Source organism: Sceloporus undulatus, chromosome 2, assembly GCF_019175285.1.
Source record: "Sceloporus undulatus isolate JIND9_A2432 ecotype Alabama chromosome 2, SceUnd_v1.1, whole genome shotgun sequence".
Lineage (NCBI taxonomy): Eukaryota > Metazoa > Chordata > Lepidosauria > Squamata > Phrynosomatidae > Sceloporus > Sceloporus undulatus.
This window is the reverse complement of record NC_056523.1, coordinates 148,314,221-148,385,883: the sequence shown is the minus strand read 5'-3', so window position 1 is coordinate 148,385,883 and position 71,663 is coordinate 148,314,221. Positions and strand designations below refer to the sequence as shown.

General features: G+C 44.9%; 1 protein-coding gene across 4 annotated transcripts; it reads left to right on the top strand.

Annotated features, from left to right (window-relative positions):
- The first annotated feature begins 13,003 nt into the window (after positions 1–13,003).
- BAHCC1 (BAH domain and coiled-coil containing 1) lies at positions 13,004–65,760 on the top strand. 4 transcript variants are annotated; one of them, XM_042450313.1, is made up of 28 exons: positions 13,004–13,338; positions 14,367–14,401; positions 16,649–16,936; positions 20,808–20,930; positions 21,340–23,028; positions 25,291–25,396; positions 25,961–26,169; positions 27,428–27,586; positions 27,778–28,001; positions 30,736–31,051; positions 31,805–32,506; positions 36,474–36,673; positions 37,261–37,397; positions 37,706–37,831; positions 47,534–47,648; positions 48,349–48,616; positions 49,686–49,874; positions 50,320–50,627; positions 50,882–50,983; positions 51,397–51,529; positions 52,055–52,169; positions 53,093–53,168; positions 57,117–57,225; positions 57,385–57,504; positions 57,937–58,101; positions 60,653–61,734; positions 64,018–64,254; positions 64,839–65,760. In XM_042450313.1, exons 3-28 carry the CDS (start codon positions 16,660–16,662, stop codon positions 65,043–65,045), a joined length of 7,494 nt encoding a protein of 2,497 aa, XP_042306247.1. In that variant the 5' UTR covers positions 13,004–13,338; positions 14,367–14,401; positions 16,649–16,659; the 3' UTR covers positions 65,046–65,760. The 4 variants fall into 4 exon arrangements, with proteins under 4 accessions (XP_042306247.1, XP_042306249.1, XP_042306248.1 ...); XM_042450315.1 differs by having other exon boundaries at positions 13,005–13,338; positions 16,649–16,825; XM_042450314.1 differs by having other exon boundaries at positions 13,005–13,338; positions 27,781–28,001.
- Positions 65,761–71,663: the final 5,903 nt, after the last annotated feature.

Genomic DNA, 71,663 nt, shown 5'->3' with positions numbered 1-71,663 from the left:
AGGCTGGGGAGGTGCAGAATGGACAGAGGGAAAGCTCCAGGCAGGAGAAGAAAAATGGATATAATTGGACAGGGTGTGTTTAGATTGCATCCAGGTGCTGCCTCACAGAACAGTGTGTATATACACACAGTGAGGTTCTAGTGGGAACTGTCTGAACTGAGAGGACAAGAGGGTGCCTGGCCTGGGGAATCTTTAAGCCTTGTTTGTTTTGAAAAGGTGAAGGCTTTTCACACATTCTTGGACATTAGGGCTGGCTGCATAATCTAGAGTTGGGCACAGGACAGCTGGCTGTGCATCTGTGCAGAGAGCTTGGGCAGCCAGGCATATATAATGCCAAGTACTACATGGATTGCTAACATTTGCTGTTCACCCACAGACCAGGTCCACAGCCATGGCCTGAACTTGGGAAGGTAACCTTTTGTACTATAAACCCCAAAGTCCCCCATTCTGGCTGAGGAAGATTCTGGGACCTCTAATCCAAAAATATACATTTCCAAGCTCTGGACTCACTTCATATAACTGCTTTTCTGGAGAGTGGACACTCCCAATTCTTTCCTGTGCCAAGTGGACACTTCTATTTTTATTTTCATTTAAGATCTGGTCATTAGTTCCAGTTCACTGTGTTGTGACAAACAGGGTAGGGGAAGAAATATACTTTACATATATTTAGAGGCAGCCCAGCCCACATGACCAAATTTCTGAAAACAGAACCAGCATCTATGTACATGGGATATGTGGTGTCCACTTAAATGCCTATGAAAGCTGGTGTTTGGGCAGTATTTGGCTTCTTGGCTTCCTTAGATCTATTAGGTTTTTTTTTTTTTTAAAGATTTACTTTCTCCAGATCCTGAGATGAATGGGCTAATACCCAGGGCTATTCCCGCAAGCTGCTTCTATTCTCAGAATTTCTCCAAATTAAGATTGTTGAGCAACTCTACCCCTAGACCCAGGTTTTGCCTTCCTCACACCCTTTGGCACAGCCTGCCATAACCAGTCCCTGAGTCATGTTGTGGTATGCCTTAAGGGCTGAAGAGTTTGCTTTGAGAGAAACATGGACTAGGCTGAGCCCTGAGATGGGTCCAGACAGCAATGAGCTGCCTTTGCCACTTCTATGAACTCTTTTTAAGGCTCCCCCCCCCCCTTGTTCCAGAACAGATTTTGGTTTGTATGGACACTTATTTTCCTGGCATCCCCAAAGAGATGGAGAGGAATTAACTTTATATGTACAAAAGTCTGAGCAACTTCCATATGGTTCATTTTCTGCCTATGATGGTTAGGTCCTGGGGGTATGGCATTGGTTAAGTTTCCCAGTCTCCTTTTCACTTCTGTGTAGAAATACATTCGCAAAATAGCTGGTCCCCCTCAAAAAAAGTCTTCCTGCTTCATAGTACCATCTGCATGCACAACTGCAGTCAGTGCTTGGACCATCCTTGATTGAGTCTAAGCATGAATGTATGGCATGCATTTGATTTTGTGTGTATCTTGCTGGGTATGTGCTTCTCATATATGGCTATGTCCAGTGTTCAGCATTATATCTGTTGTTCAGCAGTATGCATGTAAAATGTGTTCTCCCTATCTTGCTTGCCAGGGTTGCTTTATATATGTTTTGAACAGGTATGATTGATTGTTGACTGTTCCCTTAGTTTTGCATTCAAGGACATGCTGTTGGCTGGTAGGTTTTGTTCACTGTGAAGGTACAGCTCAAAATAGGCACGTATGCATCACTTCTTTGTAATAGAAAATGTGCAAGGAACAATCTGCAAAGGGCTTCATCTGAACCAAGATCCAGACTTCAATGCCAGGCCTTGATGGTAACAGCAGAAATTACATTGGACCTGAAAATGTGCAGAATGTCTATAGAAAGTACTTCCACCACTCAGTAACTACAGCTTTCAGTCAGACTTAGCCTGAGTACTGACTATGGTGGGGTACAAACTGACAGAAAGAGGCGCCTCCCTGATGTCTCTCTTTGCTCCGCAGGAGGGCCACAGCAACCAAATTGTTAAGCTCCTGCAGAGCAAAAAAGGAACGCACGGAAGCAGCTCCTCTTTGCTGTGTCGCTGTGATGCTGCAAAGTGCAAGAGACATCATGATGATGTCGCAGCTGCGACGTCATTGTTACGAGCCCCTTCTAGTGGGCGTGCCACAAATGCGGCACCCTCATCACATGTGAGGGCTGCCGGGCATGTGGGCACTTCGCCCACCAGGCAACCCTCGCACGTGACAAGGGTGCCTCAAAGGCCTGTCTGTTCTGGACCTATATTAGACATGAATTCCCAAATGCATATGTAGGGATGTAAATCTTGGTAAACGTTACCATTTTTCTTCTCATTGTGATAAAGTTGTTGACTGCAGTTTTCCAAGACTATCTGGAGTGCAGGACTATTTGTGTGGGGTAAAATGCATATGTGTGTGTGTGGGGGGGGGGGTTTGCTTAAAACACAGAACTTTCTGTGAATAAAGTAACACTTCTGCACAGAAAACAGCATTATCAGCATGGAAAACTTTTTTTAAAATTAAATGTTTTATTTGCAAAACACACACATGCATACACACACACACACACACACACACAAAGAATAAGTCCCAAACAATTAATGTTCTTGTCTGCCTGGAATTCTTCTCATCAGGGTTGGCTGTCACTTGAGAACCCTGTTTTTTGACAATATTTCAAACATTTGTTCCATTTTTAGAGTTTGCTATTGTTAATTGCCATCAAGTTGGTTATGACTTATGGCAACCCTCTAAAGGAGAAACCCCCTGTCATCAGTGGCCTTGCTCAGATCCTGCAAACTGTGGCTTACTTGAACTGAGTCTATCTGCCTGCAGTGAAGTCTTTCTCTTTTGCTGCTGCCTCTTGCTTTACCAAGCACTATCTTCTTTTCTAATGAGACATATTGTCTCATGATATGGTCAGATACAATAACCTCAGTTTGGCCATTTTTGCTTCTAGGGAGATTCCTAGTGTACAGGTAGGAAAAATGGTACACATGAGGCTCCGCCCTCTGAGTTTCATCCCTAAAGGATGTCTGTGGCTTCTTTGTATCTCTAGGCATGGACTGTCTTTCTCAAACTGGTGGGTCAGGACAGCTCTGGCTTAATCTCTAGGTATGTGCTAAGGTGGTGGCCATTTGCATTTGAAATTGAACCCAAATCAGAGGGTGAGCCAATTGTAGTTGCTAAACTTTCCCCCCAGCAAAGCTGGTTTGCATCAGGCCTCTCCTTCAGAACTTGGCTTCCTTTACCAGCCACTGAAACCTGACTGGGAGCTGAGCAGATGTTTGAGCATTTCCCACGTAGCCCCTAGAGGCTGGGGCTGCCGGGTGAGGCCTCTCCCACATGGCTGTTCTGAAGAAGTGAAGCACAACTTATGACCTGGCTCCTGGGCTCTCCTACAACTTTCCAACCACCAGAACAATCTATTCTTCTTATAGTACTGAAGCATGAACCAGAAGCAGGACTGGGGAAACCCAAGGCCACTATAGGAGCTCTACTGATTTCTAGCTAACCATAACATGCCTGTGCACATGCACTCATACAGACAATATTAGAGTTGGGCCTTTCTAAAATTTGGTCCAGACACTCCTCTCAGTTTTATCTATTTCAGTCAGAACACCTCAAATGTCATACATATACTTCTCTGCTTCTGCATGACTTCTAATTTCTCCCAGAAAAGGTTTCTTCTCCTTTCAGGCCCAAATCTGTTGTCCAAGCCAGCCCAGTACAGGGCCAGCCCCACCATTAGGCAAAGTGAGGTGCCTCAGGTCAGAGATGCTGTAGGGTTGCATCACCACAGATGGACATAGGCACAGATAGCAGGTGTTTCTCCTAAGACCTTTAGGCATTTTCCTGTTGAGAGGTATGTGGCTGCCATGTGGTCTGTCTGAGCCTCCTAATGTAGCTTGCTGTCTCAGGTGCAGTGAACAATGCTATCCCAGCATGAAGATTCAGCTGCCAGGCCAGTTGTCTTCTTTATGTGGAATGTGAAACGGATGCCATCCTGTACATTGCCACTGGCAGTAAAATGCCTTGGTCCAGCCCTTCTTATATAGCTTCTTCACGCCCTTCAAGATCATCCTATAGATTAACTGTCTCTCACTTCTCAACTCAAGCTGTAATTGCAATACAGCAAGTTATTACTTTAAAAATAGTCTGAGATTTCTGTAGCACCTTTGACTATGGATGGAGCTACACTTTAGCCTTTTACTTTTTTAAGTTTAAACCAACCAATCTTGCCTTTTGCCTGGTAGTTGATTAGATTAGAGGCATGTAAGTTATGTAGTGGGTGTGCACAGATGATGTATACTGTGAAGGGAATACTTTATATCTTTGTGGGTGAGCTGCTATTTCAATTGTCTGAAATCAGCGATTGCATTTATAACCAATTTTATTCCCTGTATACCCAGGAGGCAAAAGTGCTTGTACTTTCATTTTATTATTTTCCCAGAATTGTTGCTCTCTCTTCTTAGAAGCTCAGTCCAGTGAAAGAGACATATTGCCTGCTTTGTGCTTCTGTCTGGTCATATCTCTGCCACGTGTTGTGAAAGTGTAGCAGGAAAAGGCCTACTTGGGCTCTGTTGAATGAGGAGCTCAAACTCAATTAGCTCAGGCCTGTTACAGACTGCCAAAATAAAGCTGCTTCGGGTCTCTTTGGAGGTATGCTATTTAAATGATGCATGGGTCCTAAGAGTCCAGAGGTCGCACCAAAGCCACACTCCATTCCTAAGCACTGGAGTGCAGCTTTGGTGCAGCTTCCGGATTCTTAAGATGCATGCATCATTTAAACAGCATACCTACAAAGAGACCCGAAGCAGCTTTATTTTGGCAGTCTGTAACAGGCCTCAGACTCTTAACTGTGGAGCCAGTTCTCATTTGGTAGGGTGGGAGGGAGGTGGTTCAGGACTGGTTCAGATCTAAATCATTCTTCAGTAGATTTCAGAAAGCCCCTCTCCCCACCTTCAGACCAAGTGTGTATGTGAGTCGCAAATGCCTGAGACTTAAGTATAGTTTGAAGAGGGTTGTTCTACTCCCAGATCAGAACAGCAGTGGAAATGCCTCATGAACCAAGGAGAACCACAGGAAGCAGGTATGTGCTGCCTGGGCCACAGCAGGGTCAGCGGCCAGAAAAGGGAGAGGCCTAGACTTAAGGGTTTGGAGCAATAGTCAGTTCTTGCTGATGCCCACAGCAACAGGGCAGGAATGGAAAATTGTTCTTTGCCACAAAAAATGGCAATTAAGGCAGCTGCATATGTAGGCCAGGCCAGCTCCGTGGAGAATGGGTGTGCGTGTTGTATACTGTTTGAATGGATGCTTCTCAAGCTGATACAGTTACCTTGGTAACATGGAGCAAATGGGGTCAACCTGGGTAGAGCCCCCACCCCTTCACTAATGATGTGGCCACTGAGGTGGCATCCCTTCCCTTTTAGGCAGAAGACTCATTAGGGTTGCCAAATCAGAGTTTCAAAATAATTAAAAAAAAAACACTCTGGAGCAACAATGTCTGAAATTACAGACATCAAGGAGTTTGTGTTGGGGTTGGAGGGCACAGAGAGAAAAGAGGCTTTTGTGGGGATGCCCTGGAGGAATGGGTATTGCCTCTGAAGCAGAAGTGAAAATTATGCAAACCTCCAGAGGTCTGCAGCTTCCAGCAGCCCCAGCCAGCAGAGGTAATGGTGAGGCAGCAGTAGCATGTAGCTTTGAGAGAGTAAAGGCCACTGCCAACTTGTGCTGCAGAAAAGCTAGAAGTTAGGGAGTAGGATGGGGATCTAGTGACACATCTGCAGTGCTTAAACACTGGAAGTGATGGTAGAAAGAAATTCTGGGTGGACATAAACAGCCACCTTCAGGGAGTTGAAGCTGCAGGGCATAAACATAACTAAGAGTGAGAAGAAAAGAGCCAAGGGACAAGGGTGCAGCAAAGGAGAGGTCAGGTTGAGGAGCATCAGATGGTTTTAGGATAAGAGCTATAAACTGTGGCTTAATCTCCTGCTTATGCCCAATCTGTGGCAAGTTGCTTAGTTCAAATAAGATTCACCAGTGGCTCCAGTGATTCAGAATAGATCACTTATGTGTGGCTACCATAAAGAATCCATTACAAGCCAGTCAAACAGGCCATGCACAGGTCTTGCTGAGCCCAGTAGTCTGGGCTTTTCAGAACACACACAATGCCTACCTCAGAGGATCTACCTCAGAGGAAGATTCCCTCCTTTGGCCAGACCCTTGAGTGGGACTGGCTGCATGAAACACTTTTGATTCAGGAGAGGGAGCGTCATCCCCTGTGCTTGGATGAGGTTGGCAGGTCTTTGCTTGAACATAATGCCCTCCCAGCTGGCACCTACTCTACTGGGCTGCTCACAGTTTGGCCAGCAGACAGATTCTGGCACTTGGTGCTGCTCTGTTGGCTGCACACCTTTCCCCCGCCCTGGCTCTATTATGCATTTCATTCAGTAGTAGAGTCACGAATCTTGAGGATCAAAAGACTTTGCAACAATTTGTGGTTAGTAAAGACCTGTCTGCCCTGGAGCAGAAACCACCAACACATGTCTATGAATTTACTTCCACATGGGAACATTTTTACTAGCCCTTAAAAAAACAAAACACAAAATCCTTGCAAGGAGAAATGGTCTGCATATGTGTCATGATCAAGGACCTGTGCCAAAGAAAGGTTCAGTTTTCTCATCTATAGCTGAGCACCATGTCCATTGTCCTTCAGCCACCTCTTCTCTCTTTCTCTCCCTCTCTTTCTCAATTGGCAGCACATTCTGTCCACATTATGCCACACGAAGGCCTCTTCACACTGGCAGGCTATGAAGAGTGGTAGTACAGTTAAGGCAATCCCCAGTCACAAAGAGGTGGGGGTGGCAGGGAGATTGGCAGATTGTCCAGGTAGTTTTGGGCATCTGAAAGGTGACTTTGAGCTGAGTTGTTGGCAATTGCTGTCCTTCATAAAGCAACATTTTGTCCTGTTCAGATATTACCTGCTTTTGTACATGAAGAGTTTGTGCGACATCTGAGGCAAGTGATGTTTAGTTGTAGGGCCCATTTTCAGTTTTGCCCCAGCTGTGAGGCACGTGAAGGAAAGAAATGGTATCAGTGATGGGACCAAGTAGAATGGTCTGGGACCACCAGATCAGAGCTACCTAGAGAAATTAAAGCTAGACAAGTATAAATTAAACATGTAAACTGCAGGTATGGTCCCTCTTGTCTGGATCAAAACCATGGTGGGGCCAAAGGGTTAAAGTCCCTGCTCTCATAGCAATAGCAAGTACATTTCTATACCACTTGTCAGTGCTCTTAAGCACTCCCTAAGCAGTTTACAATGTGTGTAATCTAATTGCACCCAACAAGCCGGATACTCATTTTAATGACCTCGGAAGGATGCCAGGCTGAGTCGACCCTGAGCCCCTGGCTGATACTGAACTCAGAACCTTGCAGCACAAGGATTTAACCACTGTGTCCCTCCCATGCTAGGGTTCTCATCCAGAGTAGATCCCCTGTTTTTAAGGGTTTATCTACAACAGCCAGAATATTCCAGGCAACTCCCAGAGGATTCTAGCCCTGGAGCTGCCCCAGATTTCCCCAGTTACCTCTGTACTCTGTAGCAATGCCAGAAGGCTGTCTACACATGGATTCCACTGTGTCACCCAGCATCACTAGCGCTGGTGTGAGTTGCTCCCTCTGAGTTCAGAAATGAGGCACCCAGCATTAATCACATGGCTGGGTACCTCATAACCTCCAAGGGAACAGCTCATGCCAGCAGTGCCAGTGCCAGGTGACACAGTAGGACGCATATGTAAACAGCCACCCTGTGTTACTCCAGTGCGCTCTGGATATTCCAGCAAAATCCAGAGCAAAAGGTGAGGTTGTTTTTACAATGGTTTAGCTGGGGACACAGCAGATTCAATGCAGAACTCCCTTTCCCTCTTGAAGATAGTCTGCACTTGAGGGCTTTAGACCTGTGTCATGAAGACAGATTGTGGTGAGGGCAGGGGGAAACTGATGTAATTGGCCCATGCAGACATGTGTTAATTTTGAGGTTTTACAAAAGGGACATCACAGCTAGAGTGTCTTTAAAGTAAAGTATAGTTTGATCCTAGGACAGGAGTGGAGGGTTTCATACAGTCTTGAGATCAGCACCAGTTGAGAAAGTGAACTCTGTGCAATTGGCAAAATGCATCAAAATCTAATATCCACAAAACAGTGTTACCTTTATCGGCCAACTAAAAAGTGCAAAATACATCTCGACATCAGAGTGGCACAAAGAAGGTAAGGTAAAGGTAGTCCCTTGACATGAATGTCTAGTCGTAACCAACTGTAGGGGGCAGTGCTCATCTCCGTTACAAAGCCAAAGAGCCAGCATTGTCCAAGGACTGCTCTGGTGGTCATGTGGCCAGCATAACTGCACTGAATGCTGTTACCTTCACACCAAAGTAGTACCTATTTATCTACTTGCATTTGCATGCTTTCAAACTGCTAGGTTGGCAGAAGCTGGGACTAGTGACAGAAGCTTACCCCATCATGCAGCACTCGGGCCTCAAACTGCCAACCTTCTGACCTTCCCAATCAGAAGAAGGTAAAAGCTGGGTAATTCCTTTTGGATAAAGATTTCTTTTGCCTTTCTGACAGCTTCTCTAATCTATATATACATTTGGGGAAAGAGGAATAGTCCCCTATTTCCTTGCTTCATTTCTCTGACATGTATGTCTTTATGGTCATTCCTCAGTGGTAAAAAGGATGGGGAGAGTTAAAGTGGAAATTCCCATTTCTTGCCATTTACTAAATGAGCGGGAAAACAGCCCAGCCCAGTTTTTTTCCACAGGCAGTGTTAGATGGCATTCCTCCCAGTCCAAATGTTTTTTTTCATAGCTGGATCCTGTCTGCTTCTATGAGGATTTTATTAGAATTCATATTATTAATTTTCTTGGCTTCCTGGGGCCATAGAAGAGTGAAACCCCCTGTGGAGGGGAACCCATAGAGCTTTGGTCTACTGAAACCACAAGAGAGTTTGAAGCAATGGAAAACATGGGAAATGATTGCTCTCTCAGCTTTTCTTGTACCATTAAGTGAATGTTCCTCTTCTACACATGCTCCCCCGCCTTCCTCCCATCCGCTTCTTGTAATGAACCCATTACGTAGAGCAAACTGAATCTGAAGAATTTAGTGGGATGGGAGTTGGACTTCTGTTTGACACTAGCAAACATTTCAGTCAAGGACTCTGTATGGAACTTCCTACTTTGTTACCCTACTGGTGCTGCACTCCTTGAAGTCCTGAATTTCTGACTACCTGGGAGTGGGTGTGATGCAGGAAAAATGTAACTATTGTGTTTGAGCTTCAAGTTCAGCAAAATTCTTTCCCCTCCACCATTTTGAAAGGCACAGACTAAAAGTATAGGAGAAGGTCTCAACACCAACTACTCGTTGATGAGTGCATGCATGCATAAATACATACATTGTGATACCACAAGGGTTATTGGATTACTAAAATAAACCCACCTGGCTTGCTTTGGTGGTGAGAACAACAAGCTAATGTGAAGAAATTAGCTGGTAAGGGCGAGGCTTTTATGGAAATGAATATTATCATCATCACTTTCTAATTAATATCTGCTATTCAAGATACTGTGAACAGCTGAGGGGTAAAGACCAGTAAAATACTCGGAAACTAGCTGCACCAAATGATCCCTGATTTTTTTACAGTTGCACAGAAATAGGGTTGTTGTTTTTTTTCAGAAGTGGGCTTTTCCTTTTACAGTAACTCTACATTTTTTTAAAAAGTGAATTGTTGATTTCTTAGAAGGAAGAAATGAGGAAAATGAAGGGAGCAACAGAACCACAGGTGAGCAAAAGAGTAGGTGACTCAAAATGCCTGAGCCACACATACAGAAAACCTTCATAAAGCAACATTTTATCCTGTTCCTGTCCTGGATTATAAATTGTGCTGGGCTCAAGAATAAATGTAGTCAGAGCCCTTCCTTAGGGCTGGAGTGTTAGAGAAATGAATGCTGCCTTCATTAAATTGTGTTCTCTCTTTGTTATTGTTATTCCTATTAGTGGCTCAAACTTGCTAAGGGGAGGGAATTGCTCAGAGCTGGACTTCCAGTTCATGGGGTCCAAGGACTGCAAAAAAGAGGGAGTAAGAGGTTTGGCTGAGGATGTTGGTTGGGGAGTGGGCGGATGGGAAGTTGGCTAGGAGTGGATCAGCTGCAGAGTCAGGGGAGCAGAAGCTGCCAGAAGTTTGTGACTCATGGGCTGGGAAATGCTGGCAAGCGTGAGAGAGCCAAGGCAGGGGCTCTGTTCTCAGGGAGATGGAAGCCAAGGGGCTGCACCTTGGCTTCTTAAATAGGCTTGGTCTGTAAAAGGCAAGTCCACCCACACCCACCACCCTCTCCAAGGCCAATGGTCCCTCTCCTTCCTCTTTATCTGGTCTCCCTGGCAGCTCAGCCTGAAAGGGCAACTGTTTTGCCCAAGATGGCATCAGGATTTTCAGGGCTTTAAGCAAGCGAAAGATTTACTTTCAGTAACATAATTTGAGTTGCCTGAGACCTAGAAGGATTACCTATACACCACACAGCTAGACTCAGGATGAAGATGAAAAACGAGCTGTAACAGCTGGCTGAAACTGCACTGGCTAGTTTAATGCTGAGCTACAGGACAAGAAGTATTGTATGATTTGAGACTGTAAGGCCAAGTGGGTAGAACTTGGTATGCAAACCATACCAAAGCCATGCTCCAGTCCTAAGGACAGGAGCACAGCTTTGGCACAGCTACTGGCCTCTTAAGATGTGTGTGTCATTTAAACAGCATACCTCCAAAGTGACCCGAAGCAGCTTTATTTTGGCCTGTCTGTATGGGCCCTTAGTCTACCACTGACTATGCATTGTTCAAAGGATGCTTCAACAGGCATTGACTTTAGTGGGAGTGTTCTCATATTTCCAGATATGTAAATGTAGGATTGTGTGCCATTAGTCTACATTTTTTAAGAACACCTAAAAGTAATAACAACACAATAGTTTCTACTGACTTTTAAAAAATGGATAGAAATAGCGGTTTTTAAATTATATAAACAGGATTGCTTTTTCCCCATCTCCATAGCTATGTCACACTCAGTAGTGTGGATAGAAATACACACAGAGTACTATAATCTCCCAAGGTGAAGAGTTGGTTCTAATTCTGCTGGTAGCTCTTTTTCAAAAAACTGCAGTCACTGGAGCAACCAGTCTGGAAACACAAATGACAGACCCTGTACCCACATTTCTAGCAGAGTCCAAAAATGCAGGTAGGTGCATTGATCCAGATCAAAAGAAGAGGGAAAACATGTCCAGCAAATTCCCACCAGTATTGGCAGATCTTTTGTAAAGCTAATGGGTCTTAGTTGTTCAATCAAGAGCAATCCTTCTCAAAGTGCTTTTTATTGCAGAAAGGATAACTCACAGTAATAAGTTGTTGCTGGGGAAATCTCATTTCTCTTTCACATTACTGTGAAATTTACAGCTGAAGACATGAAAATAGTCTTTCTGAGGGGTGGCAGATGACATGATCATCTTTGCTAATCAAAGCCCTGGCTCCACTACAAACCTAGCCAAATCACATAAGCAAACTAAGCAGCCCTCTGAGGTGCCAAGATTCAAGGATCACTCCCTTATCAGGTGGTGATAGCAGGATTCCATTGAAAAGGCTGCAGACCTTGAGATGTGACAGTATGTGTGTCTGGAAAGGAAAGAATCCAAGTAAAGAAGTGATAGGAAATAATATAAAAATAAGCAAATAGCAGTATGGTCAATTCTCTGTCATTAAATGATTTATTATTATGTTGTGGAGCATATCAGTAACAGGGTGCAATACTAGTAGGGGAGGGGGTTAATCCAGCTAGAGTAGCAACAGATAATTTGGACTGTTTCAATGTAGATTAGTAAAACATGAAAACATGCAGAGATTGGGTAACGCTCTTTTAATCAACATTCTCACTACAGACTCTCAGCACCAGGTTCAGATGTACCAGTCTGTATATAATCACTTCCTTTTGTGCACATGTATATGTAAAAATGGGAAAGAAGCAGAAGTGAGTTACATTTCATCTTCCAGGACTAGTTTGCAACATATGAAACTGAGCATGAATAGCAGGAAGGCCACACATGCAACTCCATGTAGGGAGAGAATTGCAACTCTGTAGTGTTTTCCAGTGGCATCACAAGGGGGGTGGCCAGCCCACATTGGGTGACATCTCAGAACAAGAGTGACCCTCAATCATGCCCTCCTTCTCCTGCAGAGTGAGTGCACCCTTTCTGGCTTTGCTGTGGAGACAGCTCCCTCCTCAGTAGGAGGCTGTCACTACAGCAAAGAAAAAGTGCACCCTTTTGGATGCTGCTCCTCCTCCTGGAAGCTCCTCTGCCCTAGATGACACCAGGTGTGGGAATGCCACTGATGTTTCCTCCCCCCCCCCCACACACACACCTTTGTTATACAAAAGCTGGGTAATATGTATCTGCTCACCTTCCCATCAACTGATCACATCACACAGCCAGACTGCCTATGAAAGTCCACGTAACACTAGGTGGGAGGAACCATGGAGAGTTACAGCTTCTTCAACTCCAAATCCTTTTCCAATCCTTTTTTTAAAGTTCTCTGATTGATTTGTTTCTTTGATTATTTCTGTCAATCTCACAGCAGCAAATAGGAGAAAATTATGGAGACCGACATGCGCAACGCTACCCAGGTCAGCTAAGATTTGAACAATGGTATAGGTTTTTAGCCACATTGTTTCTGTTTTCCTTATGTACACTGCATGCAAGGAAAGCAAGGCTCTTAGGGCATGCTTTAATGCTTAGGCCACTGGATACAAAGTTAATAGGGTAGCTGCAGACTGTGTCTGGAAGAGGCCAGAATTTGTGATATGTTTTATCATTGGACAAGGTAGATTTAGGGATGGGAGTGGGTGGGTGCATGCTACTTCGTGCAGCAGGATAGACTGGGGAGGTGTCATCCTGGTACAGAGGCTGCATTATAAAACAGTTTAACATTGGAGTTAGTGGGCAGATAACAGAATCTGCAGACCTGAGCACTAGCAAGAGTTGGAGGTTACTGAGAACAAATGAGATAAGTGTCTTAGGAGGAAAGACATTCAATCAATCTTTATTAATGCTTAAGCCAAAGGCCATTCGCATGATAAAATATATAAAATATAAACATTCTGTTTGCTTCCTCCCAAGCATTAAAAATGTCTCAAGGCAGATGCCCCTTGAGGAAAGAAGCCTGTGGTCTTGTCTGATGATCTGAGTTATGCCTGCAATCCAGCAGTCCCATTGGTCCACACTAATCTGTGCCCAGCCTGTGGAAGAGCCTAAGGTGAAGGGTTCTCAAAGTCCCCTCGGAGACTCTCCTCCTTCCCCCTCCCCAAATATGACCGCCCCTGCACAGTGTCCAGAAAGGGACTTCCCTAGCTAGCTAGTGCCTAAGCTCTCACCCCCACCCCAGCTGTGGGGAGTGGCCTTGGCCCTGCCCTTGTAACCACATCCCCACACTCATCACTGTGGCATCCCAGTGAGATTAGCCAGGGAGCGTGGGCTGGCTTAAAGTGAGGAGTACTTCCTGCTTCTTGGCTGGATGCCTCTCCAGGCATTCGCCCACATCAAATACCTAAGGGTAATGACTAAAAATCCAGGCCCATTGCCCATAGATAGCATACAATATGGTTTGCAGGCCAAGCCAGTTTCTTCAAGTAGCCATAAAGTTTCCATCTTTAGTTTCCTTTCCCCCCCCTTTAGTTAGGCTTGCCATATCCCGCCTGTGGGCAGGACTTTCCCGGTTTTGGGTGGGTCTGCACGGTCCCGCCCTGGTTTGGCCCCGCCCCCGGGATTTCGCCCGCCCCCGGGCTGAGGGGAGGATTCCCTCCCTGCTTGAGCTCTGGTGTCACCGCCGCTGCAGCGAGGCCAGAGCCCAGGCCGGGAGGGAAAGCCTCCCTGAAGGGAGGATTCCCTCCCCGCCTTAGCCCCGCCCCCGCCGCCGTTGCAGCGAAGCCGGGGCTCAGGCCGGGGGGGGGGAGGCTCCCTGAAGGGAGGATTCCCTCCCCGCCTCAGCCCCGCCCCTGCCGCCACCACAGCGAGGCCAGGGCGAAGGCCAGGAGGGAAAGCCTCCCTGAAGGGAGGATTCCCTCCCCGCCTTAACCCCGCCCATGCCGACATTTGAAAATTTTGTCCTCCATTTGTCTCGGTTTGGAGGTCCTGAGGAATGGCAACCCTACCTTTAGTACTATGATATAACCTTTAATAATCATGTGGCAGGCAGAAATTCAGTAGATAAAGCTTTTCCATGTATGCAGATAGCACTGAATATTGGCTTGCAACTCTCATAGTGGGTCATTTTGGTTTCTGCAGGCCTGACTACAGAGGATGACTTTGAACCTGAGGAGGTAGGAACCAGATGTGCATTGCATTGAGGAGTCTTCTGCCTCAACAGGGGCTGGAACAGTTAAAGCCACATACAGTGAGCCCGTGTCATACGCGGCTTTCAGCATACACTGAAAGCCATACGGGGAGGAAGGGGTGGCATGTCCCATAGGGACAAAACGGGGCACGCTGCACCGCCACATGCACGAGCCCCATTAATTTAAATGGGGCTCGAGCATAAGTGTTATTTGTTTTACACGGGGGAGTGTGGAACAGATCCCCCACGTAAACAAAGGGCGCACTGTACTTTCCAGAGCTTCCATTATACAACGTAACTGCCTCCTTCATTACACAAAGTAGGCTGCTGTCACACTGCAGAATTAATACAATTTGACACTGCTTTTAACTGTCATGGCTCCATCCTATGGAATCCTGGGATTATTTGTTGTAGCATCAGAGGTCTCTAACAGAGAAGGCTAAATTGCTCATAAAACTACAAATCCCAGAATTTTATAGCACTAGCACATGGCAGTTAAAGCAATGTCAAACTGCAGTATAGATGCAGCCATAGACACATTAGTGATTAACAGACCCAAGAGGTCCCGATTAGAAAAATTCCCTGGATTCCACAGTAACTCAATGTCATAGAGCCAAGACTAAATTAACAACTGACCTGAATAAAAGCACTGCTCACATAAGCATTGTGCTTCCAGTGAATAAGACCAGAGCCCATGAAATCACCTGTTTCTACCTTCCCTTAGCTGATGGGACTTGCCAATCTCACATGATTTCACTGCATCCACATTACTTTGCTCACATGGGTGTTACACCACAAGTTAAACTCCACTGTTGTCAGAACCAACCTTTCAGTGTCTATTTCATGTGACTAAACACAAGAGTCTCATTAAGGTTTTCTTCCCAAGGGAAATGGTTTCCAGATGTGTGCTGAGCTACATCAGAAAGATCCAAGACACTGCAGAATGAGGCATGGACTGTTTGCCAAGAAATTTGGAGGCTGAGTTGTCTAAGCTAGGCAAAATTATTTGTCACCAAAGATTCGATGATTCAGTGCATTGAAAGAGGGGATTCCTTCCCCTTCTCCCTGATATTTCTGATGCATATGTGCAGTGTGGTGTTTCTGTACCATGGTTTCACAGTTTATGTATTTAGGTTTACACTGTATGTGAAATTTCTGCATATATTTTTGAAGACAACTTGCTTCAATCCTATTTGATTCCCTATAACTAATTGTTTCACACTGACACTGTCCTAGAGTTCGGTAAGCTGCATGTGGGTTGTTCTCTTTTGCTTATCCCCCAGGGCTTGTAAGATGGTGTTGAAGTTACTGGTGTTGAGCTGATGTGCGAGTGCTGACAAGGTCACAGACATGTATACCAAAGGGTTCTGTATGCATGCCAGTTACTATCCAAGTTTCATAGCCCATGACATGGTTACCTACAATCTCGTTTCCTAATAACATTGTGTAGGCTCAATTATTATTACGTAACAAAAGGGTACTCCACCCCTTGCTTACATGTCAGTACTACATTTATGAGATCCAATATGTGCCTCCCAGAGATCTTCCATGGACATTCTCATTAATGCTCTGTCCCCAATGTGGCCAGTAGGTTGATAATACTGTATGTCCATCAGAGTTGCCAGTTTGTATGGGAAAACCCTGTTTATGCATCGAGACACTGCCTGTGAAGGTGTACAGTGGGTGGGCCCATACATCTCCCAACACTGTTATTCTTCTCTCTTCAAGCCTGGTACTTGGGATGAATGTTCCAATGAACTAGGATTTTAAACAGATTGGGAATAGCTAGATTGAGAAACAAAACAAATTGCACTGTTTTGCAGTTGCTTCCAAATTAATTTTTTAAATTTATTATATTTGCAGTGTAATGTAGTAGACTGGATAACATATCCAAGCATGCATCTACACTGTAGAAATAATGCAGTTTGACACCACTTTAATTGCTGTAGCTCCATCCTATGGAACCCCTGGGATTTGTAGTTTTACAAGGTTTTTAGCCTTCTCTGCCAAAGAGTGCTAGTGCCTCACAAAAGTACAAATCCCAGGATTCTGTAGGATGGAGCCATGGCAGTTAAAGTGTTATCAAACTGCATTATTTCTATAGTGCAGGTGCACCCTCAATGAGTTAAGGGTTCACCATTGTGGAGAGTTTGATGAGCTTCTTGCTGTACATCTGCATGCTGACACTCTCCTTCCTTCTCTCTCTCTCTCTCTCTGCTTTGTATACCAACAGGAAGCGGGTTGATGGGAAACTCACCTGCCTCATCCTTTATGGGTAGCTTCCTGAGCAGCAGCTTGGGATCAGCGGCACCTCCACATCCCACAGGCCCTGTGTCATCTCCATCAGAACCAGCCTTCCGTGGTCCCCACTCGGGCACCTCCCAGATTTGGTTCTCACACTCCCATGAAGGTAAAGAGGCTCAGTGGAAGAAGACTCATATTGTCTCGGTGGGCATGCAGTTGCCAGATGTACAGGATATCCTCAGGAAAGAGGAGCCCGTGCTCTACAAGTTCTTTGAGGGTATATAAAACCTGTTTGTATTTTCTTCAGTCACCACCATCAACCACCCCCACATCCCCAGAGAAATTCAAATAATAAGCCAAAGGAGCTGAAATTCTGTGCTTAGACTACTGATGGTCATCTAACAGAATACATTCTGAAAAAAGTATATATCTCTTAAAGGGCTTAATTTGTATGATTGTACTATATGCAGGTAATTTCCAAAAATATAAACTATAGGATAACAGGAGAAGATGGATGAATCTGAAAAGATTTATGACAAGGGAGGACATAAATGCAGGTCTTTAAGAGAGAGCTGAGTAGGCATGAGGGTGTAAAAGCTCTGCCTCTTGGGATATGGAAGGCTCTTGCAGACACTGCTGTGTGACCATCTTCATGCTGATTGTTTCAGCCATGAAGATTACAAAGGTGATGTGTAGAAAGTCAAATGAGAGTCTTGATATTCTGTGCCAGGCACCAGAAGCCATACAATAGCCTGTTCATGTAAACTCACAAAAGACAAATAACCCTGACTGAAGAGTGTGGAAGATAACATGCCAAGAACCAAAGATGAGCCAACACACACACACAAACACACACACACACGAGCGCCTAAGCACTTGGAGAACGCAGTGCTCTGCAAGACAACTTCTGCTTCTAGGAGTCCCTACAATGCCAGCTGTCTCTGTGCTCCACCTTCTGACCACAAACTATGAAACTGCTCTCTCAAACTATTATGCTTTACGTAGCACAAGACATTGTGGCATTTTTTTTCCTTTCTGCTGGAAAGAAATTGGCAAAGAGCACAATGGAACAATTGTTTGCATTTTCTCTTCACTAATACTGAGGTACCCTTTCCCTTTGTTTTAGCTTCAGGAATTCCCCCGAGATGTTCCAAGCTGCCTCATTCTGTTTCTTTTCTTGTTCTAAGGATGCTTGAGCAAACGGTTTGGATGGAGAATCTGCCAAAGGCCCAGTGGATATGAGATAGCTGGCCTTCTTCCCCACCTCACCCCCCCCCTGCTTTGTCAGTGCCTTCACTCCCATCCCAAAACTTCCTGTTTATTCTGGCCCTAAATCTCTTTCCTACACAAGTCAGCCGACTGGCCTTCAATCTCCCAAGCTGCAGCCCTGCTTGGCATTTGTTCCAGTCTTAGCTCATTAGCACCAAGAAAAGCCCTGTCATTTTGCTTCACCATTACTTGGGGCACCTCAAGAAAAACCAGCACCCAGCAGCTAGGCTCTCAAGAGGCAGCTCTTTCCAACTACTCCCATGTACCATTCCAGCTGTGCTGGGCTGCTGGCCTTGTCCCCCTCCAAATAACCTTGTTCTTCATGGATACTTCCCTGCTTCCCTCTCTCTCCACTATGGTGACTGCCTCTTGCTGTGCCCTTCCTCCCTCCCCGACATCCTCCCTCCCTGTGAGAGGCAGAAAGTTAAAGTGTGAGAGGCAAGGTGCTGCTGGCACTGTGCCCTGGCAGCCAGCCTGACTGCTAGTTTGAATGGCTGCCAGCTGGCTTCCGGCATGCCGGGGCTGCTGGGGGTGGGGTGCAGGCAAAGCTGTCGGCATCATGCTGACAGGCGGCCGGTCCAGGGTGTGTGTGTGTGTGTATGGGGGGGGAGCAAGAGGGCTGAAAGTGCTGGTGTGTGGCTGACTAGGGAGATTAGTTGGGCAGACATAGGGAGGGCCAGCTTCCTCTTATGAAGAACCATAGGGAGGAGTGGAGTAGACAATGGGGACACTCAGACACGGGTCTGGTGACAACGCTTGGGCCTGAGCCTGGGCAGCTCTGAGTCACAAATGGAAGGAAAGAAGTCCCTGTGTTAGCCTCCCCCTTGCAACATAAAACAGAGGAAGGAAGCGGGAGGAAAAAAAATAAAGAAAAAGAAAAGTGGCAGCACCTTTTAAGACTTACTGGGTTTTATTTTTGCATTAACTTTTGTGGCTAGAAGCCCACTTATATCTTTGCCTATGGTACAAAGTGATAATGTATGTTCAGCTACCTGAGCATTGATTATCATTCTGTGGTGCATCCAAAGAAGTGGGTTTATATGCATGAAAGCTCACGTGAAAATAAAAACCAGTAAGTCTTAAAAGTGAGGCTACTTTTTTCTTTTTTCCCTTTCCCCTTCCATACCATGCAAACATATATGTGTGTGTGTTTGTGGAGCTAGCAGGTATAGTAGTTTCAGTCTTGGACTATGTCTCTTGGAGACCAGGGTTTGAATCCCTGATCAGATATGTAAACTCATTGGGTGACCTTGGCCAAGTCACACTCTCTCAGCCTCGGGGTGGCAGTGGCAAACCTTTGAACAAATCTTGCTGAGAAAACCCCATAATACGTTCAGCTTAGGGTCATCATAAGTTAGAAATGACCTGAAGGCAAACAACACACACATTTATAAGGCAAACTCTTTGGTTCCTATGTTTAAGGCTTTACCCTCTATTAGAAGGTCACCCATATACCCACCAGTGTTGTTCAGCACCTAAAAATATGACCCATTCTGTTTCTCTCAATGTATGTCTCTGTTATTTCCCCATTTAATAAGACTTTTTTTTCCTGGAAGATTTCTATAATTTATCACAGAATGTGTTTCTGTAATATAATTTTGTGTTGGTTTCTCAGTTTGTTGGCTTGTTAGCTCAATTTTACCAATATTATCCCATCTTTTTAGCCATTCTTATAGTATGGCATCTTCCTTTGCATTTTAACTAGAGACAATTTCAGTTTCTGAAGTGGTAGAACAGTTGAGCACTTTCATATTTTTTAAAGCTGCTCTAGTTCTTTTTTTGCCACTTTTAAAATGCATATTGATGACCTAGTGTTTACAATATTTGTTAGCTGAATCATCAAGTCCTCTTGTTTTACAAATGAGGGAGCTGACTTTCGCCTATGACTGAGGTATTTATTTGAACTCAGTCTGTGGAAGAATTAGGAATTAAATCCAAGTCCCCTGAGCTTTAGGAACCAAAACCCACAGCTAGTGTTTGTGGAGGCCACATTTGGCCATTCTGGTAATGCTCACCTTGGCAGCCATCTAAGTACTTGGTTATGCCCTGCATTCCTCCAACTAAAATCCTTAGTGGCACCACTTGACACTTGACCCAGACACAGACTGGCAGGAGTCCAGGAGGATACTGTCCTAGTGAAGGTTGTAAAGTTAATAGCTGTAAGTAGGTTTCATCCTCCTGTGCAAACATGGAGTCAGGGATACAGTAGCAGCCCCAGATTATTTAGAATCTTCTTTTCCATGTTAATATTTTGAAGAAACCAAGTTTTAACCTGTATGTCTATAGAGAATGTCATAGTAGGACTGAGAGAATACTTGCAACAGAGCTCAAATCCTTTTGAAAGCAGGCAGTACTCTAACTTCATGGTTTGATGCATTGCCAGAATTCACATCACTACCAATCCCAGTTAGTTCTCTCTATCCAGGCCCTCATCCCTTATCAAACCGTTTAACAAGTCATAGTTTTTGAAAACCTGAAGCTCTGAAACAATACTGTATTTGCAGGTGATTGATTTTGTATAGATTTATTCCAGTAACAGGAGTTTAGTCATTTTGGTGCAAAATTTAGACATATTCAGACACAGGAATACACACACACTCAGCACCACTCCAGGCTAACTTCCTACACTGCCAGTTTCTCTGCTGCTTGAAATGGAAGAGTTCCCCAACTGTGAATATTGGTGGTGATTAGTACCATCAGTACAAGAAGGGCTATGATAGTTTCCTTGATTCAAAGGGCTTTGAAATTGCCACAGTATTCTTACCAGTATTTCAACATAAGCATAGAGACAGAATGGGTTAAGGGACTAGCTAGTGACTTGGCTTTGTGACTACACTGTTGTGATTCTGACATTTCATTCCCCACTGTCTCTTGTTTAGCTCCAGGTTACCCAAGGTTCTCTGGGAGCTTAGCATCCACTTTTCTTCCTATGAGCCACTTGGATCACCATGGAAACAGCAATGTCCTATATGGCCAGCACCGTTTCTATGAAACCCAGAAAGGCAAGTTTGGGGGCTTGGTTGGAAGGTGTTGGTTGGAATGTGCCATCATGGGATAAAAGAACCAATGTGGAATAAAACCCACAGCAAATTGCAAAAAGAGAAAGGGAAAGGGAATAGAAAAGTGCTTGATTTCTATGACTAAAGTCTACCAGATGCCACTTCCTTTTCCTCACTACATCTTTCAGATGAGTTCCTGATATTCATCATTTTAGTTTTTGCATGAGAAGTTGCTCTGCTTTTGTACTACCTGACAATATTGCAGTATGGCAAAAAACATCTCACCTACAAGCTATTTGGGCCAGAGGCCATGGGCTGGGATATTACAAGATTTGCAATATGGGCTGCAATGTCTGCTAGGGCAAATGTAGAATGAGGAGATCTTTTCTAATTATTTGTCTCTTTTCTCCAGACAATTTCTATTTGCGGAACCTCCCAGCTCAGCCTACCCTGTTGTCAGCCAACCACAACTTCCCCAGCATTGCCCGGGCAGCACCTGGCCACCCAATTGGATCCTGCAGCCGGGACCGTGAGGCTGGCCATGGACAAAAGTGCCACAAGGACTATGAGCGCTTTGTGTTATCAAAAGACAAAGGGGCCAAAGGAGAGGGCAAGGAGCGGGCAGCAGATGATGAGGCTAAGGAGAGGCACAAACTGGTGATGCCGATGACCTCAGAAGGGAACTGCAAGGAGGGTGCTCCTCAGCGAGGAGGTTCTTGTGACAGCCGACCCAAGCACCTGCCCTCCTGTCTGCTAAGCTCCAAGGTATTGAATGGTGACTCAGGCAAAGCTGTTCTCCCCAGCTGTGGTGGAGGCATCCTGCCACGCCATGCAGGGGCCCAGAGCCGCTGTGCCAAGGAACTTGGACACCATGAGCCTCCCCAGTCCTACAGTGAGTGCCTGGAGCGAAGACAGATGCTGCACCACTCGGTTTCCTACACTGTCCCATCTAGTCTGCCCACTGGGCCCCCAGCCCTGAGCACAACGACTGGCAGTTTCCCCTGCCTGCAGCTTCATTCCAGTCCAGATGGGTTGTGCCCTCTGCAGGATAAAGCCGGCCGGGAGCTACGCATCAGTGGGGCCACCTTTGTGCCTTCTGTAGGCCACTTGACTGACAAGAGCCGCTCCTTCCAGGTGCCCTCTGAGCCCTGTGAGGGCAAGGAGCGCCCCCACGATGTGGGCCAAGAGCACCCACCCTCCTATGGAAACCACCCGTTCTCTCACCTCAAAGCAGAGGGCAAGGCTGAACGGCGGCTGGAATGGCCACAGAATTCCAACACTCGCCTCAAAGGCCTGGAGTACCTGAACAACACTGGGTCAGACGGCCATTTTGGTAGCTTGCCCCATCAACCTAAGAGTGGGCACTTTGAGATGGTGCCACCTCAGGACTGTGCCCGCCCCAGCCCTCAAGAGACACTGTGTAAACTCAGCCAGTCCTGCTGCACTTTAGACAAGGCCCCCAAGGAGCCGCCAACGCCCAGCACCCAGAAAGTGGCTCGCATTCGCCACCAGCAGCACTTGCAGACGGACATGGAACAGACAGGTGCCCACACAGAGTCAAAGCGCAAATCAATGGAGCTCAGCTCTCTAGGCTACAACGGACCACCACACTTGCCCCCGTGGCCAGTGCAGGGCCAGGGGCCCCCTTTGTCTATGGCAGAGGAAAGGAAAGGTGCCTACCTGGACCCTTTTAGCACCACCCTGCAGCAGGCAGCACTCATGACCCAGGGCTCAGTGCTCACCCAGGAAATGCAGACTCCCCCCGATGAGGTGTCAGCCATGAAAAACCTGCTGAAATACAGTAACCAAGCACTTATTGTGGGCCAGAAAGCTCCTTTCGTGGGGCTGGGCAGCCTCAAGGGCAGCTGTGCCCACCAAGATGGAGGCAAATTCCTGGGAGCCAAAGGACAGCAGGAGCTGGAACGACCTGATTGTGCCCGCAGTAGGGACCATGAGCTGGGTCATGGGGATGGTGAGGTGCGCCAGCCTCCTGTGGGCATTGCGGTGGCTGTAGCTCGTCAGAAGGACACCCTGAATCGGCCTGAGCCAGCGTATGGGTCCAGCTCCAGTCGGCAGGGCCGGGCTGCTATGGGCCTCAAAGGTAATGGGTGTGATGTGGCAAGGATCCATATTCCCATGTGGGTTTTAAAAAACATCAGTCTGTTCCCAGCATTTTCTTCATTTTCTTCTAAGAAATATGACCTGAGGTGCCCACCTCCTTCTCTAGAGAGAGAGGTCTCTAGTCTCCCTCCTTCTTCATGCACTGGCCACATGAAAGAGCCTTCACAAGTTGAAGAGACCGTGAAAAAACATCTAGAGGTGGGTGCGTGGGACAGGGATGGGGAGTTGCATGGTGTCAGAGGTGAGGGCCTTTTTCAGATCATGGAGCCCCTTTAATAGAATCATACAGTTGGAAGAGACAAGGGCCATCCAGTCCAACCCCTTGCTATGCAGGAAGACACAGTCAAAGCACCCCCAACAGATGGCCTCTGGAGTTTATCAAACAGGAGGGATTCCATGCAAAAATGGAATGTAAAGTAAAAAAAACCCCAAAAAACGCAAAAGCAGATTTATTATCAGACAATACCTGAGTTAACCCAAACTTAACCTGAACAGAAAGTAGAAAAGGGCAATTGGTTTTCAGACGACATCACTGTTAAGATGCATTAACGCAACTTAACATGACAAATGTGACATGAGCTTCTTTCTCCTCACCTTCCCACCCGTGCCCTCTGTTCTGGTAGTCAAGGTCTGCTGTCTCAGCCCAGGATTTTCTCTGCCCCATCCCGGATTCGTCCCTTTTCACTTGGTCCCCCCAGGGACGTAGCCAAGGGGGGGGGGTGTTCTTGGGGTCCAGACCCCCCCTTCCATTAGAAAAATGAATGGTGTGTGCTGCTGCACCACCGCACTCAAGCCCCATTATAATGGTGGCACTTAGTCTGGACCCCCCCTTCCTAAAATCCTAGCTACGTCCCTGCTCCCCCTCATTTCTGGAACCTCCTTCCCCCACGAGTACAGGTCATCTCTTCTTTAACTAGTTTTAAAACTGAGTTGAAGACTATATTGTTGAGGGAAGCATTCCCAGGCATCCTGTGATTATTATTTGACGCTTGATATTTTACACTTGATGTTTTTAATTTGTTGCCTGCTTAGTTTATCAACGACTCCTATCATCTATTATTATGTATTATTTTATATGTATATTGGCGGGATACAAACCGCTATATAGTACGTATTGTATACGTATTAGGGTTAGGAAGGAGCGGTGCTTCCGCAACCCTAGTACGTATACAATACGTACAAGATGGCGGCGCCCCTTCTACATGGGCGCCGCCATCTTTACGTACTGGACGCATAGCGTCTAGACGTGTCGCGGCGCCTATGACATCGCGAATGCGCCAGCGGCGCCTCACGACATCATCATGCGCCGCGGAAAGAAGCTCCGAAATGGAGCTTCTTTTTTGCTCCGCGCAGGAGCCACGCGGTTTGGCTGCTGCGGCTCCCGCGTGGAGCAAATGGCGCCGGCGGGGGACGGCCGCAAAGCGGCGGTTTGTATCCCGCCATTGTTCTCATTTTGTAGAATGTAAAATGTACGCCATAGGCAGGTTTCTTTTTGTCTATTTTATTTATTGTATGTACAGCGCTGTGTAACTCTACAGCGCTATATAAATAAAGTTGTTGTTATTGTTGTTGTTGTTATTATTATTATTATTATTATTAGCCTGGCTAGACAGTAATCAAAACATGATTATTTTTACTTCTGGAAAATCCCGAAAGTAAAAAGAATTGTGTTTTGTCAACTTTCTAGCCAGTTTAATGTTGTGTTAGCCCCAACGTGTCTGAAAATCAATTGTGCTTTTGTGTGTCTTCTTAGGAATTTTTTTTTTGTGGGGGGGAGGTTAAATCCTGTTTTAAATCCTGTTTCTACATGGGATGCCTCCTGCATGATAAACTCTTCTATTTATATACCTTCAGCCACTGATTGGATGTAAAAGAGGGTTCAGTGAGTCTGGAGTCTGATAACTGAGTCCTAGCTTCCCTTTCTCTCATAAGGCCTCACATACCAGCATTTACCACATGGCTTGCAACCCAGCTCTTCAAACTCAGCGAAAGTTCCTCAAATGGGACTTCTTTCCTTGCCTTATTTTAGTTGCAACTCCCACTGAGCTGCACAGAGCAGGAGATGATGAATTCCATTGTGCTGTGACCTCTTTCCTAGGGCCTTTTTCTCCTTCATTTCCTGCCCCTATTTGTGTCCCCAGGAGAAAGGCTAGGTCTTAGAGTAGTCCTCCTGTATGTGCTGCCAGAAGGTGTGATTAATCTTGCTTTTTAATTTTTTTTTCTCCTACTCTGTTTCTCTTAGCTGGTGCAGCACGGCCTGTGCATGTCATCGACCTGGATGCTGAAGAGGAGCGGAGCCGACTGTGTGAGGAGCGCCTAGGCCTCGCAGGGAGAGACCTTCTGCTCCAGTAAGAGCCATTTGAACTACATGGATTGGGAAGGGTGCAGGCATAAAAGAATATTGAGCTGCAGAAGTACTTAGTGTTAAGGCAGGAGTGACCTCTTGAAGGCACACAAAGCATCTCAGAAGGATGGCTGTGGGGCTGGTTATTTTGGTGAATTCAATTTTGGGATGGCATTGTTTGGGTGGCAGGTAGTAAAGGGTTTTTTATCCACTGGTCTAATGATGGCCTTAGGATGGACCTGTCCTTATGAGAGCCAGCCACCTTGTTTTTCTGAGATCCTGCCACTTCCTTACTGTGAAGCCTGAAGACCATAAGGAAATAATTGTGTGATACTGCTACTGTTATTATATAATATGATGTTTTATTTGTATTTTAGCAGAAGGAGGGAGGTCTAGGGGATTGGGTTCATGTTACTACTGTTTTTAAATATTATACTGGGCTGTTGTTACCCGCCTAGATCCTTGAAAGGGAAAGGTGGGATATAAATAACAACAACAACAACAATAATAGTACTTTGTTCCAGCTTACCTGCCTTTGTTTTATCTATTTTTTTAAAAAATCTGTCAGGGATAACAAAGATCTAGTGGAATTTGCCCGCATCCACCCATCAAGCAGCTGCCCTGGGGACCTCACCCCTCACCTGATGATTGCAGGCAGTTCATCATTGCAGACCAGCCAGTTGGGAGGAGACCCAGCAGCTCACACCCATCCAGCTCATGCACACTGGTTGCCCCGGACACGCAGCCCTTCGATCTGGATGGGTGGACACTCATACGGTCAGTATAGTCAGAGCTAAGGTGTACTTCATAGTCTGCACTGAAACAGAAGCCTCAGCTGGGCCTTGACTGCAGGCATCTGGTCTCCTTATCCTTGATGTGGTTCTCTCCAGAGTTACTGCTTTCTACCCTGATGTCCAGCAGTTTCAGTTTCTGTCCTTTCTTCCCTGTTAGACCTTCTATGTCTTTTCCTTCACTTCTTGTCCCACCAATCACACTTCGCAACTGGTGCACATTTATTGTTGCTTCTTCCCATGTTTGAGTGGATCACAATAAGATATGTGGGACTCACACAAAGCTCCAAGTTTCATTGCTTTGAGGACCAAAGGCAACCCTGCTACCCAGAATGATAAGTGTGTGGGGATGCTTCACATGTTACAAAACACCAAAGTTAAAAATAGTTACATATCAGTGACACAAATCTATGCAGTTAAAGCTCCTCCATACAAGCACACAATATCTTTTGTAAACATTGCAGTATGAATGGTGGGCCAATCTCACAATTCAGTCTCACAATTCAGTCCTTACAGCTGTTTCAGACCAGGGACAGACCTTCCTTCTAAGGCTGTTATTTGTTGCCAGGTAGAATCAAAAACCACCTCTATATATCCCTTGCCCAAGGGAACCCTATGAAAAATTCAGGGGGTCTACATAAGGCAACAGGCATAAGTTGACTTGAAAGCAAGTACACACACATAATCAGATGGAGGTAACAGCTGCATCAATTCCCCTTATTTCTCAGGGCTGCCTAATTTCCCTATACTGTACATAAAAGAACTCTAGAGCCAGTGTGATGTAGTGGTTTCAGTGCTGGACTTTGGCTCTGGAGATCAGGGTTTGAATGTTTATTCAGCCATGAAACTTCACCCTTGGCAGGTCACACTCTCTCAGCCTTAGAGAGAATCAAAGGCAAACCCCCTTCTGAACAAATCTTGGTTTGCTTTAGGGTAATTGTATGTTGGAAATGACTTCAAGGCACATAGGAACAACAACAAATGGTCTTTTTGTGGTAAAATAGCATGTATGGCATGCTGTCCCATGTGGTAAATGCACATGTATGTATTTTGCCATGAGTACATGGTGTTACATAAAAAGTTCCCTTAAAGGGTGTGTGAGCGGGAGAGGTGTGGACATGAAAAGCATGACCTTCCTCTGTAATTCCCTTCTCATTATGCCAGAGAATACAGGATTGTTGTGAGTGTACATAGAGTTGGGCTTTCTCTCCATCTCAACTGTGTTCTCTTTCCCAATTCTCCAGGCATCGGGCACCCTGCTCTGCATCAAAACCTACCACCTGGCTTCCCAGCTTCTATGCCTAGTGCCATGCAACCAGTCTTCCCTCTGTCGCAAGAACCACCTGCACAGCTAGTCATCCTACCATCTGAACCTCCAACCCATGGTGCCCCCCACACACTGGGTAAGTAGCAGTAGAAAGGGATTGGCAAGAATACCCCTGCCACCACTGCCATAGATATGCTAACAGGAATAATATGTATTGGACTGCCTCTCTGATGAGAGGAGACAGGTGTGGCTCTCTAGGACGGGAATCAGGGAGGCCTTTCTTGGCTGGCTTTATTTATCTCTCTGATTAACCTTCCTATCTCTCAGCAGCTGAGGTGATGGATCAGGCATCAATTTGGCCACCCATGTATCCTAGCCGTGGGCCTGGCTCTCACCTGCAGCATACAGGGCAACTCCCTGTCTATTCCCGCTCCCAGTTCCTGCGTCAGCAAGAACTCTATGCCCTGCAGCAACAGCAGCAGCAGCAGCAACAACAACAACAACAGCGTGTAGCACAAGCCCTGGAAGTGCAGCAGCACTCACACAGCCAGGTAAGAGAGTAAACAGAGGGCATCACCAATGTGGCCCCTATTAACTGGAAAAACAAGGTCACTTATTGGAAGAAGAACCCTTTGTGTTTTGGAAGCCATGGCAAGCCAGAGTGCTGGGAATCACATGATAATCTAATATTTCCCTCTACGTTAGGAGAAGGGAATCTTTTTTTTTAGGGAAAAGGACTTTATTCCAACTTGAGAATGGCCCTGGGATTGTGAAGAGGCCTGTGTATAAGCAGTGGGTAGCACTGAGAGGGTGGGAACAAGGGTGGAGGCAAGATAGATAAAGCAAAGTGGATAGGGTCAGATGTATCCAGTCTCAGCATTTTCCTAACAAGCACTGCTTAATTGTAGACATGTCTGCTGAGGAGTAAGCCCCCTGTGTAGCAGTTTTTTGCCTGCAAAGCTCAGTTCTGTTCCATGTAGCTCAACAAGAAAGCCTGGACCACCCATATAGCCTGTTTTAATATAGATCAGCCTATGGATTCCAGACCACAGGGTGACACACATGCAAAGCTAAGTGCATTGCAAAAAGGTGACTGCTCTGCTCCAGATGTCTCATCCAAGGAAGCCAAACCACATATAGCAGGAAAGGCATGCTCACATATGTACACACACCATGTATGTGTGCACTCTCTCACTCACTCACACACACACACACACTCTCATTCACTTTCAAAAGATTTTCTACTCAGCCCAACTAAGAGCAATCCTGTCCTGATGCTTGTCCAGATCATGACTGAGAGTGAAAGTTATCTTCTGAGTCATCTCAAAGGAAGTTATATTGGCTACACATCCAAGCTAGTCAACATCCTGCTTCTAAATGCATGGTAGGGGTAATGATGGAAACCAATATCATAAGTGGAAGAACACTTGCTGACTCCAAAGGGTCATGATCAGGGCTTTGTGTGTGTTGCGATTTCTGTGCAAGCACAAAAGGAAGTGCCAAGTGTTATGCTGTGGCTAGACTTCAGTTTTTCCTGAAATTTAGTTTCCCAAAATTAGGTACAGAGATGATTTCCAAACAGTGTGAGGTTGTTGCCTGGTGAAGCCTTAAAAGTGGCTGTATAAGATTTCCTGTATTCAGAGAACCAGGGTTTCTGCAGTTCAGAAATGTCCTTCCATTCCCCACCCTAAGACACTATATACATTATGGAAATTCAGCAGACAATCATCTTTCAATTTTAGGTAATGAAGTTACAGAACTCAACTTTTAATGGTGCTGAATGTGAGTTGCTTTTGGCTAGAATTCTGATTGCTTATTTTTAAACAAAGAGCACTCCTTAGTCCATAGTGATACAAAATCCTACAATAGGAAAAGCAAAATAGTTTTCCTCTCAAGTGTGTTCATCTCTTCCATGAACCCACACTGTGGCTCTTCTCATCCACTCTGTAGAACAATGGAGCACAAGTACCTGGCATTAGGGGACTGCATTGGCCCATCGTGGGGTTCTGGAGGAAACCCCCCCCCCCATTTTCACCTCATTTCCCAAAATTTTGTCTGAAACATTTTTAAAAGCAAAAAGTACCCCTCAAAACCTTTGAGGCTGGCTATTTGATCCCACTTTTTATGCTGTGTATGGACCTTATCTGACGAGGCACTTACCGCTGCACAAATATTGCCCAAACGTTGCTGAAGTGTGGCAGAAGCGGCAGAGTTGTGATTGTCCATTGCGCTTCTAAAGTGTAATTGAAGCTTCCTGCTTTCCTTCCATTGTGGAATCGTTCACAGAGAAGCCAGGAGGAGCCATTTTGTTAATAACGGGATATCCCTTTATTAACAAAATGGCTCCTCCTGGCTTCTCCGCAAAAGATTCCACAATGGAAGGAAAGCAGAAAGCCTCAATTACACTTTAGGAGCGCAACAGATGACCACACCTCTGATGCTTCTGCAACACTTCAGCAGCATTTGGGCAACGTTTGTGCAGTGGTAAGTGCCTCGTCTAATAAGGTCCTATGTGTATGTGTGGCTGAATTGTTTTAGGACCATACAAGTCCTAAACTTCTGGTTTTGAAAAAAGACCTATACTGGCCTAAAATAGACATGAATATATAGTCAATCACTTGGCCATTTTTGGCTGGCAACTGACATGATTCATCACTTTTGGTGGAAAAGACTTTCCAGACAAACATTTTGGGGAGAGGATGGGGGAAGCAGAGATGGTGGGGGAAGCCTCACTTGCCCACCTCTGAAATAAAGGGCCACTCATTCAGCCTCAGCCTGACCAGATCAGGATGGGAGCTGAACACTGGTGCTCCAACAAAGGCACATCAAGGTAAAAATGTGAACCAGAAACACCAAAATGCTTGATGACTGTTAGTACCTTAAACTATAAAGCATTAGGGACATTTAGAAGTCGAATACACACTTGCTGACAGTTTCACCATCAGACTTAAATGATTTTCTGAGAGACTGGCAGACCTTGGAAAAATTACTTTTTAGACTGCCCTTCCCAAAGTGACCATGCCAGCTGGTGGATTCTGGAAAATGTAGTCAAAACAAAAGCAATACAGTGGGCCCTTTGTATATGCAAAGTTCTGGACTTCATCAACCCCCACATATGGGAAAAAACACGGGACCTCAAGTCCCATTGATTTTAGTGGTGGCACAATTCTGCGTGTGCAGGGGCACACACGCCATTTTATCCCCACAGGTATGTATGGGGCGGGTGGACTGTATATCCAGGCTCTGGAGACAGCTTGTTGACCATCCACCTCTTCCATCTTTCAGAGGAAGCCTGAAGAGCCACCCCCAGAACTGGAGATGCCTGGCCCTGAGAAGCCACTCAAACCATCCCACAAAGCAGTTGCCTTAAATGCTCCCCCAAAGGGCCTGTCACCATCAGCTGCCTGCTCAGCCAAGCTCTCTCCATGCTGCCACCCACCTAAATGTCCTGCTCCCTGCACTTTACCTGTCTGTCCTGCTGTGGTGCCACGCTCACCTGCTGTAAGTCCAGTGCCCTCACAGAACTCCACGGGTCCTGAAATGGAGGACAAGCAGCCTGAGGGGCAGCCAGCCCAGGACTACCCCAAATCACTGGAACCAGGTAGACATTCATGCCAGGGTTCAATACGTGGAAGAGAAGGTGGCATTCACAAACGCATGTCATGGCTGCAAGAGCTCAGTCAGTGTGCCTTTCTAAGGGAATTCAATATTGATATAAAAATTGCTACCAGCTTCTGACTTGAGCTTCCTTTTACTAATAACTGAGAGGATATTGGATATTGGACTTGCTTGAGGCACCATGGTTTGATGCCATCATGTTATTTGGAATCCAGTACTGCACAGAATATGACAAGCATATTCAAAATCCTATAGCAAATCAGGTTTCTAGATCTCATAGTGGTACAGAAATAATTGAGGTTATGGAAAACAACTACCAAAAGCTAAAGATGAGTCAGAAAGAAATCTGGAGTTGGTAAATGTCAGATTTCTACTGCTCAGGATCAAGAGCTTAGCCTCACTTAGTCCCTGTCCTTCCTGCAGCCATTTCATCCCAGTACTTTGTACCATTTTTTCTCAGGCAGTTTGCAAAAGACAAAACTTTTCAAATATTCAAAAATGAATACAATGATTTGAATTTGTTATAATCACAGAATGTGGGAGCCTTCACACACTATACAAAAAGAAGGGTGTAAAAACTTGGGGCCAGATTATATGGCTCAGAGATGCCCCCTTTTTGCATTTTGATAGATAACTTTGTGTGGTTTAGAGAGCCTAAGGTGACCTGAACTCAGTAGGCAGTGTGGTTTCCCCCTTTTGCTGTGGCTTATCTCAGGGCTTGTTTTTCTCCTTTCAGATCTTCCCCCTGGTTATTCCTACCCTGTGGCTGGCTTGGGCTATGCATCGCCATTACCCCTGGACCCAGCTGATCCTGACACTATGCAAACTGTCTCCACAGCAGCTGAGCCTGAACAGTCACGCACCTTCCCACCAGAGCAAGAGCCACGCCGCGAGACAGAAGCCAGCCCACCCAGTGGGGCTGGGGACATTGAAGTAGAGCCCTCTCTCCCTCCCCCTCATCTCCTTGTGCACCCCCAAAGGCCCAGCCCCACAAACTTGGCCAAGGAGACCCCTTATTGCTCCCTGCTGGTCGGGGATGGCCGAGATGTCTTGGACTCTGCCTCACAAGAACATCAGGAAGATCCCAGAACAGATGCTCCCCTTCCAGGGCCTTCCCCTGAGGTGATGGCTGTGGAGGGGAGCCCGGTTGCAACACTGGAAGATGGCTGCCAGGAGGATGAGAGTGATGCTGATTCACCTGATGCCTCCTCACCGCAGACTGACGTGCAGGTGGCGCCATATGGCCTGGATGCCCTGATAGCTGCCAGCATTGACCTGGGCGAACTCCCAGCCCTGGAATCTCCTCTTCCCTCTCCATCTCCTGTGCCACTCCTCCCCTCGCCCTCTCCATGGAGCTCAGGGATTCCTGGCATTGCCCTGCTCAGTGAACTGGCTGAACTGGAACTCCGTCGGCAGCACTGTGACACCACCCCGCATGGTAAGGATGCAAGGGGCTATCTTGTCACTTTGTCCTGTCCTTCCCACTGAGGCTGTGAGTTTCAAGGGGGAGGCAGGGATTAGTGGTTATTTTGGTGCCTTTTCACCCATTTTGTTGGTGTGTCTCCTTCAGTGAAAGGAAGCAACCTATCAAGGGGTGGCTCCTCCCAGCTGAGTCGGAGGTAGGACCAAATACCTAATGGTTCTAATATCTGTCCCTGCCTTCCAGACTAACCAGCAGGGAATTCATCACCACTTTTGTGCCCATTGTAGGGACTCAGCTAGGAGGCAACAGTGACTAAAGAAACAAACATGAAAATGTGTGCATGATGGGAAGATTGTCCTATGTCTGTAGAAGCAGAAACCCTGGAGTCTTTCCTCAGACCTTGAGGGAAAGTATGTCAATGTTTTACCTTTGACAAATATCGCAGGTGTATTGGCATTCTTGCTAGGTCCTTTTTCCCTGCTCTGTTCCAACAGCCTGTGTAGTGTTGTCTTTAACAGCTGGTGATCAGCTTCATTCTCATGAATGCTATGCATCTCCCTGCCTCCCCCTCCACTACCCAGACTACCCTGTCCAAAGGCATAGAATCAGTGAGTAAGGAATGAACCTCAGAAGCTGTCTAGTGCTAATCCTTGATGATGTAGGAAATCCAAGGTTTCCCACCAGGCAGTGGAAGGCCAAGGACTGTCAGAAAATCCACCACTTGTCCTCATTCATTCCTCACCTTGTTTGCAGCTGGTAGAAAGGTAATCACTCTCCTGTTTCATCTGTGACTCCTTATTCTGTTGATGTAAATATGAGAATTGGACTTGCAATTGTCCATTGGCAATCCCCACCTGCCCTGCCTTGACAAACAGATTGAATAAGCTGAAATAATACATCTGATTCTTTTCTGTCCAGAACTTCTATCTTCCTAGTATTCTCCTCTCCTTTCCACAAAGAAGCTATCTTCTTCACAAACAGCCCTGCAGGGCTACACACCTCCTCTACATTAATCCAGTTTTGCCTTCAAACCCTGTGTGGGCACAGAGAATGATATCTGCAGTTCTAAAGGTCAATGAAGAGACAGCAGTCACTTTCTGAAGGCCTTGCTATTATTGTGCAGTGCATCTATATAACCCAGGCAGGAACAGGGGACTGTGGTCAGCCAACCTGTAGCTACAGGTATCTGGAACATGAGAATTATCTCTTTTGACCAAAGTTAGACCACAGACCTAACAACTCTCACCTGAGCAATTGGGAAGTGGTCATAGTAGCTGAGGGAGCCAGAGTTTTAATCCAAAAAGTTTTAAAAGCTCTTTCTAAATGCACTGTGTTGTGAACCATTGGCGGGTTACAGACGGGCAAAAAGGGGTGTATTCATGACGTCATGAAGGTAGAGCCTTCAGACGGCCCTTACCTGAATGCCGTCATGAACACGCCCCCTGCACGCCCCAAGCGGGGAGAAGCGGCATTAAAAAGGTGCTGCTTTTTTCCGCTTCTTTTTGATTTGAGGCGTACGTGCGCATCTCCGTCTGTAAGCTGCTGCACCGGTACGCCAGAATTGCCCCGCCGCAAATATAAGTTGCCCATTTAAAAGCTCCGTGTCAGCTGCGTCGCATAATGGGTCGGGGTCCGGGACATGCGTGGTTTGCAGTCAGGCTTTAATTGCAACGTCCGCTGCCATGCAGCTGTGGAAGCTGCGGCACAGCTGCGGCGCATTTTAAGTCTCGTAACCCTAACCCTAGAGCCACTTGTGTGCATGCGTTGCTAGAATCGCGGGAAGTTGTAAGTTTTGCCGGCGGATGTTTTGGTTGTAGAAAGTGATAAGGGAAAGTTTGGAATTTAAAGTGACCCCCTACACACATTCCTGCGCCATTTTCACCTAACAATAAAAAATGCTAAAACTGTAAATATTTACATATGTACAAAGGAGGTGATGGGGGATGGCAGGGGGACAGCGATGGCAGCAGAGACAGCTGTGGCTGCGTATTGCAGATTCAGCAAGAGCGCGGGGACCAAAGGAGAGGAGGCATCTATGATGCTGGTGACACTGGCAAAGTGCAAGCGGACAAGGATGCCAACACCAGCTGATCACCAGCTGGCAGGAGACCACCATTGTTCTTGGGCAGAGTGGGGGAAAAAGTTTAAAGGGGCTTGGGCACTTTAAATGTGCCCATAGGCTTTCTGCCGCCGCTGATTAGCGCTGCAGCTGCACAGCTGCGCATCCGCCAGCCGGCAAAGGAAAAAAAAGCCGCGGTTTGGGCCGCCCGTGCGGAAGCTGCCTCTCTCTTTGCGGCGTCCTCCGAGGCGGCGATATGGAAGCTACGGGTCCGAAACGGACCCAGGTGAGGCGTCTTCACTGCCCCCCATGTGGAAGCCCCAACACCTGAAGCACGCCCCCGGGGCGGGCCGTCTGGAGGCTCTGTATTCAGCTGAATACACCTCCAAGACGTCCTCCCCTGCCCGTCTGTAACCCGCCATTGGGTCTATGTTACACCTTGAGGCACCTTTTTAGTGTCACAAATCCTTAGTGTCACCAATGGAAAATGTGTATGCCTTCCACACTGAGTCTGAGAGGCAAGAACCTTTGAGACCACCACTCTATTCTCTGTGTAGAAAGCAATATGGAGAGAGGAATTATGGATCCTGAATTGTTGCCATAGGGAGATTCGGAATGGGTCTGCAAGCCTAGGAAAATCCTTGTGTTCATCTGGTAAGAGCTACCAGATATGAACACTTTCCAGTGAGAGGAAGTGTTTTGGAGTTAAGTTTGATGTCTATTGTTTCTGAATCTCTAGAGAGCAGGATACACTAGAGTGCCACATGTTTGCAAAAATCATCAGGAGGGTGAAAATAGTGAAAGTCTCCCTTTTTAAAAATAGTGTCTATACCTTTCTGTTGCCATTTTTAAGCTTTCCATTTCCTTTCTCAGCAGAGACGGGAGCTACAACAACCCATATGTGCAGATGGTTATCTGTCTGTGGCTAAGCAAAGTCTGTACTTTTCATCCATATACAAATAGTTACTGCTCACACACCAGAACTGTTCTTTACCCACAGTGAAACAGAAACCACATGCAAGAAACCACGTACATTGCTTCTTGCACGTGTGTGTAAGCCAATTCTCAGAGAGATGTGTGTGACGCACACGCACGTGCGCGCACACACACAATTTTGTCTTTGCCTTTTCTTGCCCCTTTTGTCTTCATGTCATCTCTCAGAACTCTTAAATGCGTAGCCAGATAATTATATTTCTCTTAAAACCCTCCCCTCTGAGTATGGCTTCTCCAAGAGGCCTGCTTACAGTTCTGTTGTTGCTCTGAAAGCTCCCCCCTCCCCATTATGTGCAGGCAATACTAGATCCTGGCTCCTATTTCTCGTCAAATGGCCTTGCTGTGGCCTGTGGCATCCCAATAACCTTTGCCTGGACGGACATGTTGTATGTACCTGTAGTAAGCATCATCATGTGCCCAATAGCTCTAGGCCATGGTGTTTGGAGAGTATGATGGGTGGAAGCAAAGGAGGATTAGGTCTTGTTTGCAAATGCTCCAAACTGCAGAACCTGCTGCATTAGTGACAGCAGTGCCCAGGCTAATCCCTTCTATCACAATCTTCAACCCTTCATAGCAGATATGGAAGTCAGACATGTTCAAGAAAGAGGACTTGAGTTTACCTGAAAAAAGTAGATCTGTGAGACACAGGAGTAGAAACAAAACCATGATAATTGGCTGGACCCAATTACAGGAAATAGATTTTTAGTCAAAGAGAGCACACAGTTTGCACACAGTCACGATCATAAACTCTGAGTAAGGCTAGCTCTTATGCCTAGGATGTATGCAATAGGATCTAAAGATTATGCTGGCCAGCATGTAATATAGAGTATATATGTTGTGCATTTATATCATATATGTTTATGTATATATCCTTTAAACTGTAGAAGAGAATGCTTTTTCTTCAGGAGTAAATCTTTCTTCTTTCCACAGTGCTGGATGAAGACTTGGCAGCATTCAATCTGCAAAGCTTGGCCACCCTTGCTGCTGCTTGGGCACTGGTTGAGGCTACTGGCCTGGAGAGCAGCCCGCCTGACCTCCTCAACTTAGCAGAAGCTGCACCATGTGTGGAATTGCGTCCTCGCACACAGGTCTCCCGTCGCAAATACAACTGGACCCCTAAGACCAAACCTGTAAGTATCTTGCCTCCTGGGCACTATTGATGAGCAGGCTGCTAGAGCAGACAGCCACTTCCAGAGTTCCCCTGTCCCAGCATTCCACTCTGACATGTTTCTAGTATCAACCAGACAAATCAGAAGTGTCGTATTTAGTTTCTTCTTGAGTCCTATAATACTCTGCTCTTTTATACCTGCTGCATTTTTAGCCTTCTTGTCTATGAAACTTCTTCTGATAAAAGCTCTTAGATTCTATTTCTCAGAAACTGCTCATAATTTACCCCAGATAGCTTTTTCCTCTGGGTTGTGTGTGTGGATTATTTCTTCCTCTGACCCTTCAAAACACCAAGTCTCAGTGAGTTGAGTCTATAGAAATAGTCTGTTGTAAAACACACTTTTGGTTGTTGCCACCTGAAATCAATCTTTTCAGCATGCAGGAGGGACTAGTTAGCCTTACATAGCACTTCCTTTCACTTCAGCAGTGCAGCTGCTCCTCAGGTTTGATCCACACAGGAAAAGAGAAGACACATACAATTTAGGAATGAAGCTACAGCATTGCCATTTGCTTTTGATCATGATTATTTAGTCTCCTCCCTTGCCCATAGGTTTGTCCTTTGAAAGCTGCCATTGAGAACTTGGACACACAGGAAGTAGAGATGCGTATGCGTCTAGCAGAACTGCAGCGGCGCTATAAGGACAAACAGCGGGAACTGGCCAAACTGCAGAGGAGGCATGACCATGAGTGAGTGTCTCAACGTCTTCATTATTAACATTAATTTCCTAGCAAGAGGTGTTGGGTCTGTTGTCTCGAAGGCATGCAGAAAAGGCATACTAGAGCTAAGAACAGGAGGAGGGCAAGGGTGTGAAAGAACAGCACATCTGTGGGCTGCTCTTTCTGCTGCATCTGCATTTGTACAAGAAGTTCAAAGGCCTTTTCAGTCTTGTAAACTAGGCCTGCACCACCTCTGAAAGTCTACGCAAGGCCTGTCAAATGGGAGCTGAGAAGTTCTCATCCTTTACCTAGGTGTTCATTGTGGTTTTTGCCCATAGGCGAGATGAAAGCTCCCGGAGTCCAGCTCGACGGGGACCAGGGCGACCAAGAAAACGCAAGCACTCCAGCACACTCAGCTCAGTGCGACAGGGCTCCATCAGCAAGAGTGACAACAGGAAGGTCAAGTGAGTGAACTGGCGTGACTTCTATAGGTGTGGAGTGGAGAAATGGCACTATGTGCACAACACTGCAGGCCTCCCTAGAAGTGTGTGGAGCTACTTCTTTACATTAATGGCTATGTATAGACATTATCAAGTCAAGACGATGTAGTGGTTTGTGTTGGGCTGGGATTTCCATAGACCAGAGTTCAAATGCCTGCTTAGCTATGGAAACCCACTGGGTGACTTTGGGCCAGCCATACTCTCTTGGCCTTAGAAAACAGTAGCAAAACCTCCTCTGAATAAATCTTGTCAAAAAGACCCTGTGATAGGGTCACCATAAGTCAGAAATGATTTGAAGAACAAATAGACACTACTGTGAATGCAAGTGAAGAGTAAAGGTATATAGGACACCAGCAGATCTGTTTAGTCAAATATAAGTTGCTGCCAAAAACCTGTAAAGTAGTGAGCAAGAGGGGGAGAGGGCTGACCTTTTTCTCCAACTGCTGCTTTTTCCTGTTCCTCCTTCCCCATCACTTGGATTTCGTATCTCCCAGTTATGTACTTTTCTAGCCTTAGAATGCAGCTGTGGAAGGGGGCTACAAGGAGAAATAAGTAATACTGTCTACAAATGGACATTTCAGACACTAGGACTATATTTCTGTTGTTTTTCTTTTGCCTTAGAAGCACTATGATTTTTTACATCAAGCAGAATGTGACATGTGGTACACAGTTATAATTTGTTGTGATCTTGTGTATTTGTATACTGTATTGGAAACTGTCATTACAATTGTCAAGGGGGGAAAGCCAGATCTTCCCTACCCCTACAAGACTCTGTGTTTATAGTATAATTATCACAATAAAACATTGTTAGGGGGTGGGTAGAAAAGAGAACATGGTGATAGTGTCCATGGAGTGTTCTGAGGGCCAAGTATCTTCCTGTTGTTGATGGCTACTCCTGTTACTTCCCCCCTGCCCAAGATGTGGCTGCATTTCAGCACCAAATGTTGCGATTCCTTTGAACATCAGAATGGACCTCAGGACCTGGGAGACTTACAGACCTGGAGAGATGCCTGTTTCTCTGTGCCCCCCTGCTTCATGTCTGCCTTGCCTCCTGCACCGCTCTGGGGAAAGAATTGCCCCTCTTTGAAGAGGAAGGCAGTGTTGCATAAAAGCCTCTTTATCTGTGCTGTATAAAGTCATTGGTCACGCTGCAGTGGTGTTCATTGCTGCTGGCGCTTTATGATTATCCATTAGCCGCCCGGCACAGTCATTCCCGCACTCACGGGCCCTGTATAATTGTCCTTCTCTGCTACAAATTGCCTCTCCCGGCAGGCCCATTTGCATAAATCCTCCAAGCTAGTCCAAACATGATTGGAGCACGCGTGTGTGCGCTGCATCAATCCTGATGATTTGGTAATAATAGTTAAATCTGTACTAAATGGTTCCTTCAATTAAGACAGAAGAAAAAAATTAATCTCTAGGTTTTATGTCACAAAACATTAGCAAATGTAGTGAAGGTTACAGGGGAAAAAAGCAGTTAGTGTTGGCTTTGGGTTGCAACATGGCTCCACCATATGGCTCATGGAAACCTTCCAGGGCTCACTGGAGTACTTGCTTGCCTTTTCTCCCAGTCCTTCTTGCACCATCCCCCAGCCCTATGTATGGATGTATTCTGGGGTAGGAAAAATAGAATCTGTGCTCCCTCCTCAAATCATGTAAAGCAGAGAGAATTCATGGAGAATTGAAGTCAATGGGGAATCAGTTCTTAGCTGATTTCAAATACAGTCCCAGCTTTGGTACTGCTAAACTATCCTGTGACACCAGAAGAACAATAGAGTGGAGTACAAAAAGGGCAACAGGCAGGACTGCACATGCCAATATTCTCACACTTTGCTTTTTTAAGATTACATCTACACGATACCAGAAGTCACTCCCATATCTGGTGTATTTTTAAAAGCAAACCTTAACAGTTAGGTTTTAGTTTTGAAATATATGAGTATTCCATCCTTTCAGCTCTATGACTTCCAAAATGGCCCATAATGGCATTCTAGGTTGCTTTTTTGCCTGGAAAGGAAAACTACTGGGACATAAAATTCTTCTGCTTTAGAAGAGAAACCAGTATGTATTACCAGTTTCACACAGTACTTATAAACCAAGGCCTGGACTGGGGATTGATAAACCATCATTGCCTAGGGGGCATAGACATACTGTTCTGCTGTAGTCTCTAGTTGAACATTTTGCAAGTTTTTAAAAGCACAAACTTTTTTCAAACCTGTAAAATTTGATTTGAGGGCGGACCATATTAGCAGGGAAGCAGAATGACCTTCTGTAAAGGTGGTCAGTACCAGTTCTATCATGCTTCCTTCATATTTCCCTGAAATTATCATATTCTGTATGTGGCTCCAGCTGATAGTTGTTCCCACTCCAGCCATGCTAGTGCCGCTTGTGATATGTTCACCATCCTCAGGGAACAGGGTCAAGTATGTGTTAGGGACATAGCTTCTTCTCTCTTTCCAATTCCTTAACCATTATACTTGTGGAATATTACTGCATCCATGAACTCCAAATTAAAAAGTGCCAATGGCGGGGTACAGACCGCCGCTTTGCAGCGGTCTGGCGCCGCCGCCAGAAGGTCCGCGGGGGAGCCGGAGCCTTCAAACGGCCCGACTCCCGCGCGGACCGAAAAAAGAAGCTCCAAAATGGAGCTTCTTTTTGCGTCGCGTTTGCGACGTAGCGAGGCGCCAGGGGCGCGCTCGCTACGTCAGCAGCGGTGCGACGCGTCTGGACGCTGTGCGTCCGATACGTAAAGATGGCGCCGGCCATGTAGAAAGGCCGGCGCCATCTTGTACGGACGGAGTCCGTACGAGGCCCAGGGGCGTCTAAAAGAGACGCCCCTTTTTTAAAATGGGACGTCCTCCGGACGTCCCAAAGGGCCGTCTAGAAAGCCCCTATGAAAGGTATGACCTGCTCTCATCACTGCACCAGGCTCAGAGCCAGTGATGCCTGATGCTTTTCTGTGATCTTGTAAAATGAGCTCAGTCTGCTATTCCAAAGAGCCACAAACACACACACCAACATCCAGTCACAACACTCTTCCCATGTCAAAGCAACCTTTTCCCACAGATAAAAAGGATCACAGGAAGCCTCTAAATCATGCAAGCTCCCAGAGAGAGATTGGCTTATACACCCATGATACTTGAACAGCACACCAGAATGGTGGCGTGTGCTACTTTCTGCTGGCTTCTTTACAGTGTGTCTGCCTTGTAAACCTGCCCCAGCAAACAACCGTGGCATAGGATTCCCTTTCTGTGTGCCAGGCCAAGGCTCCCAGCCATAGTGGCATCCTTTCCCTGTGTAGCAGGCAGAAGCTTTTGGCTTCCGTAAAGCAACACATGCTTATGTGGCAGCTGCAGGCCCAGCCCCTTGGCTAGCTTCCTATCAGGAACATTCCTGTCCTTTAAGCTTCCCACGCTGAGCAGAGATTCCTGCCAAGTTTGCCTCCCTTCAGCCACTCCCCGGAACTGAGCTATGGCCTTGAGCCATGGCAATTCCTGCTTGAGTATGCCGAGGCACAAATCTCCAATCTACAGTATTCTGAGGCACAAAGATTGGGTTGGGGTTTGGCCTTGGCCTGAGCTGGAGTTACTTGCCATCCATCCCTAAGCCAGCCCATTCCTCTTTCTGCCTGTCACTGTGGTCCTTTGCCTGGCTCAGGGTGCTCTGCTCCCTTCCCATCCCTCTGTTTAACCAGGGAATTCCCTCCTTCCTTTTCTGCCGCCACCATTGCTGCTGCCAGAATGGAATTTGGCACCCGCTCTGGGGTTGACTCAGGGTCAGAAGGTTGAGGTACAAGGGCGCAGCCCTGAGAGAGAGGTGTGAACAGAAGCTGTCTTGGGAAGATGGGGTTTAGGCGGCCTCAAGCCCTGGGCTGCATTCCCAGGGTGGAGCAAACAAGAGGCAGTTTCTCTGGAGCCTGGGTGCTGGAGTGGAGCAATTAGAACTAACGAGCAATGGAGATCAGAGTGGGCCGGCAGCCAGCTGTGGGGGATGGACCCAAGCCTTCAGGGAGCTAATTCATTTCATATTAACTATGCTAGGAGGAGAAGCTGTGAGAGCTTTGCCAAAGCATAGTGGAACAGATATGCTAGAAAGTGTCAAAAGGTGACCCATCCAAGATAAAGTCAGACCTAATTTGTCATTGTTGTGGGTGGGGGGAAAAGGTAAGCCTCCTCTGTTTATTTTCCATTCTGGAACCAAGCTATTTGGCACTTCTTTCCTTTTTCTCAGCATCAAGCAAGACATCCCTTCATTGCTCCTCTAAAGTGTCAGATGGATCAAATCCTAATCTCAATCTCTCCTCTAGGCTGGTTTGAACTGAATGCACACTCTACCTAAAAGGGACAGGAAGGGTTTCAAAGGGAGTTGTAATGATATACTAATTCTAGAGATTTTGGAGCTCTCATTCCACAGATTTTACCAAAACATGGTATGGAATGGAAGCATGTGAAGGAACAACCTCTAGGTACTGGGTTTTGCATATGCTGCGATTCCATGGGAACACAGAAGGAAAGCAGAAAGGGGTAAAAGGCATATAATTCAGCTTTTTGCAATTTTCAGATCCTCCTCCCCCAATTCCCCTTCCACTACTACTCCCACTATTCCTATTAGCCAAGGAAGTGCATGGGCAATGCCTGTTGGAATACCTGAAGCCAAAGATATTGCTCATTGAGAGTGGATGAAAGGTGGGCTTCCATGCCCTGTATGATTTTACATTGCTATGTATGACTAGATCAGAGGTAGGCAACCTTTTTGAGCCGGGGGCCGGGTTGCTGTCCCTCAGACAAGTGGGGGGCCGAAGCCAAAAAATAAAAATTAAATATTTTTTTTAAAAAAAAATTAAATAAATAAATAAACCGGGACAAATGTAGGATAACATTTTCAAACGGAGGACACTTTTTTTAAAAAAATGGAGGACACGCGTAAAAATTTGCTGATTTTTAAAAAAATGTTAATATAAATGCATGTTTCTGAGGCTTTTATAGACAATTGCCCCCTTGCCTGCTGCTTGCCCCCCCTTGCCCGCCACTTGCCCCCCTTGCCCGCCTCCTCCTGATAGGCCAAAGGCCCCACGCCATCACGCAAGAGGCCAAAGGCTCCGGTGGCAATCGGCGGCAGGACCGGGCTGGGGCCGGTCCCAAGGCCTTGCCGGGCCGCATCCGGCCCACGGGCCGCAGGTTGCCTACCCCTGGACTAGATTAATATTCTGAATATTGCATGCAAAACAGCCCAGAGACCAGAATAAATTATGCAAAAAATAAAGAAAAATCATAAACAAGCCCAATTTCCACAAATGTGTGTAGAATGTTGGTTGTGTGGTGCAGAATGTACAGAATGCATACAGCCATGCTCACCAAAGTTATTGCCAACAGCTCTAGACTATCTGTTTGTGGTAGTGCACTAAAGTACAGAAATTGATTCCCAGAACAGAATCCCTTACCTTGTGTAGAATCCAGAGCATTCAAGCTCATTTCTCTTTTTCTTTAAAAAACACAACCAACTTTTATCCCAGTGCTAGTTATGGAGAATAAGCTCAAAATTATGTTGCCAGAATCTGCTCAACCCTTAAGGATAACTTTATGTAAAAAATCCTGGAGAGAAAGCACTTTGTGTTGGAAACAGTATAATGTTTCTTGGTTTTCTGGTGCACATACACTTTGTATACATATGCTGGGGAACTGCAGCCAATCTTTCTTATTGCATGTACGTGCAGGAACATTTCCCAGCACACATAAAGGTCTGTGTGGGAATTTAAATGCAGCCCTGAGAAAATGGGAGAGGGTTGAAATAGGGCTTTCATTGGTCAAGAGCGTGAGACAACTTAATTCAGCATTCTCCACCCCACGACTCCAGTCCCTATCCTCCTTTCCTTAGAGACCTATAATGCATCACATATTTTTTCCATGAGTCCTTGCAATTCTTTCCCATCACCTCTCTAAATAGAATACATATTAAGAATTTCAGAAAGAAAAGACAATCAGAATAATAGCACAACATATATAATCTTTGGTCATTCAGAAAATATTCTGCTACATCACTGGGGGCATGGAGAAATTCTGATCCAGAATCCTTATCACTATGTGTATGCATTAAGGCGTGTACTTTTGATGCCTCTCTTAGCTTCTTGATTCTTATGAGACTTAATATTTGCCAAGTGTATGTGCCCCTACACCTGCCCATAAAATCTGTCACTTTGGAGCAGAGCGCAAGGATGGCACTCAAACTACTTACACAACCCACATTGCCCCCAGTATTGCTATCTTCTTGGTGCAGAGGGAGTTAAGCTGCCAGGGCAGGCACTACACTGTAGTTCCTCTGGCAATTCCCTTGCACATAAAACCTTCTGACAAGCTCAGCTGAAAGAGGCAATTGTCCCAAAGCCCCCACCGTAGCTGGTGAATTAATGAGCTGCAGCAGAAGTGGCAGCCGCTCTGCTTTGGAATGTTGCTGGAAGGCATGAAAAGCCCAGGAATGTCTCCTCCCTTTCATAGAGCAGCCACGGGACATGCGAGAGGGGTTCCGTGTTGTGCCCTCATCTCCCTCCCTCTCGCCCTCAAAAAAAGAAGAAAAAGGAAATGTGCAAGAGGGGGTGCAGTCAATGTTCTGGGCTCAGTGCAGCCTCTATCATGCAACTGCTGTACCCTGACATTGTTTAGCTAGGCCCCCTAGAAGCACGTTCTTCCACTAGAGCACCCAGGGTCCCCTCACCAGACCCACCCTTTCATGTGTCCTTTAGGACAGTGCCTAACAGGCTATCAAATATGGGCTGGGGGAAATAAGCTATCTCCCCCCCCCCCCCCCGCCAGTGCCAGGAATTAGTTCTGTATTTGTGCACTGTTTCTTTCTTGCCTGGAAACTCACCACAGAGACCAACACAAGTCCACAGACCACCATTTGGAGTAGTTTGCATGAGGAATCAGTTTCTTTTCAAAAAGAGTAACATAATAGTAACTAACTACAGTGGTGCCTCGGGTTACGAAATTAATTCGTTCCGCCATTCCTTTCGTAACCCGAAAATTTCGTAACCCGAAACACTTTTCCGTTAGCACTGGAAAGCCTATAGCTGCACTTTGCAGCATTTGAATTTCGCGCCGAAATGAATTTCGTAACCCGAAAAATATTTCGTAACCCGAAACAGTTTTTGCCAATCCAACTTTTTCGTATCCCGGAAATTTCGTAACCCGATCATTTCGTATCCCGAGGCACCACTGTACCTTTAAAATTCCCCCTGTAACTCATTAATGGCCTTAAAAAATAACATCCCAAGTTTGCAGTCAGAACTTTTTAGTCATGATCCCTTCTCTTGGAAGAGCACTGCAGAAAAGAACTAGTGTGGCACAGTGGTTTGAGTGTTGGACTGGGACTCTAGAAACCAGGGTTTAAATCCACGCTGAGCCGTAAAACCCACTGGGTGACCCTTGGGCAAGTCACACACTTTCAGCCTCAGAGGATGGCAATGGCAAACATCCTCTGAATTAATCTTGCCAAAAGAAAAAAGAAAAACACCATAGTAGGTTTGCCTTAGGGTCGCCATAAATCAGAAATAACTTGAAGACACAAAATAAGTAAGTAATCCTGTAAATAATAAGGATTTTGTTGTTGTTGTTGGTTTCAAGTAATTTCTGACTTTTGGTTACCCTACAGCAAACCTACCATTGGGTTTTCTTGGCAAGATTTGTTCAGAGGAAGTTTGTTATTGTCCTCCCTTGAGGCTGAGAGAGAGTGGCTTTCCCAAGGTCACCCAGTGGGTTTCATGCCTGAGCTTAGAATTGAACCCTGGTCTCCAGAGTCATAGTCCAACTCTCAAACCGCTATGCCATGCTGGGTTTCACAACAGAATTACTTAAGAAAAAATGCAAATCTTTTCCACAATTGAAAGTTTTTATAAGAAATTATTTGGGTGCATATTAAGCATTGCTTATTTGGATTTATGCAAAGTTGCACTGTCTCGTGGAATGGATGTATACATAGCTCAGTGTGGGATTCTCATCAAACTAGATTTAAATGTGCATGAATGATACGGAGCACAAAGAAACACATCTTACACATACATACACACAAACACACAGTCACCATTCCTTACAATATATCAGGCCTTTTGCCTCCCTGCCAGTCTGGAAGATTTTTCTAGTAACACTAACTAGTGCACATATGTGTCAGGAGAAATTTGTTCTCTCTTGTTTTACACAGCTACTGCACTTCAGTCTTCATCCAGCCAGCTTCTTGACGAAAGAGTGTTCAATAGAACCCAGATGTCTTGCCACCTAGTTCCTGCTATGCCCTCCTGCTCTGGAGAGACATGAGGAGTCTTGGCCTCATCTGCAGGCAGAAGGAATGCTCAGAGCAGCTTTAGAATCTTAGTGGGCATCCAGCACTTAGATGGCAACATCACAAATGAGACCAGGCTTAAAAACTATATTTGCTTAGCCCTATCCATCTATCTCTTGCAACTGTGGGACTATAATGTTTGTTTGCAAAAAGAAGCCCCCTTCCTCCCCAAAAAACACACCTCTTCTAGATAGTGTTGACCGAGGCATTACCATTTTTCTGCCTGAAAAAAACTGTGCCAAACTGATACATGCTTAATATAAATGTTCTTCTTTTGTATTTTGAAGCAGTCATTTGCCAACATATTTTAATATATAACCATCGGGTCTTGAATGAATGTTGTAAATGGTATTTTGAGTCAAATGATGCTCTATAGAAGTTAAAGGAACAGAGAGAATTGGTTGTACCATGTTTGCATGGGCATATCTAGTTCATGCTACATGCATATGTGGAGAATTCCAAAAGAATTCTCAAAGGAGGCTTTGCACAGGGATAGGGAGGAGAAATAATACATTTTCCCATGGTCCAGAGATTTGGTTTACCAGGAAAAAAACATCCAAGACTAAATTGCAGATGATGTTTCAGAATGTGAAAACTTGGTTTCCCTGCACATGCATTCATTTTATCCAGATTTTGTAAGATTTGTTGGAGCCATTCAGAAGCTGTTTTAAATCAAAACAATCAATATTCCAAAACAGAGTTGCTGGTCTTAGCTCTTATCTAGAACAGTGTGCCACTTGTGCAGAATCTGTAGCTTGAAAGCAGTTTGTGTTTCTGTATGTGGCATGCTATTTTAAGAACTACCACATCCAGAGTTCCTTGTGTATACAACAGAAGGAAGACCAACTGGTAACAGGGACAATCACCATAATAAGCAAGGACCTTGATGCCTAGGACATTGAGAATCAGTGCTACTGATTTCCAAGGGAAAATACAGGTGAATAAATGCGTAACATAACACATAATAACATTTATATTACATAATCATGGCAAGACCATGTTGTGTCTTGCTATAAATAAAAATAAGACAGCCAGCATAAAATAAAGGTAAACAGAAGAGCAAAACAAAAGCATATCAACCAGTTCTCCAGGTTTTCAAAATGATCAAGGCCTTTCTGAAGCTTGGCTTGGGCAACACACTGCAAGATAGGATGGGATCTGGGCTGTTAACTGGGAGAAGATAACTGTGTGCTGCAAGTTTGTATTTGGTCCAAAACAGTTATACATCTTGCTTGGCTCTGGGTGGTGCTTACCCTTTTATCTCATCAACCCACAGACAGTAAACTGTGTATCTTTCCACTCGACTCTCTCCCAATCAAGCGTTTTTTTTCCCATTCACAGGTCAGTAAAAGCCAGCTTATCACTACTGTGTGCAGAGCTGAGGACTGACGGGGAGCCCAAGAAGAAGAAAAGGAAAATATCAGAGACAACCTATGGTGGCCTCAAAAGCTCCCAGGTGAGCACACTTTGCTTTCCTCTTTTATCTTTATCTTGTATCAGAATAAAGAATTAGCCAAGTTAGGCCTGATCAGAGAAAAGTCCAGCCATCTTCTGGCCCTGTTTCTTAAACCAATCAGAGGGTAATATTATCTGTATGGATGCATTAGGCTCCAAGGACCACTCCAGCACAATCGGTAAATCCTGCATAGGCTTAGCTGATATGAATATTCACATTTTCTTTATCCTACAAGGTAGACAGACAGACAGACAGACAGACAGATATTGCTATATGTTGTCCCACTGCATAATTACTAAAATAAACTGTGCATAATAAGCATACATGTGCACAATTGTATTATTTAAACCAGATGTCTTGCTTTGTTTTGTTAGTTTGGCAGTTTGTTTGCAGAGAAAATGGGGCCCTGGTTTTTACTGTATTTAGGAAAAGAAGTGGCAATGGAACTTGCCAGCAAAGCAGTTCCTGTAAAGTATAGAAACCCATTCCTTGAATCATTAAGGTCTGGTTATGAAGAATACAAACTCAGTTCTGCTGGTGGCAGTGCCAGATGAGATTTCCCAGTCTTTTCCAGTGTCCTCATTCTGACATGTGTCCCACAGCTGAGCAGGAGGGAGAGGGAGTCATGAAAGAGTGACAGTTTTGTGCTTCTTCTACTGATAGTAACATGTCTGCTTCTGCACTGCACTTGTTTCTACAGGAGAAAGTGCACTGCAAAAAGAGCAGCTCCCAAAGCAAACTGGCTTCCAATGTGGTGCACAAGGTCTCCCATCTCAAGCAGAAGGTCAAAAGCAAAGACTTGCCTACAGGCATTGGCCCATTTCGCCGGAAAGAGCTTACACAAGGTGTACAGATCCAAAAGAAACTTTCTCATCCCAAGAACTCCAAAGGCATGTCTTCTGCCAAATACCCACAACAGGACCTTGCTACCATGGAGACCAAGCAAAGCACAGGGAATCCTCATGCAGGTAATGGCAGGTTGAAGGAATGACATCAACTGATGCTTGGAAAGTAAAGATGTTGGTGGTGGGAGATGTGGGGCTGATATTCGTAACATATTCCTATTTAAAACATCACTAAAGCCCCAGAGACAATTATGGGGAGGGGGGGGGCTGTGTGTGTCCTTTGGACTATCTGCTAGGTTCATAGGAAGAAAAGTCCCTGCTCTTCTGTATACTTTTGTACTGCAGAAGGTGAGTGTGATTAGTTTTCTCCCAATCCATTCAGAGGCAAATCCATGCTCCAACACAGCTGTTATTTCCAGCTTTGGTCAGGAGTTTGTGGCATAAATGTACTTCCTGCTGGTGAGCAGAGGAAACAGTGGGATTTTAAAATAGCTGTATGTGATGGTCTCTGCTGGGGCCAGTGTCCGCTCCCATTTGACTGCAGTCTTATGGGTTTCCCTTGGAGCTCCTAGGGCATCTTATCAGGAAACCAAGACTGAGACAGGAATCCTGCTTCCACTCCCCAAAGCCAAAAGAACAAAGACACATTGTCAAGGGGGCAAGAACCAGGATGTAGGCACTGAGATCGGAAGAGGGATGCACAGCCTGATCTATATTGTGGTTGACACAGAGGGGCAGTCATTCTCAGCCAAAAACAAACTCATAGCTATTGTTTTTGTTCCTTAGTTAGAAGTTTTTACCCCATAATGAGCATGCCAAGGCAGCTATCCCTGGTGTTCTCACCTCATGTTTTCACTGCAGTATTCCAGGCCAATGATTACCAAAGGATAGATTGTTGAATAATCATGTGGCCAATAATGAGTGAAAAAAGGCAATACAATACCTGAGAGAAATCCTTCAAACCGACCATAATAAAATGTTTAATGAATTACTGCCTTTCAACCCTTACTTCTCAATTCATGTTGAGATATGAGCCTTAAAAGCAATGTAGGGATGGTTCTAGGTGTGCTTTAATGACAGAAGAAACTGGGCATCATGAAACCAGGGACCATGAAATACATCAGAGTTTCCTTCCTATACTGAAATGACCCTTCAGTTGTGAATATCTCCTAACTCTTCTCTCCATCCACAGATGACAATCGTCACAGAAACTATGAAAGTGATGGTGGTGGTGGTGGTGGTGATGACTTGACCAGTGACACCAGCTCTTCCCTTCATGTAACAGTCAGTCCTTCTGTAATTGGCCCCTCTCCTTCCTCAGTAGTAAAAATGGAAGCCAATCAGAAGGCAAAGAAGAAAAAGGAAAGGCAAGGGTTATTAGGTAATGAAAATGTTTTGATAAAATGCTGAATCCTCTTCAGCTGCTAAAGAACAGGGCACTAAAGTCTATTGGGTGGGTGGGGGATGACTCAGGCTTTGTCTGGTCTTCCTTGTCATTTTGTCTTGCCAGATTATTATATTTGACTCATGGCTGAGGATGGATGGAAGGAAGGTGGCAGAGACATTAATTTACAGGAAGTCCCTGGGTTCCTCTTATAGATTGCAAGGAGAACCAAGAAACTCCAGGTCTTCCTCTTTTGTGAAATAAATATGAGGACATCAGACAGGCCTACAAGATACTAATAGGGGAGGGACTGTGCAGTACACTTATTCATGTCATCACAGATCTTGAGAACCAGACTGTGCAGATAGGAGGAATCACCAATATGGCATGTAGTCTCCCTTTGGCCCCTTTTTCATTGTTATGCTCTTCTGGATCTCTACAGGGCCCTGCCGAATCCCTAGTCCTGAGGGCCAAGTCAAAATTAAGCAACGTCCAGTGAAGCCTGGTGTAGCAAGGCTGGAAAAGGTACCAGTGTGTCGACCAGGATCATGTGAGGTTTCTAGTAAGAAGAAGTTAAAGAACAAGGCCAAGGAGCTTCATTGTGGGCCTGGGACATCAACAACAAGTGAGGGACTCTTCTCTAGTAGCCAGGCCCGGTCATTCACAGCTCGGGATGATGCAGGAAAACTCAGTAGTGAACGCCTCAAGAAAGCCACACGCAAGAGCAAAGTGCTGCAGTCAGCCCTCAGGGTAAGCAGGGACAGGGCTGCAGATGCCCCTCAGTGAACTGAGATGGCTCCTTTCTTGGAACAAAGAAGGGATATAATGAATGGGAGAAGGGCTGCTCCCACAGGAACAGATTGGCCATGTGGGTACTGCTAGTCATTAGGGTGGTGTTGGTCCCTCTAGTCACAACTGTCAAATCAAAACTCTTGAGTACACTGTTCCTTTTGCTGGGTACATTGGTTGACTTTTTTTCTTTTCTCTCTATATCCTCTTGGCAGAGAAAGAATGGGGCAATAGCACTCTCTCCCCGCAATGCCAAGGCCATCCTCAGCAAGGGCAAGAAATTATCCAAGGTGAAGAATAAGGTGGTCAGCAAGCAGGTAAGAGATTATAACCCACTCATACCATGCAAAACGTAATAGGTCAGCTGCAAAAATGAAAAAAAGGAACAAGGCCCTACAACCACCAGGTTGTTCTGTGAAGGCTTTAGGCTCTTTAGTCACTGCCAAGTTAGGCAGAAGGAACTGGATTTCCTAGCCAAGAATAAACAAGGCAGATAGATAAGCCCACCAGCTTTTCACTGTAGGCCCAGTGCTTTGAATTCCCCCCAAACCCCTTTAATGCATACTGAGTACCATTCAGCAAGGCTCAGGGTGTGTCATGAATGATTGATTCAGGATGTATGACACCCTTTTGCAGTTCATTCTCACCATCTGCACATGGCTATTTGTCATGTGTTTGTGGAGCATGCCTGTGTGCAGGGAGAAGACATGCTTTGTTTTTGCTTTTGCAGTGCAAAGGCCGAGCAGTCAGCCGGCTGATGGAGAGCTTTGCCATTGAGGATCAGTTTGAATTTGATGATAACAGCAGTTTCTCTGAAGAGGAGGAGATGCCTCCCATTGGTACAGAGCAAGACATGACCCCTGGTGAGTTTCTGCACATATCCTAAACTATAGTTGAGCATTTTGGGGTGGGGGAGAAAGGACCAGTAAGGCTCTGGGGAGAATAAATGACAGTAACCACAAAGAGCAAAGCTGTAGAAACAAAAATAATAATGAGATGGGGTGGTGGTGGTTCTGTTTTCAGAGCAAGAAAGGAGAGTGAGAAGTCAAAGGTGTTGCATTGAGCAGCTTGGACAAGTGAGAATGATTAGGAAGAACAAATTGGGGATGACAAAATGTGGCAGAGTCTGAGGTTCCAAACTGGATTCTTTGATAAGCTCCAGAAGCTGAATAAATCTCTGGAGACTATTGAAGCCACCTAGCTAATTTTCAAGTCCATTTTTATCTTACATTCCATGGAAGGGATATGAATATTGAGTGGTAATCTCTATGTCAGCGCTGGCTGGCTGTGGGCCAACTTTGTTTTATTTGCACCCTGGAGCCCAATTTTCTGATACAAGGAAATGGGGAAAATGTGGTGTGCATACATGTCTTGCCTTGTGGTTACAGCCCAGTCATGCACCATCCACAAGGAGGATCTTCAGGATGGGCTGCGGGTGCTCATCCCCAAAGAGGATAGCCTACTCTATGCTGGTAGTGTGAAGAGTCTGCAGCCACCAGACATGTAAGTGTTTGCCACCACCAGACATTGTGCTTCTCTGGAAAATGCATGCAGGAAGATAGGGCAGTTTCTTCCAGAGGGTGGAGGAAGTTTGTTCCTTAAGAGGGTGGGCAGTTCTTTTCTTCTGCACTCCAGAACTTTCCTTTCCAGACTTTGCTTCCTCCTTTCTACCCTGTGGCTTGAAAATAATTGCAGTCCCCGCTAAAGAGAGACTTGGGTGTCTCTTCCTTAAAATAATCACCCCACGTGAATTGCAGAGCTTCACGACCTTAGTTCAAAGGAAGGGTCCATCTGCCCCACCTGCAATCACAAGTGTCTTCACATTTTGTCTTCACCTGATGCAGATAAAGTGTTTCCCTACCCTTTCACAGATCCTGTGTCAAAGAGCCCATATAAGTTTATAAGTCGGAGAGCTGCATTTGGGAGACATGTATTTGGAGATCCCTTCTAATATGAATTTCTTACATGTTAGTTAAGTCTTTCACCCATCTAAAACCTTACATTTTAAAAAAAGAACAAAAATCTGTACAATTAAAAATGTGCTTCCTTAAAATAGGTATTACACTGAAATGATTTGTCAATAAGCCCCAGTGAGAGTGACATCTAAGTAAATACACACGGGCTTGTGCTGTTAATCACTGTAATATCTTTTCAGCCATTCCCAAACTAAGCTCTTAGCACTTCCTTCTGCCCTCAAATTGAGCACTTAGTGCTCTTTGCCACATACTCTTTTGGATTTCTGAAGTATACAACAAGTATCTTGCACTCCCACTGGACTGAGATGCAAGTGCTCTTTTATTTCTGCTGCAACTTGAGAGCTGAATGCCCCATTTCACATCTATCAAAATTAGCCAAACTGAGTTCTCTTCCAGCCTTACAAGTCTTCAGCAGTGTAAATCCTTGTCATTGATTTGTCCCTCCTGTAGCTACAGCATTGTCATTGAGGGAGAGCGAGGGAACCGACAGAGGATCTATTCCCAGGAGCAGCTGCTGCAGGAGGCGGTAAGTCCCAGTAGATCATGGCATGGGATTAATCAGGCCTGCTTAGGCAGTTGGGGGCGGAGAAGCTGGGCTGCTAATGCAGCTGGGAACAAAACCTATGAGACTTTCCTATGGGGCAAGGAGCAGAAAGTACTGCTCCTCTGTGCAAATGTGCAAGCACAAGTTGGCATAGAATATGAGACAGAAGATTTTTGATGAGACAAGCAAGGGAAACCTAGGCGTTCTGGACAGTGAAGCTTAAGGTAGCATGATTCCTGGGCAAAGGGGCAAGCACAGCCAGGAAAAGGTACACATGCATGATGCAAGCGAAAGGTGGGGGGAAGTCAGATGCCATCATGCAGTACATCTGAGTGCCATGGTCAACCTTACTGTGTACCATAGTCAGCCTGCTGTGCTGTACTAGGCCTTCACCAGTTACACAGCTGCTGAATGCTGTTATAGAACCCAGGGACGTAGCCAAGGGGGGGGGGGGTTCTGGGGTCCGGACCCCCCCTTCAGGCTTGGGGACATTCAAGCTCCTTGCTCCCCCTCCTCCTCCCCTCCATCAAAAGCATGGAGGACTCAGATGGAGAGGGGAAAAGGGAAAGACAGAAGTCGCAGCCAGGGAGGGAGCAGGGAGGCCCAGAGAGAGGGAGTGGGAGTGGGAGTGGGAGTGGGAGGGAGTCCCTTTTTCCTTTAAATCCTTTTCGTTTCCTCTCCATCCAAGTCCTTCCACTCCTCCTCCTCCTCCTCCTCCTCCTCCTCCTCCTCACTTTTGCCAGAAAAAAAGTCTCCCTCCCTGGGGGAGGAGAGGAGGAAGGGGAGGAGGAGGAGGAAGAAGAAGTGAAGGAAGACAGGAAGGAAGAATGATAGGAAGGGAGGGGGCGAAATAAAGAAAGGAAGGAGGAAGGAAGGAAGGCTCTAAAAGGAAGTATACAAGAAAGAAAAGGTGACTTCTGACTTTCCTTTCAGCAGTTATATCCATATACAATATAGTAAAATAATAATAATAATAATAATAATAATAATAATAATAATAATAATAATAATATCCCTTACCCAAAATGCTGAGGACTAGATGTATTTTGGATTTTGGAGTTTTTTTAGAGTTTGGTATATTTATATATGTATAATGGGATATAATGGGAGATGGGACCCAAGTCCAACCATTAAATCCATGTATGTTTCATATGCATCTCATAGACATAGGCTGAAGGTAATTTAATACACAATATTTTTAAAATAATTTTGTGCTTCTGTACACTGAGCAGTCCGCAAAATCCTGAGACCACTATTCCTTGTATAATTCAGTAATTTCTCTAAACCTTCAGGATTCCCAAGTTTCCTTGAGTTGGGGTCAGACCAGATGCTCTCGTAGTCAGTTTTGGATTTTGGAATAATTCAGATTCAGAAGTCCAGATAAAGGAGACTCGCACTCTACTATGTACATTTCTTCTGATAATGAACTCATGTTTTCAAAACAGTCATTTCTGGATTTTTGCAACAACAACAAAGAGGAGGGTCTGTGATGCAAAAAAGCAAGACGCTTCCTTCCAGCTTTGTTTTTTCTCTTTTTTAAAAGACAAATAAAATAAAATACAGTTAGCTGGCTCCATTTCAGAGTCAATGGGGATGCTTTGATTGAGAGTTCCTGCATCGCAGAATGGGGTTGGACTGGATGGCCCTTGGGATCTCTTCCAACTCTAGAATTCTAGGATTAATTAATTAACGTAAGGAATCAATCTCAGTGGGTCGCCAATGAAAGGTCTGCTGCAAAGGTCTGGGACTCTCTGCCCTCCTGCCTTGGAAGCAAAGTCCATTGGCAGACCTCTGGGTTTTACTTTGCAAGGAATTTTTATTTTCCTTATTTTCACCTTTTTAAAGGGGTTTCCCCCAAATTCTGCCAGATAATGAATTGGGGCTGTGGAGTCCTATGGCCCTGTTCCAGGCAATGCTAGACTGCAGGTCCCATCATTCAGCAGCACCACAGACTGCTGGGAACTGCAGTCTAATAAGGCTGTACACTGCAGAAATAATCAGTTCGACACCACTTTAATGCTATGGAAAATCCTGGCATTTGTAGTATGTTGTGGCATCAGAGCTCTCTGACAAAGAAGGCTAAATGTCTCACAAAACTACAATACCCAGATGTTGTTGTCGTTGTTGTTGTTGGTATTATTATTATTATTATTATTATTATTTTCTTATATCCTGCCTTTCTCCCAATATATGGATTCAAGGTGGTGATTTTCCATATCCTTAATCTAAAGTATGTCTTTCTACAGTGTACAATGTAAATTACATAATTTGTTGGGGATGCTTTGATTCAGAATGTGGTTGGACTGGATGGCCCTTGCGGTCTCTTCCAACTCTGTGATTCCATGATTCTATAGCACTCTGATCCTACTGTGATTTTAATTGTTTTTAAAGTTATAAAGTCTTATAATGCAACCCATGTACTGATGGACTATTGTACTATAATTTTTTATTGATTGATTTTATATCCTGCCTTTCTCCCAAAATAGGATTCTCTTAAAGGGGTTTGTTTTTTATAAAAAGAAAGGAACGTATAATGTCTTGGAATTAAAAATTATGATAGATAGATAAGTCTTGGAATTAAAAACTCTGTGTGTGTGTGTGTGTGTGTGCGTGCCTTGGAATTAAAAATCCCTCTTGGAAGTGGTAATGAAATGTTGTGTGGATGCAGTTTGGGTTCTTAGTTCAGCTCAGAAGTTGGAATGCAGTGTCTCAAAGCCTGAACAGAGTGGCTGCCGCTCATTGCTTGAGCAGTTACACTTTGCTTTATCGACCTGAATTTATCTGATGTAAACACCTTCAGAGGAGGACTCAGTTTGCATCTGCACTGAAAAAATAATCCAGTTTGATGCCACTTTAACTGCCCTTGGCTCCATGTCGTGGAATGTTGGGATTTGTAGTTTGTTGCGGCACCTGACAGAGATGGCTAAACAGCTCCTCAAAACTACAAATCCCAAGATTCCATAGCACAGAGCCATGACGGAAGTTAAAGTGGTGCCATTCTGAGGTAAATGCTCAACCCTCTTTTTGTGTCTGGGGGGGGCTCTTAGCCTCTCAAAATGGTGGCACTTAGTCTGGACCCCCCTTCCCAAAATCCTGGCTATGTCCCTGTAGAGCCTGTATGTGTTTTATAGCCATAGCTAGCTTCTTGTTTTCAGTGCTGCAAAAGTTCTGGGGGGGCAGGGCACCTGCCTTTCCTAGCGATAATTGCATATGCATCACAGGGCACAACAACATGGAGAGAAACTATTCAGAGGAGTCCTTTAAAGGAATGACTTTGTTGATGCTTTAGTCAAGCCTTTTCGTCCTTTTAAGTACAGAATAACAAAGAGCAAAAGGCAACATCAGCCTTTTACTGAAAACACATCATGCAAAGTTGTTGATTTGAAAATTAGTTCTATTAGCAGCACTCTTTCATTCCAAACTAACTCTTTAGAGCAGGAGTGGGAATCATATCTGACCCTCCAGATGTTGTTGGGCAGCAGCTCCCAGTGCTCCCTCATGAGTAGCTGTGTAGGTTAAGGCTGCTGGAGTAGCAGTCCAACAATCTCTGAGGGGCAACATGATTCCCAGCCCAGTTTATATGTATATGAAATATTTACAGTTTGGAATGCAAAAAGCTTCATAGCTGGAGCAAAAGGTGCCATTCATTGGTGTTTAGGCAGAATGCAAAAATAACAGGACATGAGTGATGGCCATGAGAGAAATCTATATAAACATGTAAAGCATGGAAGGTCTGTTGCCCTCTGAATACTAGTCTTCCCTGGGCCTTAATTTTCTATTAGGTTATGTACAAATTTAACCGTGACCATCTTTGCCTGATGACAGAAAACACACCCACCCTTGGTAGGCAGTAGCATTACCAGTGTTTCTTGTGTCTAGCTAAGAGCATGGCAGTATATCTGCTAACCAGGGACCTTTGTTTTTTTCCAGGTTCTAGATGTGCAGCCACAGTCGAGTCGCAGTCTACCACCTGGCACTCGAGTCTGTGCTTACTGGAGTCAGAAGTCCCGCTGCCTCTACCCAGGGAATGTTATCCGAGGTGAGATGGTCTGGCTAATAGTCATCCCATGGCAGGGAGGAAAGGAGGGCAAAGCAGGCAACTAAGTCATTGGGACAGAGTTTCTCCCATGCCAATTATAGAACTGGCCTGAAAGATTGTCTCTATGTTCCCAAGATTGTGACAGCTTTTGTCCCACAGGTTCCTCAAGTGACGAAGAGGATGATGCAGACTCAGTGCTGGTAGAATTCGATGATGGGGACACAGGACATATTGCAGTGTCCAATATCCGCATGTTGCCACCAGACTTCAAAATCCAGTGTAAGCATCCTTGGATGGGATGAATGCTGAGAGTGTTGTGGTATATTTTGACATCACAGGACAAAATTTACCACTGCTTTGAACTTCATCCACAGTGAAGCCTCTGTTAAGAAGAAAATCCCTGTAGCAATTGACATAATGGGGGTATCTGTCTTTCATCTTGAGCTTGGGATCCTTCTGAATCATAGAATCTTGTCGAATCTCCCTGTACCTCCCTGTACCTCAGTTCCTGAAGGTTTTTCCTTTTGTACAAGAGAATGCCATACTTTCTGTATTGTACAGCACGCTGTGAGAGGGACCCTGCTAGTCTATGTGGGGGAAATCATGTGCATATTGGCAGGAAAGCATATGACCAAGAAACATATGATTAGGCAGGCATCTGTCACCTCGATCTGTTGGTGAGATTTCTGAGTCACGTTTCTCTTTTTGTAGGCACAGAACCTTCTCCTGCTCTTTTAGTCTCAACTTCTTGCCGACGTAACAAGAGGTCTTCCAGTGATGTTCCCCATTCCAGTGAACCAGTACCAAGCCTCTGTGTTGAGGTGCCTGAATCAACTAAAAGCACTGGAAAAAAGGCTACTAGCAAAGAAAAGCCTGGTAAGGCACTCTCTTGTCACTCTCTCCTGCCTGTCTTTCTTAAAGGTACTCAAGGATTATCCAAGTTTATCATCTCAAGAATCCTGCAAGGTGCAGTTAGGCTGAGGAGATGTGTTGCCACTCTGTGTGTGTTCTGTATGGCCAGGAGTTTCATTTCATTTTACATTTGTACAGTGGCTGTTGGTATCCCCTGGGGTTTGGCTCCGGGACCCCCTGTGGACACCAAAATCCATGGATGCTCAAGTCCCATTCAATACTATGTAAATAAAATGGTATCCTTTATATAAAAATGACCAAAAAAAAGGGTTGCTTTTAAAAATTTATATAGATTTTAAAATAAATAACATTGAAACTAAAGCTGTGAATACTTGAATCTGTGGATACAAAGGGCTGACTGTATATCAACTTTCTACATTGGCATCTTTAAAGCAGTTTTTTTCCCTGTAGAGAAAACAAAACTTGCACATCCTTTAACAATCCTATCCGATGAAAGTAAGTCATCATGGGAAATATAACTATAAAATTAATTTAAATCAGGTAAGGGAACATAATAATAATAAATAATAATAAAATTTATTTGAATCCCGCCCCTCTGAGAACAATCGGGGCGGCTAACAAACTTAAAAATACAAGACATATAAAATCCCTGGTACCCTCTCCTCCTTAAAAAAGTATTAAATCCAATTTATTAATCCATTCCATATATAATACTATGAGATAATACCAAATTGTTTAAAAGCAGCAAGAAAGAAATACAAAATCACTCCCCAAGATCACAGGAAGTGATTAAATAATTATAAACAACCAAAGTTATAATTTGTGCACAATATATAAAATAACACAGACCATTCCAAAAAAGAAAAAGTCAGCTCAGCAGCAATAGAAAATTATAGAATTACATCAACGTAGATGATCCCCTGATCCGGATCCAACAGCCTATTCACTGTGCCAGAAAAAAGTCCGTGTCAGCACTGACCCAGTAGTGCTGAAGCCTTCTGGATGAAAATGCTACAGAAAGTGGGATGAGAAAAGCTCTAATAGGAAAACTGAGGCTAAGCCATCAAGAGGCCTGAAGAACAATAACATAGGGCAAGAAGGACAGATGTGGCTGCAAAACAGGACAGAGTTATTAACAAATGTGTTAACTGAATCAGATATATAACTGTTTCTCAGCCTGTAATTTTCAGCCTTTTCATTCATGTTCAGAGCCACTTCATTTCTGCCCCTTTTGCTGCTGCTTCAGTGCCATTCATTTTATTTTATTTTATTTTATTTTATTTTTTCCTGTTTCATTGCTCCTCAGGGTAGTCCCAAACTATCAGAGAATGACCAGCTGGATACAAGGACATCATAATGCAAATATGAAACCAATGAGGATTTGCTGTACTGATGTCACTGCAGACAAATGAAGCCCATTTAGAGTGAAGGCAATGCTTTCTGTATTGGGCACATGAAAGATCTTAGCCCATTATGGATTACTCTGACAAAACAGATACTTTTACAGTTTTTTTCAGTGATCCGTTTAAACAAAACACACCCAAAGATAAGTGCTTCTTTTGAGTTTGACAAACAGTTTCACAAAACAGAACCTTCCTTTTGGCAAACTATGTCAAAATAAACTATTTTGAAGTTTGTTTTGACAGATCATGAGAATAGAAACTGTTTGCAAGTCATGTATTGCTTGCTGGGCTTCTCATGGAATCCCAGACAATGGAGAGTGAATGGATAATACTTCATTTCAACCAATGGCAGCTGCTGCCTCCTGTCCTTTGTCATCCTGTTACTACTGGCAAGATTTGTAGAAATTGTTTGACAATGTCTGAGTTCAAATACTTGCAGATCTACAGTACATGTTGAAATCTGATTCCTACCTAGTTAATAATATTTTAAAAAAGAAAAACCTGCTATACTTCCTCCAGAGATGTAACAATATTAGCTTCAAAACTGAGCTGAGGAGTTCATAGAAGCTTAGGGCCCAGGCAGGAGAAAAATGATCAGAGAGGAGGGAGCACATCTAACGTTGCAAATGAGGAGGCTGTATGATCAGTAAAACCTGTGTGATTAGTTGCTGAGTTAGAGAAATAAAAGTAATTGCTTAGAAATTGTAGATATCAGAAACTATGTCATCTATGGGTTGCATATGGCTCTTTTGGTGGCCCAGTGCATCCCTGGGTCCCTGACCCACAAGCCCTTACTCTTTTCTCCTAATTTCAGTTGGAAAAATGTTCTTTTTGGCAAAAAAAAAAAAAAAAGCAGTTTAAAACCCCTTTGTGGGGTTGGAAAATGCTATTTGATGGGGCTAACCATTCCCAAACAGCCTCCAAAAAACAACATCCCAAATGGTCTAAAAAGCAACAGGAAGTGATGCACCATTGCTTCCAGATACCCAAACTGACATTTGCAGCAACATTCTGCTGCTCTTCAGTGGTCTAAGGAAGCTGAAAGTGGGGCAGTGAAACCTTTCAGACTCTGGAGTGTGCCTACCCGATATAGGCAGGTTAGATCCAGATCCTTAGCACAATATTCCTCTGACCCTGTCTTTTCTCACCAGGAAAATCTGACATGCTGCATTCAAGTTCAAAAGCTCTGCTGGGAGATCACTTTCTGGGCCGTCGTGCCAGCCCCCTGTTGAGTTGGTCAGCTGTGGCTCAGAACAAGCGCAAGGCATCCAGCAAGAACACAGCTGTGAGGCAGAACCTCTTCCAGCTCAATGGCAGCAGCAAAAAGCTGCGTGCCAAAGAAGTGCTATTCCCTGTCCACAGTGTAGCTGCACCTATCTTTGGCAATGGCTTTGGATCTGACTCGTTCAGCCGCATTGCCAACTCCTACTCAGCTTTTGGAAGTGCTGGCCTGGTTTTGCCATGTACCCAGAAGCTCTTGCGTGCCAAGAAGGCTGAGCGGCTAGATGCTGAGATGAGCAAGGGAGGGCGTCGGAAAGTGGGCGGTGAATATCTGGTCAAGCTGGATCATGAAGGTGTGACTTCACCCAAGAACAAAAACTGCAAGGCCTTGCTGATGAGTGACAAGGATTTTGGATCACTGTCTGGCCATGGCTACACTCACCCAGCCTTGGGAATCAAAGAAAAGAAGAGTGCGTTGCCCATGGGGTTGGCGTTACGCAAATACACGGGTCAAACAGAGTACGGACTACACTGCGACAGTGATTGTCACAGCTCTTACTCAGACATGGATGAAGATGAGGTGGATGAACTGAGGGGCAGCGTCCCCTCTCGCTTCCTGACACGCCTTTCTGTCTCTTCCTCTTCTTCTGGATCATCCACCTCCTCCAGCTCTGGCTCAGGCTCCACCTCCAGCCTTTGTTCTTCTGACAATGAGGACTCGTCCTATAGTTCTGATTATGAGGACCCCACATTGCTTGTGCAGACCTGTCTCACACACCCCGTTCCAGCCCTGCTGGCTCAGTCCGAGGCCCTGCGTTCAAAGAGCAGTGCCCTGCAGAGGTGTTTTGGCACTGGTGCCAAGGGCAAGCTCAGGCGCAAGGAGGCCCTGAGCTTCTCTAAAGCCAAAGAGTTCTCCCGCCGGCAGAGGCTGCCCTCGGTGGAAAACCGGCCAAAGATCTCTGCTTTCCTGCCAGCGCGCCAGCTCTGGAAATGGTCTGGGAATCCCACACAGGTATGGGAAATGGTTAGGAATCAAACAGAGCTCTTAGATTATTACTTTGGGGGAAGGGTTGATATTTAACAAGGATCCCACATGGCGTGACTGGGCTGCATTGTGCAATTGGAGGGAAATGGTTTGAATTTGCCTTGCTTGCATGTTAACATATTCCTGAAGGAGGCTTTAGAAGTTTTTTGGCATGAGCCCGTGAGACACAGCAAGGAGGAAATGCTGGAAGGAAGTGTGGCTATTAATCCCAGTCATTCTGTGGCTTTGGCCAGGAGCATAGGGTAAACTTGGGAAGTTTCCTCCCCTCTTCATCTGTCTTCCTGACCCTGATCAGAACGGAAAGGCCAAATTTCCCTTTCTCTACTTTGTGACAAAAGAACAGTTAATTCCGGTATTCATACTATTGTAAGACTAACAAATTAGAATACTGATGTTGCAGTTGTGTGCTCAGAACACTGGAAAACAACTGGACTTGCTTATCACATCCTTAGGACTGGGCTACAAAACTGCTGCAGGGAATAACCGAGCATCACAAAATTTTGAATGAAATTTGCTGGAATGAATTAGTGGTATTAAATCTTCTACACTAGTAGTTCCCAACCTTTGATCATCCAGATGTTTTGGACTTCAACAGTCATAATTGCTGACTGTTGGCCAAGTTGGCTGGGGCTTCTGGGATCTGAAGTCCAAATCAAAGGGAGGGCCAAAGTTTGGGAACTACTGTAATCTGTGCTGATGGTGGTCATTATGCTTATGTTTGAATTGTCAGAACTCAACTTCATAAGCTGTGATACAAATGAGCCGTGCCCCTTTATGCAGACCTTTTTTTTTTTAAACCCCTCAAGTATAGTAGACTTGGTTAACTATAGTTTACTGTTAAGTCCCCATTGAGGAACTTTGTTTAATGGTTTTACTGTTAAGTCCCCATTGAGGAACTTTGTTTAATGGTTTTGGAATACTCTAGGATATGAAGCAAATTTCAGACTGGCTTCATATTCTGGGTTGTTCTGAAGCCATTAACCATAGTTTCCTGAATCTGTTATAAAAGGAATCTATGGTTAAGTGGGGATTTGTCTTGTTCACTTATTTTTGTAAAGGGAGGAGTGAAATAACAATGTGTTGGGACACAAGGGAGAACATCCTGTATGGCTCAGCATAGCAATGTAAATCTGCATGCAGAACTATGCTACAGTTGGTCATAGCCTGCCTCAGACTTATTGTAGAGCTGCTCCAACTCTCCTGGCCATTCTGTGTCCGGTGGACAATAGGTGATGGTGTGGAGATTGAAGAAGCCAGATGTCACTGAGATCTTCTGGGGTCCTCCAGAGGTCATAGCAGATGATGTAAGCCACCTAGGATCTCATTTTGGGAGAAAGGTGTGATACAACTGCAATCAATCAGTCAATAATAAATGCAATCATTTCACATTTGGCTACATAGCCAGATGCTTCTCCAGTTTCTCCACATTCTCTGCCAGGCAGGGAATGGCATGGGGAGGGGTCTATGGTAAGTCCCGAGTGGAGGCTTTGGTCAGTGTGGAGAGAGAGAGGAAGTACTCATTGACCTACTCCCCCCAGCCCCAAATGCAGGGATAGACTTAGACCTAAATATGCTACTAACAGGATGTCGGCCAAGATGTGTTTATATTTGGACATATTTTGCCCAAATACAATTGTCCAGAAATGGTCTGTGTCTCATTAGCTGATATTCAGCCGTTCCAGATGCTTCACATAAGAATTTTGTGACATTGACAAAAATCTGTTTCCATAACTGTGGGATCCTAGCAGGCTTTTCACAAGTAACAGCTTTCTATGAGTCAATTTTCTGGAGTAAAATTGGGGGGGGGGGGGGAATGACAAATAGGACAGGAACTGTATGCCGCACTAGTGGGTATAGTCGACCAGCACCTTCCTCTTTAGCACAGCCAGAGTTTAGCTGTTGTCTCTGAGACACCAGCCATGATCTGCGCCTCTTATTCCTTGTCTGTTGTCCTGCCAATAAGCCCCCATGGGCACTAATACAAAAAGTATACAGATAATTCGGTAAACCCATTTTGCTTTTGGTTGGTTATCTTCTCCCAAGCAAAAAACACCAGGGACTGTATTTTGCTACTGGCCCCCAGTTGCCATAGGCTCTGCAGGACACATTCAGCTATTGACATCCCAATAGCTTTATTTCTGTGGTAACAATCAGAATCCCTGGAGTAAGATCCAAGAGGATGGAGAGACCCAATGTGTCCTGCAGGCCACTGTTTACTCTATCTTAGCATGCTCTGTCCCTTTCCTACAGCGTCGTGGCATGAAGGGGAAAGCACGAAAATTGTTCTACAAGGCAATTGTACGGGGCAAGGAGACTCTGCGCATTGGTGACTGTGCTGTTTTCCTGTCAGCGGGCCGACCCCATCTGCCGTACATTGGCCGTATTGAGAGTATGTGGGAATCTTGGGGCAGCAACATGGTTGTCAAAGTAAAATGGTTCTACCATCCTGAAGAGACCAAGTTAGGCAAGCGACACAATGATGGCAAGGTGAGTGGCCAGGCCAGAAAGTAGATAAAGTAAAATCAGGAGCAGAGTTAGGTGAAAAAAAATGAGTGAAGAGTGAGTTATGGGGTGGGGGACTGGACTATATGAACAAATAGTAGACCAGGTCCTATTGATTGGTCATTGGATGATCAGCAGTGGACTTTGATGGCTTTAAAAGGGAATTGCACAAATTTATGGAGAACAAATCTTGCAATGGCAACTAGGCATGATGGCTATATTCTGCCTCTAAGAACAGAGACAGAATGGATCTTAGTACCAGCTTTTCAAGAACATGATCAGGAGGGTTTTAGCACATATCCTACTTGTGGATTACCCAGAGACAATGCCTTGTGGGCACAGAATGCTGAACTACTAGGCCTTTAGTCTAATCTAGCATGATGTCTCTTTCTGTGTGGGATGTGGTGAACCTCCTGTAATAATGCTTCTCATTACACCTCCCTGATGGCTGGCACTGGTCTCTGTGGAGGACTTTTGTCCTTTAATAACCTAGAGTCATTGTCATCTTTAAAAATTGTATTTAAACTCAGTGCTGGGGTGACATATTCTGACTTCTGACCTTACTGCAGAATGCACTGTACCAATCATGCCATGAAGATGAGAATGATGTCCAGACCATCTCACACAAATGCCAAGTGGTTGAGCGTGAACACTACGAACAGCTGACCCGCAGCAAAAAATACCAGGACCGGCAAGACCTCTACTACCTGGCAGGGAGTTATGACCCCACCACAGGCCGGCTTGTGACTGCAGATGGTGTGCCCATCCTGTGCTGAGACTGCGAGACACAGCCACTGCTCCAGGGCCAGAAAATGGCTGGGGGTGGGTGGGAAGGAGGGCCAAGGGACAGTGGAAGGACTTCTCATACCACTTCCTGAAAGTTGGTTGCAAGGCCCTGAAATATGCAAGGTGCCCAGCTTTGCCATGCCCGGGGTTGCAGGCTGATCCCGGCTCCCCACACGGCTCTGTACAGATTTGAATCCAAGCCATACTTTCCCTAGTACCTCTGACTGTTTGCCACAGGCCAAACACAAATCAGGTTACCGCTCTATTTATTTTGTGTGTAAATATTGTATTTCTGATGGGAAGTTTTATGGAAAAGGAACAAACAAGACAAAAAGACAGGTGCGGGGGGGAGGGTTATTTGATGGTTTTTATTTTGTGTACAATGCACTGTTTTCCCTCCAGCTTAGCTGGAGGTGTGGACGCCAGGCAAGTGTGTAAATATAGAAGGGGGGCACTTGAATGATGTGGCAGCGCAGACTCCAAAGACTCCGCTGAGCTCACAGGACTTTGTATTATAGACTCAACTCGCCTCGCCTGTCCCCTCCTACCTTTTTTATTATTATTATTGTTATTATTATTATTGTTGTTGTTATTATTATTAATTATTATTATTGTTATTCTAATGATAATTATTCTGACAATGTCTGCGGATGTTAATATGCTCCTGTTAAAGAGAAGATTATATATATTATTATAAAATCAGGATATTGCATTTTGGTCTCCATCTGGGGATGAGGGGATAGTCTTAGATTTGATCTAGGGCTGCAGCTCCATGACAGAGTGCATGCTTTGTATACAGAAGATCTTTGCTTCCACAGCGACTCCAGGTAGGCCTGGAGAGCCCGATCTCAAAACTCAGAGACTTGCTGCCAGTCATTGTAATTCAGGCATGGGAACTGTCTGGCTCACAGGCTGCAAGTGAAGGTTATTTTTACAGTTTCTGAGCTTTTCCCAACCACCCCCATTTTATTCTATTTTTTAAAGTGTGGTTTTCTTCCCCAAATCTACAAACCACTTCCACAAGCCTTCAGGTGCAGCAGATTTAACTGCTAAAAGCCCCACAAACCTGTCACTGAACCCAGAAACAGAAACTGGAGGTACTGCAGGTTCTGCATGGGGTACAATTTGTCCCTCTCAACACCCCATGATTGTCCATCCCTATTGCAAATGTTTTGGGCTACAACTTTTACAATCCCTCATCATTCACTATGAGCAAGTGGGACTTGTAAACTAAAAAACTTCTGGAAGACTCCTGCTGTCCACCCTTTGTGTAGACAGTACTGGGCTAGATGGCGCAAAAGACTGACTCAGCACAGAGTTTTCTGTAGAGAGAAATCACTTGGTCTGTCACATAAATGACAAGGAAATGTTTTTTTCCTGCAAGACTCACTGGAATAATTGCATAGTACCATGCACAAGATCACATTCTTCTACTTGTGGGCAATTCTTATTTATTTCAGTGGAGCTTGAGTATGAGATATTTGTATCTCTTATGTACCAACATTTACTTGAAGTTGGGAGCTGAATGTAGCTGGCTGTGCCAGACTGTGAGCCCAGACAGATAGGATAATAGAACTGATGTGTCCCTTTTTGAGTTGTCCCTGTGGCATACACTTTTGGCTGGCAAATGCATGGCATGTGATCTTTCAGAATTTTATCTGAAAAATAAGGGGACCATTATACTACAAAGCACTTGCAAGTATCCTTTCAACCACGTTAACTGAACAGGATACCAGCAAATGGGTTGCAGTGCTGAGATGGTGCAAAGGAATGTTAACAATGCTTTTTGTAATGTGGAACAGGTTATATCTAAACAACTTGTGACTTAACATCCTTAATGAATTTCACAAACCTTGCAATATGAACAGATATGCTTATTGACTATTCCCTGTTTTTGCAGGCATAGTAACACAAGGAGCTTTAAGGAACCTATGGAAATTTACCATATAATCAGTCACATTCAGTCTATGATGTTGTGGTTGTGTGCCTTCAAGTTGCTTTCAACTTAAAGCGAACCTCTCACGGGGTTTTCTGGGGCTAAGAATATATGACTTGCCAAGGTCATCCAGTGGGTTTCCATGGCTGAGTGGGGACTCAAACCCTGGTCTCAAAGTCATAGTACAACTCTCAAACCACTACACCATTCTGGTGTCACCAGCATAGATATTATAAGTACACATCTGTTGGAAGCAGGATGTGAAACACAGAAGGCAGAGCTTGTAATAATAATAATAATAATAGGTTTTATTTATATACCGCCCAATCACTGGGAATCTGAGCGGTTTACAATAGAGGGGATAACAGACAGTTCCCTGCCCACAGGCTTACAATCTAAAAGACACGACACAAAAGGAGAAGGGAATTGTGAGGGGGGGAGGGAATCAGGTCCAGCATTCTTCTCTCCCTCTGAGGCCTGGACCAAGGCAGATGGACCGGAGGGAGGGCTCTTCTTCTTCAGGCTATGTATATCTTGCACTTTTCAGGTATTCCACTTTTCTTCAAATTACTCTGTGCAGACATCCCCAAGACAAATATACTGATGCCTGCACCAATTATTGGAGTCTTTGAACAAGCTATACATGTGAAATAGGAAGTACGCCCACTAGGAAGCAGAAATGAGATTTGTTGAAGCAGGACTTCTTCATGTTCATCTCCTCCCCCATCATTATTATTAATTTCTGATTAAAGCAGGGCTGGGTATCCAATCATCCTAAGAACAGGTCTGTCTTTCAAAATAAGTGCAGAGGATCCTATTTTCCTGCTTCTGAATAATCCTGGCTATCTCAAAAGCTTCATCATTTGGCCCTTAGTCTTCCAGCTGGGGCCTAAATTGACACAAGCCCTTTAAGTTCAGTGCTTCTGAAGGACTTTATTCTTAGCTCTCCTTAATGCTGCATGTAGAGTTTCTAAGAAACCTGCTGTAGATCTCTTGTTCCATAAAAGTTTCAGCTGTTGAATTTTTGCATACCATAACAGCTTTGAAAAGGACAGTGGTCCTTTAACAGCTATATAGTGTAGCACTAAGAACATCTTCCCTCATCCACAGTGTTTCTATCTACAGCAACAGCCCTCCATTTCAAGACTAGAGTTATCTTTCATATTCCCATCAGGTAACTTTATCATTGAAATTTACATTAATTGCTGCTCAGCAACTCAATTCTGAAAGTGGCATTTCTCTTGCAGAGTACCTGTCTCATTTTTGAACAAAGTAGAGATTTAAAAGTAAACTAAAAGCCCAGTACAGACGGGCAGGAAACACCATCATGGGGCCAAGACTAGGGCTCAAGAGAGCGCAGCAACCACACACTCCTGAGCCCAGGTATGTGCGGGCAGCACCATTACTGAGCGGCACAGCCCACACAGGGAGTGTGTCCATGACATATGGGCATCTGAGCACCCAAACGTCTGTGCCAGGAAGGGGCATCATAGGGCCGTCCTAAGGAAGAAGCCGCTCTAGGCAGCTTCTTCCTGCCTGCGTATCGTTGCCATGCGGTTTGGTTGCTGCGGCAACAATGCAAAGCAAAGAGGGGTGGCGTTTCGCCACCAGTGTGTACCAGGCCTAAAATTTCCTATGCACTATTCTTCCTCCTCATTTCTGAGTCATTGATTCATGTTCACATATGCAAGAGAGTCACATCAATTCTGCAATCTGCTGCTGCTCCACTATGTTTAAAGGTGTGGCAGAGTCTGGTATCTGTTTGCTCTGCACTTATGACTGCAGAGGGATAAGGAAACTCCTTCAAAATATATCCGTATGAATAAAAAGTGGCAAACCTTCAGTGTGAGCAAAATACATTTAAATGCAGCGATGTATACTTCTGAGTAAAGTTACTTAAGAGGACGGGACTGGAAAGACTAGGAAAGTGCTTCCTTGGGATTGCCAGTGCTTGAGAGAGGGGCAGGGTGAAGGGTGCCAAGTGGCTTTAACAGCTATGGGGGCGGCAACAATGGATGCAAGCTACAGCAAAAGATATTCCACCTCAACATTAGGAAGAACTTCCTGACAGTAAGGGCTGTCCGACAGTGGAACAAACTCCCTCGGAGTGTAGTGGAATCTCCTTCTTTGGAGGTCTTTAAGCAGAGGCTGGATGGCCATCTGTTGGGGATGCTTTGATTTGGATTTCCTGCATGTCAGGGAGTTGGACTGGATGGCCCTTGCGGTCTCTTCCAACTCTATGATTCTATGATTCTAAGTTTAGCTTTGTGCATCTCTGCTTGACTTTGTTTTTTGTTGTTATTGTTTCATAATACTTCTTTTCTGAAACAGCTTTCAAATGTCTTACAAGACGTCATAACATCAAGAAGAAATAATGTGTCTACGAACAATGCACAATACTCAGCTAGCATCACAATAATAACAATTAAAAGCAGCAAAGTTTCAAATCCCTAAAAGCTGCAGATCATTAAACATTAAAAGCTTGCTGAACAATAAAAAATTGTTCAATAGATCCTAAAAACGTAGACGGGGGTTGATAGATCTTTGCTAAAATAACATTCCACAGCTTTGGCTCAATTGACAAAATGGTCCCAAATCTTGTTCACACTGGCTGCTTTCTTATAAGGACTGGGAGGAATACAGGTGCTCTGATTTTAATCTTCTTTTTTAGGCAGGTCCAAATGGAAGCAGGTGGTTCTTGAGATAACCTGGTCCCATGCTGCTGATAAAGGCATCTGTGCACAGGTGCACACACACACAAAATCTTATACTTGTTAGAGGATTTTGGCATTGCAGTTGGTGACCTTACAGGTAACTGCTTGAATTGCTAGGCTGAAATCCAGAGATCTGTCTTTTACCTTTAAAACATCCTCTGTAGGAAATGCACCAGCCCCAAATGCTCTGTTCTTCCCTGTTTATTTTGTCTGCATACTTTTCCCACCATTTGTGTGGCACACTTGCTCGTTGCAGCATGAAGGAAGCTGAGGGTAGTACAAGCTTTCAGAGGAACTGGCAGGAGAAATTTAGTCTACTGGGTCACTATAGCCAGGGCCAGCCAAAGGATAAACATAATCCTGGATGAGCAATGCATTGGGATTCCCTCCCCACTCAGCTTTATGGGGCCATTCACTGTGTTTATATAGTGTTGCTAAGTTTTCAAAATAGCAGTAAGGGACAGTTAAAAATCACAATAATCAGGAAGTAGCTATTAACAAATCTGTGTTCTAACTACATATCTATTTTTTAAATTTAATTTATATCCTGCTTTTCTCCTAAATGGGGTTCAAATGAAAGTACTGTATTGATTCAGTTATCTTAGCCATGCACTTCTCTGTGAAATTAACATACAGTATTGTCCACATTCTTACATTTATTTAGATTATTTATACCACGAGAGCCAGAATTGTGTAGTGGTTTGAGCGTTGGCCTATGATTCTGGACACCAGGGTTCAAATACCTATTTGGCCATGGAAACCTAATGAGTTATCCTGGCCAAGACACATTCTCTCAGCAGCCTCAAATAAAGGCAACTCCCCTCTGGGTCAGTCTTGCCAAGAAAACCGTGTGATAGGGTTGTCATAAGTCAGAAGGCACATATTCATACACACATTCAGCCAAAAAAGATTCCCAGAATTACTTACAAATTATTATTCTAACAGTTGACCCCCCAAGTTTACAATCTAAATAAGAAACCAGACACAAAGGAAAGGGGATGGCAGTGGGGTAAGATAATAGGTCCAGCAGATACTACCTGCTCTTCTCTCTGAGGCCACAACAGTGGCAGGTGGGATGGAAGGTGGGCCTTCCATCAGTTGCTGTGGCCAAAGCACTATGGAGCTGTGCCTGCCTGCTCTTCTCTCTACAGGATGCACACATTTTTGTCTATGAAGAGCTCACACTCGAAAATATGGGATTATATGTATATTGCATCTTCTTCAGTCTGTATAAAATCAAAAGCTTCCCAGCCCTTAAATAAGGGATACTCTTTATAATAAGGGACAGCTTACAATCTATGAGGGTCAAGCCTTCCAACCCTGACATAAGGGGCATCCCTTACAACAAGGGGCATCTGGCAAACCTAGATTTATGGAGTCTTGTGGAGGTGCGGCATTAGGGCCTCACTACTGCCCTTTGCAAGAGCATTTTTATACAAACTTGGGGGCCACATGCAAGAACTACTGCATGCCTGAGCTGCGTGTGAAAAATCTTGCCTGCAGCTCCTCCTTGCTCTGTGATCCAGCAGAATGATAGATGCCCTTCATTTTTTCCTTTCTTACAGCTGGGATGCAGGCCTAGCTAATAAGCAAGGCCTGCAGAGCCAGCTTCCTGAGGATACATTTTACAGAGCATTTAAGTTTGAAGAAAGGAGCAACATTAATTTAACCTGTTCTTCACCAGACTGAATGTATATCAGCATTTTAAACAGCCACATAAGATTCAAAGCACCACCAGTTCTGTTTCACATACAACAAGAGTCTCATTATTTCACAATAATATGTTAAGATTCAGGGTAATCTTTCACAATATATAATGTCCTCTCGTTATTAAAAATATAAATAAAATAGCATGATTTGTGCTGAGCAGTGTAACAAACTCAGGATAGGGGTTATACACACCAGAATTCAAGCAGGGTCCTCCCTTGCTTTATGGGGGCCCTGGGTAAAATGCTGCA

Excerpts from the sequence above, each read along its gene's own strand:
- BAHCC1 (XM_042450313.1), top strand. The coding sequence starts at position 16,660 with ATGGGAAACTCACCTGCCTCATCCTTTATGGGTAGCTTCCTGAGCAGC. Across the intron at positions 20,931-21,339 it reads TTTCTATGAAACCCAGAAAG|ACAATTTCTATTTGCGGAAC; the intron begins GCAAGTTTGGGG and ends TCTTTTCTCCAG. Across the intron at positions 26,170-27,427 it reads GATGGGTGGACACTCATACG|GCATCGGGCACCCTGCTCTG; the intron begins GTCAGTATAGTC and ends CCAATTCTCCAG.